Source organism: Salvelinus fontinalis, chromosome 13, assembly GCF_029448725.1.
Source record: "Salvelinus fontinalis isolate EN_2023a chromosome 13, ASM2944872v1, whole genome shotgun sequence".
In the NCBI taxonomy this organism is placed as follows: domain Eukaryota; kingdom Metazoa; phylum Chordata; class Actinopteri; order Salmoniformes; family Salmonidae; genus Salvelinus; species Salvelinus fontinalis.
Window position 1 is genome coordinate 573,285 of NC_074677.1, and position 72,089 is coordinate 645,373.

Sequence of the window (72,089 nt, forward strand, 5' to 3'; positions counted from 1 at the left end):
CAGTGTTCCTAGTTCCTAGCTCCAACAGTGTTCCTAGTTCCTAGCTCCAACAGTGTTCCTAGCTCCAACAGTGTTCCTAGTTCCAACAGTGTTCCTAGCTCCAACAGTGTTCCTAGCTCTAACAGTGTTCCTAGCTCCAACAGTGTTCCTAGTTCCTAGCTCCAACAGTGTTCCTAGTTCAAACAGTGTTCCTAGCTCCAACAGTGTTCCTAGTTCCTAGCTCCAACAGTGTTCCTAGTTCCTAGCTCCAACAGTGTTCCTAGTTCAAACAGTGTTCCTAGCTCCAACAGTGTTCCTAGTTCCTAGCTCCAACAGTGTTCCTAGTTCCTAGCTCCAACAGTATTCCTAGTTCCTAGCTCCAACAGTGTTCCTAGTTCCTAGCTCCAACAGTGTTCCTAGTTCCAACAGTGTTCCTAGTTCCTAGCTCCAACAGTGTTCCTAGTTCCTAGCTCCAACAGTGTTCCTAGTTCCTAGCTCCAACAGTGTTCCTAGCTCCAACAGTGTTCCTAGTTCCTAGCTCTAACAGTGTTCCTAGCTCCAACAGTGTTCCTAGTTCCTAGTTCCAACAGTATTCCTAGTTCCTAGCTCCAACAGTGTTCCTAGTTCCTAGCTCCAACAGTGTTCCTAGTTCCTAGCTCCAACAGTGTTCCTAGTTCCTAGCTCCAACAGTATTCCTAGTTCCAACAGTGTTCCTAGTTCCTAGTTCCAACAGTGTTCCTAGTTCCTAGTTCCAACAGTGTTCCTAGTTCCTAGCTCCAACAGTGTTCCTAGTTCCTAGTTCCAACAGTGTTCCTAGTTCCTAGCTCCAACAGTATTCCTAGTTCCTAGCTCCAACAGTGTTCCTAGCTCCAACAGTGTTCCTAGTTCCTAGCTCCAACAGTGTTCCTAGTTCCTAGCTCCAACAGTGTTCCTAGTTCCTAGCTCCAACAGTTTTCCTAGTTCCTAGTTCCAACAGTGTTCCTAGTTCCTAGTTCCAACAGTGTTCCTAGTTCCTAGCTCCAACAGTGTTCCTAGCTCCAACAGTGTTCCTAGCTCCAACAGTGTTCCTAGCTCCAACAGTGTTCCTAGTTCCTAGCTCCAACAGTGTTCCTAGTTCCTAGCTCCAACAGTATTCCTAGTTCCTAGCTCCAACAGTGTTCCTAGCTCCAACAGTGTTCCTAGCTCCAACAGTGTTCCTAGTTCCTAGCTCCAACAGTATTCCTAGTTCCTAGCTCCAACAGTATTCCTAGTTCCTAGCTCCAACAGTGTTCCTAGCTCCAACAGTGTTCCTAGCTCCAACAGTGTTCCTAGTTCCTAGCTCCAACAGTATTCCTAGTTCCTAGCTCCAACAGTGTTCCTAGCTCCAACAGTGTTCCTAGTTCCTAGTTCCAACAGTATTCCTAGTTCCTAGTTCCAACAGTATTCCTAGTTCCTAGTTCCAACAGTGTTCCTAGTTCCTAGCTCCAACAGTGTTCCTAGCTCCAACAGTGTTCCTAGCTCCAACAGTGTTCCTAGTTCCTAGCTCCAACAGTGTTCCTAGCTCCTAGCTCCAACAGTGTTCCTAGCTCCTAGCTCCAACAGTGTTCCTAGCTCCTAGTTCCAACAGTGTTCCTACTTCCTAGCTCCAACAGTGTTCCTAGTTCCTAGCTCCAACAGTGTTCCTAGTTCCTAGCTCCAACAGTGTTCCTAGTTCCTAGCTCCAACAGTGTTCCTAGTTCCTAGCTCCAACAGTGTTCCTAGTTCCTAGCTCCAACAGTGTTCCTAGTTCCTAGCTCCAACAGTGTTCCTAGTTCCAAGCTCCAACAGTGTTCCAAGCTCCAACAGTGTTCCTAGCTCCAACAGTGTTCCTAGCTCCAACAGTGTTCCTAGTTCCTAGCTCCAACAGTGTTCCTAGCTCCAACAGTGTTCCTAGTTCCTAGCTCCAACAGTGTTCCTAGCTCCAACAGTGTTCCTAGTTCCTAGCTCCAACAGTATTCCTAGTTCCTAGCTCCAACAGTGTTCCTAGCTCCAACAGTGTTCCTAGTTCCTAGCTCCAACAGTGTTCCTAGCTCCAACAGTGTTCCTAGTTCCTAGCTCCAACAGTGTTCCTAGCTCCAACAGTGTTCCTAGTTCCTAGCTCCAACAGTGTTCCTAGTTCCTAGCTCCAACAGTGTTCCTAGTTCCTAGCTCCAACAGTGTTCCTAGTTCCTAGCTCCAACAGTGTTCCTAGTTCCTAGCTCCAACAGTATCCTAGTTCCTAGCTCCAACAGTGTTCCTAGTTCCTAGCTCCAACAGTATCCTAGTTCCTAGCTCCAACAGTATTCCTAGTTCCTAGCTCCAACAGTATTCCTAGCTCCATCAGTGTTCCTAGCTCCAACAGTGTTCCTAGTTCCTAGCTCCAACAGTGTTCCTAGCTCCAACAGTGTTCCTAGTTCCTAGCTCCAACAGTGCAGTAGTATACAGTCTACTGCTGTGTGCAGGACGTTAATTGTTGAGTTGAGTCCAGCCACATTGTGTGTGGTTTACAGCAGGAAGAGTACTGAAATAGCCTACTGCAGTTTAAGTACATTTACTTAAACGACATGTAAATAGAGGAGAAACATTACTGACTTTGAAAAATACAAAAACATTGACAAGTACATAGAAAAGCAACCTCAATAACAGTAACGAGAGAATTGACTTACACCCAGCCTCTGGTTTACAGTATTATTATATATTAAATAGTATTCAGTATTACACATGTATATTTACAATATGACTTTCGGGCCTCATCAATGCTTGGGCAGGCTGTCACGACTTCCGCCGAAGTCGGTCCCTCTCCTTGTTCGGGCGGCGTTCAGGCAGGTCGACGTCACCGACATTCTAGCCATCGCTGATCCACTTTTCATTTTCCATTGGTTTTGTCTTGTCTTCCATCACACCTGGTTCCAATTCCATCATTTACATGTTGTGTATTTAACCCTCTGTTCCCCCTCATGTCCTTGTCTGTAATTGTTTCTTGTAGCGCTTGTGCAACGGTATGCTGGTATTTACCGGGTTTTGTTTGACCCATGTATTGTTCTGTTGACGGTGTTTTATGGTTATTAAACGACACCGTTGTAAATCACTATCTCTGCCGCCAGTACGCACCACATCACACAGCCAGTCTTCTTTCCAACCCGTTAAACTAGTGGACGGAGAAACAGCCTCAGGAGCTTGTCGTCTTTAACATCTGGGGGACAAAGACATAACAAGCTTTTAAAGGGACAGTCAAAGTGGATAAACGTGGATAAACTTTTCAGAAACTACTTTCATTTCAATATGTAGCTAAATCGAATTTGAATGTGTCACATACACATGGTTAACAGATGTTAATGTGAGTGTAGTGAAATGCTTGTGCTTCTAGTTCCGACAGTGCAGTAATATCTAACAAGTAATCTAACAATTCCACAACAATTACCTAATACACACAAATCTAAAGGGGTGAATGAGAAAATTTAAATAAGTATCTGGATGAGCGATGGGGGAGCGGCATAGGCAAGATGCAGTAGATGGTATAAAATACAGTATATACATGTGCTATGAGTAATGTAAGATGTGTAAACATTATTAAAGTGGTATTATTTAAATTGCATTGTATAAAGTGACAAGTGATCCATTATTAAAGTGGTATTATTTAGATTGCATTGTATAAAGTGACAGGTGATCCATTATTAAAGTGGTATTATTTAGATTGCATTGTATAAAGTGACAGGTGATCCATTATTAAAGTGGCCAGAAGGAGTTAATAATTGCTGTTTAGCAGCAGTCTGATGGCCTTGAGATAGAAGCTGTTTTTCAGCCTCTCGGTCCCAGTCTCTCTGTTCCAGCCTCTCGGTCCCAGCCTCTCCGTCCCAGTCTCTCGGTCCCAGCCTCTCGGTCCCAGTCTCTCTGTCCCAGCCTCTCGGTCCCAGTCTCTCGGTCCCAGCCTCTCCGTCCCAGCCTCTCGGTCCCAGTCTCTCTGTCCCAGCCTCTCGGTCCCAGCCTCTCGGTCCCAGCCTCTCGGTCCCAGCCTCTCGGTCCCAGCCTCTCGGTCCCAGCCTCTCGGTCCCAGCCTCTCGGTCCCAGCCTCTCGGTCCCAGTCTCTCTGTCCCAGTCTCTCTGTCCCAGCCTCTCGGTCCCAGCCTCTCGGTCCCAGCCTCTCGGTCCCAGCCTCTCGGTCCCAGCCTCTCGGTCCCAGCCTCTCGGTCCCAGCCTCTCGGTCCCAGTCTCTCTGTCCCAGTCTCTCGGTCCCAGTCTCTCTGTCCCAGTCTCTCTGTTCCAGTCTCTCGGTCACAGTTTCTCCGTCCCATCCTCTCCGTCCCAGCCTCTTGGTCCCAGCCTCTCGGTCCCAGTCTCTCTGTCCCAGTCTCTCTGTTCCAGCCTCTCGGTCCCAGCCTCTCGGTCCCAGCCTCTCCGTCCCAGCCTCTCTGTCCCAGTCTCTCCGTCCCAGCCTCTCTGTCCCAGTCTCTCCGTCCCAGTCTCTCTGTCCCAGTCTCTCGGTCCCAGTCTCTCTGTCCCAGCCACTCTGTCCCAGCCACTCTGTCCCAGCCTCTCGGTCCCAGTCTCTCGGTCCCAGTCTCTCGGTCCCAGTCTCTCGGTCCCAGTCTCTCAGTCCCAGTCTCTCGGTCCCAGCATCTCCCACTGATGGTGGGATAAGCACTCTCAGGGCCATGCAGCCTCTAGTATCTGGGCATGAGTCGGACGGGAAGGATTTACTTCAGACGCCCAACAATGCCCTCATCCCAGTCATTCGCAACAGAAAGTGACGGTGGTATTGAGGACGAAAGTCTGGTTGCCTTCTAAGGATCCAACATTGAGTGGGTAATCTGCCTTTACCATCGGTCCTATTAGCCAACGTACAATCAACCGATAATAAAATAGATGAACTGCGATCATGTATGTCCTACCAACGGGACATTAAAAACTGTAAAATTACCTTGACTAACCGATGCCCCCGCACATTGACTCTGTACCCGCTGTATATAGACTCGCTGTTGTTATTTTACTGCTGCTGTCATGACTTCCGCCGAGGTCGGCTCCTCTCCTTGTTCGGGTGGCGTTCTGCGGTCGACGTCATCGGCTTTCTAGCCATCGCCGCTCCATTTTTCATGTATCCATTTGTTTGGTCTTGTTCCCTGCACACCTGGTTTACATTCCCCAATCAATCTACATGCATTTGTTCCTCTGTTCCCCATCATGTCTTTGTGTAAGATCGTTTGTGTTACGTGTATTTTGATATTGTGGATATTGTTACATTACTTTTTGTCTATGTTCCGTGTTTTGGGCACATTTTATGTTACTTTGTGCTGTCATTTTGACCGGAATAAAAAGTGCGCCTGTTCACTACAATCTGCTCTCCTGCACCTGACTTTGCCTCCGATACACACTCTTAACAGCTGCTGTTGAATTAGTTGTAACTTTTTTTTCCTTAAAACTTCTTTAAGCATTGTTGGTTAAGGGCTTGTAAGTAAGCATTTCACTCTTAAGGTCTACACTTGCTGATTTCAGGACATGTGACAAATACAATTTGATTTGATTTGAGTTATAAGCTTGCCAACTAGCTACAACCATGTTAAATTAACTCAGAGAATAGGCCTAGCTAGCTTAGTAAAATATATAGCTAGCTAGCAGGTCGATAGCTAGCTAGTTTAGCTAACTAAACCAGGTGAGAAACATCATTAGAGCTACTGTAACTTTAAAATATGTAGGGGCGTGGTTTTGAAAGACGGTCAGTATCTGGCTTGACCATTTGCCTCATGCTGCACGACACATCTCCTTTTGCATAGCGTTGATCAGGCTGTTCACCGTGGCCTGTGGAATGTTGTCCCATTCCTATTCTGTGCGAAGTTGCTGGATATTGGTGGGAACTGGAACACTCTGTTGTACACGTCGATCCAGAGCATCCCAAACATGCTCAATGGGTGGCATGTCTGGTGAGTATGCAGGCCATGGATACACCGGGAAATGTTCAGCTCCCAGGAATTGTGTACAGATTCTTGAGACATGGGGCCTGCATTATCATGCTGAAACATGAGGTGATGGTGGCAGATGAATGGAACGACAATGGGCCTCAGGATCTTATCACGGTGTCTCTGTGAATTCAAATTACCATCAGTAAAATGAAGCTCGTCTGGAGGTTTGTTAACACAGTGTTCAAAAAAGGGCCAGATGTATACAGAATGGTGTCGTCTGAGTAGAGGTGGATCGGGGAATCACCAGCAGCAAGAGTGGCATCATCGATGTATACAGAGAAAAGAGTCGGCCCGAGAATTGAACCCTGTGGCACCCCCATAGAGACTGCCAGAGGTCCGGACAACAGGCCATCCGATTTGACACACTGAACTATGCTGCAGAGGACAGAAAATAGTACAAATAAAGAAAAACCTATGAATGACTAGGTGTTCTAACACTTTTGACTGGAAATATATATAAAAAGTATATAGTATATAGTGCTCAGCATGTGGGAACTCCTTCAAGAGCATTCCAGGTGAAGCTGGTTGAGAGAATGCCAAGAGTGTGCAAAGCTGTAATCAAGGCAAAGGGTGGCTACTTTGAAGAACCTCAAATATAAAATATTTTTTGATTTGTCCCCAAAAAATTATTACTACATGATTCCATATGTGTCATTTCATAGTTTTGATGTCTCCACTATTATCCTACAATGTAGAAAATAGTAAAAATAATGAAAAACCCTTGAATGAGAAGGTGTTCTAAAACTTTTCACTCGTACTGTATACATTTACATTTTTTATTTATTTAATACATTTTAGAATAAGGCTGTAACCTTCCAAAATGTGGAAAAAGTCAAGGGGTCTGAATACTTTCCAAAAGCACTATATATACTGTATATATTGTGGCAGACCAAGGGGTTTGGTCAAGATGTTACATATCCTCCATCTGTTACCAGGCCTCGACGAGTTTCCCCCTGGTGGCTGACCTGCTGTACGCCACAATATATATTGTAACGACCCTGGGTTTATAAGCGCGGAAATCGACTCTGCCGCACGAGCATGCTTTTGCGGCACAGTCGATAGTGCGCCGGACTTCGGGCTAGAAGGTCGAGGGTTCGAGACCTGCTCCCTGCCTGTTTCATTACAATATATATAATTTTATATATAATCATTTTTTTTTTCTTCCTCAACAGTATCGCACTCGGCCTTTACTAGTCCTGTATTAGCGGACTGATATACCCTCCTCATATTTCCTTGTGATTTTGGTTGGTTGCCCAAAAAGTTACATATTGCAGCTTTAAAGTGATAGGTAAAATAAATGTACTGAAAACTCTATTGAATGAAAACTCCATGAGACAATCTGTTGTCCAGCAGGTGGGAGGGTTTTCAGCGGTGTAAGTAAATGTATTCAGCGCGAACAAGGGACCCACGCCTGCGAAGTCTGTTAATAATGCCCGAACTACTGAGACGTGAGTAGGAAAGGCTTTTGTAAGAAAGGCATAATTTCCTAAATCAGATTTGGGCCCTTGGTGAATTGTATGCTAATCTCATGCTTATTCAATTCAAGGTCAGAATATGGGTAGAGAGAAAAGTGCAAAAAAAAAAGTGAATTTACGTTTCCATTGACGTGCACTTAACTTGGGTTGGAATTCCCCCTTTTAGAAGCTGGTATAACTGCGTGTATTGAACAACCAGCAGATGTAGCCCTTAGCCCATTCCTTCAAGTCATTTATTTGAACGCTATTGATGGATACTAATTATCTACGTTTTGTCTGTTTTCGTGCTTGTCGACCGGACCAATCTGTGTCTGGGTGAAGAACGAGAAGGACCATCATTTCCATCAGAGGAATGACCGAGTATCAGAGGAATTATCATTAGGACATTCATTGAGCTTTTTTAAAACCGTTTTTTTATTTTTACATTTCTAGGAGTTGGAAACTTTACATGGTAGGTTGATTTAATGTATATTTACAATAAATTAGTGTGACAAAAACTACAATGAATGGTTGAACATGTATGGATGTTTTAGGAACTTATGATATCATTTAGTTAAAAATAAATCGCCTCATCAAAAATGTTTATTTTTTTCTACATTGATGATTAATTGTGCCTTTTCGTGGTTATGTAGTGAGAGTGTCTGCTGATTATATAATTGTGTGTGCGTGTGTGTGTGTGTCTCTCTCCCCCCGTCCAGAGATGAAAGGCGCAGAGAGACTCATCATTCTGGGCTGGCTGCTGATAGGTTTTCATTTTAATTTGCTACATTTCTTTCTTAATTAATATATGTTCAGGTCAATTTTTGAGAAGGAAGAATTCTTCAATTTTTAGAGGAATTCAAAAATGATCAATTTGTCAATTAATGTAGGTTAGGATGTGATATTTATTCATTCAGTGTCAGTAATTGTATTGAGTTGTTGAACCCAGCCCTGTAAACAGAGACCACTAACTCAGTTCTGTTGAACCCTGTAAACAGAGACCACTAACTCAGTTCTGTTGAACCCTGTAAACAGAGACCACTAACTCAGTTCTGTTGAACCCTGTAAACAGAGACCACTAACTCAGTTCTGTTGAACCCTGTAAACAGAGACCACTAACTCAGTTCTGTTGAACCCTGTAAACAGAGACCACTAACTCAGTTCTGTTGAACCCTGTAAACAGAGACCACTAACTCAGTTCTGTTGAACCCTGTAAACAGAGACCACTAACTCAGTTCTGTTGAACCCTGTAAACAGAGACCACTAACTCAGTTCTGTTGAACCCTGTAAACAGAGACCACTAACTCAGTTCTGTTGAACCCTGTAAACAGAGACCACTAACTCAGTTCTGTTGAACCCTGTAAACAGAGACTACTAACTCAGTTCTGTTGAACCCTGTAAACAGAGACCACTAACTCAGTTCTGTTGAACCCTGTAAACAGAGACTACTAACTCAGTTCTGTTGAACCCTGCCCTGTAAACAGAGACCACTAACTCAGTTCTGTTGAACCCTGTAAACAGAGACCACTAACTCAGTTCTGTTGAACCCTGTAAACAGAGACCACTAACTCAGTTCTGTTGAACCCTGTAAACAGAGACCACTAACTCAGTTCTGTTGAACCCTGTAAACAGAGACCACTAACTCAGTTCTGTTGAACCCTGTAAACAGAGACTACTAACTCAGTTCTGTTGAACCCTGCCCTGTAAACAGAGACCACTAACTCAGTTCTGTTGAACCCTGTAAACAGAGACCACTAACTCAGTTCTGTTGAACCCTGTAAACAGAGACCACTAACTCAGTTCTGTTGAACCCTGTAAACAGAGACCACTAACTCAGTTCTGTTGAACCCTGTAAACAGAGACCACTAACTCAGTTCTGTTGAACCCTGTAAACAGAGACCACTAACTCAGTTCTGTTGAACCCTGTAAACAGAGACCACTAACTCAGTTCTGTTGAACCCTGTAAACAGAGACCACTAACTCAGTTCTGTTGAACCCTGTAAACAGAGACCACTAACTCAGTTCTGTTGAACCCTGTAAACAGAGACCACTAACTCAGTTCTGTTGAACCCTGTAAACAGAGACCACTAACTCAGTTCTGTTGAACCCAGCCCTGTAAACAGAGACCACTAACTCAGTTCTGTTGAACCCTGTAAACAGAGACCACTAACTCAGTTCTGTTGAACCTAGCCCTGTAAACAGAGACCACTAACTCAGTTCTGTTGAACCCAGCCCTGTAAACAGAGACCACTAACTCAGTTCTGTTGAACCCAGCCCTGTAAACAGAGACCACTAACTCAGTTCTGTTGAACCCTGTAAACAGAGACCACTAACTCAGTTCTGTTGAACCCAGCCCTGTAAACAGAGACCACTAACTCAGTTCTGTTGAACCCTGTAAACAGAGACCACTAACTCAGTTCTGTTGAACCTAGCCCTGTAAACAGAGACCACTAACTCAGTTCTGTTGAACCCTGACTCATATTTCCATAAAAACAGCTATTGTCCCTGTTTCCTCCCAGATTACAGTCACAAAAGTAACCCATTTCTTTGAATTCAGCTTGAAATGAAAACATCCTGTCGTATCACTAAGACCAGCAGGTCAAGAACATTTCAGGGGCCATATTCATAAAGCGATTCGGAGTAGGACTGCTTATCTAGGATCAGTTTAGCCTTTTAGATCAGAATAAATCAATTAAGATTACTTTAACAGGAGGAACCTGATCCTAGATGAGCATTCCTTCTACGGGACGCTTTATAAATACAGGCCTCGGATTATGTCAATTGTAATGGTCAATAGTTAATGGTTAATCAATTGAGAAGCCGTTTAATAATTATAAACTGTTAATCTTTTTACTAATTTAGTAGTTTGTTTTCTAAAGCCGTCATTCCAGCAGGGTTGGGGTCAAATCGAAAGGGAATTGACCTCAACCCTGCTGTCCGGTCCTGAGAGTGAACTGCTTTGTGTTTCAGGTACCCTGTGTCAAGGAGGGGTGGAAGGAACGGACTGCACTAGTGAGTATTCAGATCAGTGTATTCCAAACAGTGGGTCAGGACTACTTCACTGGTGAGGCGTGGCTACAGACTAGATTTCTGAAGGCTCTGAGGGTTCTTCTTTACGTTGATAGAACCAGAGGGTTCTTCTTTACACTGATAGAACCAGAGGGTTCTTCATTACGCTGATAGAACCAGAGGGTTCTTCTTTACGTTGATAGAACCAGAGGGTTCTTCTTTACACTGATATATCCAGAGGGTTCTTTACACTGATAGAACCAGAGGGTTCTTATTTACACTGATAGAACCAGAGGGTTCTTCATTACGCTGATAGAACCAGAGGGTTCTTCATTACACTGATAGATCAAGAGGGTTCCACTGATAGAACCAGAGGGTTCTTATTTACACTGATAGAACCAGAGGGTTCTTCATTACGCTGATAGAACCAGAGGGTTCTTCATTACACTGATAGATCCAGAGGGTTCCACTGATAGAACCAGAGGGTTCTTCATTACACTGATAGATCCAGAGGGTTCTTCTTTACACTGATAGAACCAGAGGGTTCTTCTTTACACTGATAGAACCAGAGGGTTCTTCTTTACACTGATAGATCCAGAGGTTTCCACTGATAGATCCAGAGGGTTCTTCTTTACACTGATAGAACCAGAGGGTTCTTTACACTGATAGATCCAGAGGGTTCTTCTTTACACTGATAGAACCAGTGGGTTCTTCATTACGCTGATAGAACCAGAGGGTTCTTCATTACACTGATATATCCAGAGGGTTCTTTACACTGATAGATCCAGAGGGTTCCACTGATAGATCCAGAGGGTTCTTCATTACACTGATAGATCCAGAGGGTTCCACTGATTATTCCAGAGTGTTCTTCTTTACACTGATAGATCCAGAGGGTTCCACTGATTATTCCAGAGGGGTTTTCATTACACTGATAGAACCAGGGGGTTTTTCATTACACTGATAGAACCAGAGTGTTTTTCATTACACTGATAGAACCAGAGGGTTCTTCATTACACTGATAGAACCAGAGGGTTCTTCATTACGCTGATAGATCCAGAGGGTTCTTCATTACACTGAAAGAACCAGAGGGTTCTTCATTAAGTTGATAGAACCAGAGGGTTCTTCATTAAGCTGATAGATCCAGAGGGTTCTTCATTACACTGATAGAACCAGAGGGTTCTTTACACTGATAGAATTAGAGGGTTCTTCAATTTGCTAATAGATCCAGAGGATTCTTTACACTGATAGAACCAGAGGGTCCTTCATTACACTTATAGAACCAGAGGGTTCTTCATTACGCTGGTAGAACCAGAGGGTTCTTTACACTGATAGAACCAGAGGGTTCTTCATTACGCTGATAGATCCAGAGGGTTCCACTGATAGAACCAGAGGGTTCTTCATTACACTGATAGATCTAGAGGGTTCTTCATTACACTGATAGAACCAGAGGGTTCTTCATTACGCTGATAGATCCAGAGGGTTCTTCATTACAGTCAGGAAAGCAAAGGCCAGCTTTTTCAAGCAGAAATTTTCATCCTGTAGCTCTAACTCCAAAAAGTTCTGGGATACTGTAAAGTCCATGGAAAACAAGAGCACCTCCTCCCAGCTGCCCACTGCACTGAGGCTAGATAACACGGTCACCACTGATAAGTCCGTGATAATCGAAAACTTCAACAAACATTTCTCAATGGCTGGCCATGCCTTCCACCTGGCGACTCCAACCTTGGCCAACAGCCCCGCCCCCCCCCCGCTGCTACTCGCCCAAGCCTCCCCAGCTTCTCCTTTACCCATATCCAGATAGCAGATGTTCTGAAAGAGCTGGAAAACCTGGACCCATACAAATCAGCTGGGCTTGACAATCTGGACCCCCTATTTCTGAAACTGTCCGTCGCCATTGTCGCACCCCCTATTACCAGCCTGTTCAACCTCTCCTTCGTATCATCTGAGATCCCCAAGGATTGGAAAGCTGCTGCTGTCATCCCCCTCTTCAAAGGGGGAGACACCCTGGACCCAAACTGTTACAGACCTATATCCATCCTGCCCTGCCTAGCTAAGGTCTTCGAAAGCCAAGTCAACAAACAGATCACTGACCATCTTGAATCCCACCGTACCTTCTCCGCTGTGCAATCCGGTTTCCGAGCCGGTCACGGGTGCACCTCAGCCACGCTCAAGGTACTAAACGATATCATAACCGCCATCGATAAAAGACATTACTGTGCAGCCGTCTTCATCGACCTGGCCAAGGCTTTCGACTCTGTCAATCACCATATTCTTATCGGCAGACTCAATAGCCTCAGTTTTTCTAATGACTGCCTTGCCTGGTTCACCAACTACTTTGCAGACAGAGTTCAGTGTGTCAAATCGGAGGGCATGTTGTCCGGTCCTCTGGCAGTCTCTATGGGGGTACCACAGGGTTCAATTCTCGGGCCGACTCTTTTCTCTGTATACATCAATGATGTTGCTCTTGCTGCGGGCGATTCCCTGATCCACCTCTACGCAGACGACACCATTCTGTATACTTCCGGCCCTTCCCTGGACACTGTGCTATCTAACCTCCAAACGAGCTTCAATGCCATACAACACTCCTTCCGTGGCCTCCAACTGCTCTTAAACGCTAGTAAAACCAAATGCATGCTTTTCAACCGTTCGCTGCCTGCACCCGCACGCCCGACTAGCATCACCACCCTGGACGGTTCCGACCTAGAATATGTGGACATCTATAAGTACCTAGGTGTCTGGCTAGACTGCAAACTCTCCTTCTAGACTCATATCAAACATCTCCAATCCAAAATCAAATCTAGAGTCGGCTTTCTATTCCGGAACAAAGCCTCCTTCACTCATGCCGCCAAACTTACCCTAGTAAAACTGACTATCCTACCGATCCTCGACTTCGGCGATGTCATCTACAAAATAGCTTCCAATACTCTACTCAGCAAACTGGATGCAGTTTATCACAGTGCCATCCGTTTTGTTACTAAAGCACCTTATACGACCCACCACTGCGACCTGTATGCCCTAGTCGGCTGGCCCTCGCTACATGTTCGTCGTCAGACCCACTGGCTCCAGGTCATTTACAAGGCTATGCTAGGTAAAGTGCCGCCTTATCTCACTTCACTGGTCACGATGGCTACACCCACCCGTAGCACGCGCTCCAGCAGGTGTATCTCACTGATCATCCCTAAAGCCAAAACCTAATTTGGACGCCTTTCCTTCCAGTTCTCTGCTGCCTGCGACTGGAACGAATTGCAAAAATCTCTGAAGTTGGAGACTTTTATCTCCCTCAACAACTTTAAAAATCTGCTATCCGAGCAGCTAACCGATCGCTGCAGCTGTACATAGTCCATCTGTAAACTACCCACCCAATTTACCTACCTCACCCCCATACTGCTTTTATTTATTTACTTTTCTGCTCTTTTGCACACCAGTATCTCTTCTTGCACATGATCATCTGATGATTTATCACTCCAGTGTTAATCTGCTAAATTGTAATTATTCGATTTATTGCCTACCTCATGCCTTTTGCACACATTGTATATAGATTCTCTTTTTTTCTACCATGTTATTGACTTGTTTATTGTTTACTCCATGTGTAACTCTGTGTTGTTGTCTGTTCACACTGGTATGCTTTATCTTGGCCAGGTCGCAGTTGCAAATGAGAACTTGTTCTCAACTAGCCTACCTGGTTAAATAAAGGTGAAATAAAAAATAAATAAAAAAATTACACGATAGAAACAGAGGGTTCTTCATTACACTGATAGAACCAGAGGGTTCTTTACACTGATAGAACCAGAGGGTGCTTCATTATGCTGCTAGATCCAGAGGGTTCCACTGATAGAACCAGAGGGTTCTTCATTACACTGATAGATCTAGAGGGTTCTTCATTACGCTGATAGAACCAGAGGGTTCCACTGATAGAACCAGAGGGTTCTTCATTACACTGATAGATCCAGAGGGTTCTTCATTACACTGATAGAACCAGAGGGTTCTTCATTACACTGATAGAACCAGAGCGTTCTTCATTACACTGATAGAACCAGTGGGTTCTTCATTACACTGATAGATCCAGAGGGTTCTTTACACTGATAGATCCAGAGGTTTCTTTACACTGATAGAACCAGAGGTTTCTTCATTACACTGATAGAACCAGAGGGTTCTTCATTACACTGATAGAACCAGAGGGTTCTTCATTACACTGATAGAACTAGAGGGTTCTTCATTACATTGATAGAACCAGAGGGTTCTTCATTACACTGAAAGATCCAGAGGGTTATTCATTACACTGATAGAACCAGGGGGTTCTTCATTACGCTGATAGAACCAGAGGACTCCACTGATAGAACCAGAGGGTTCTTCATTACACTGATAGAACCAGAGGGTTCCACTGATAGAACCAGAGGGTTCTTCATTACACTGATAGAACCAGAGGGTTCTTCATTACACTGATAGAACTAGAGGGTTCCACTGATAGAACCAGAGTGTTCTTCATTACACTGATAGATCCAGAGGGTTCTTCATTACACTGATAGAACTAGAGGGTTCTTCATTACACTGATAGAACCAGAGGGCTCTTCATTACACTGATAGAACCAGAGGGTTCTTCATTACACTGATAGAACCAGAGGTTTCCACTTATATAACCAGAGGGTTCTTCATTACACTGATAGAACTGGAGGGTTCTTCATTACACTGATAGATCCAGAGGGTTCCACTGATTATTCCAGAGGGTTTTTCATTACACTGATAGAACCAGAGTGTTTTTCATTACACTGTTAGAACCAGAGGGTTCTTCATTACACTGATAGAACCAGAGGGTTCTTCATTACGCTGATAGATCCAGAGGGTTCTTCATTACACTGATAGAACCAGAGGGTTCTTCATTACATTGATAGAACCAGAGGGTTCTTCATTAAGCTGATAGATCCAGAGGGTTCTTCATTACACTGATAGAACCAGAGAGTTCTTCATTACGCTGATAGATCCAGAGGGTTCTTCATTACACTGATAGAACCAGAGGGTTCTTCATTACACTGATAGAACCAGAGCGTTCGTCAATACGCTGATAGAACCAGAGGGTTCTTTACACTGATAAAACCAGAGGGTTCTTCATTACGCTGATAGATCCAGAGGGTTCTTCATTACACTGATAGAACCAGAGGGTTCTTCAGTACGCTGATAGATCCAGAGGGTTCTTCATTACACTGATAGATCTAGAGGTTTCTTCATTACGCTGATAGAACCAGAGGGTTCCACTGATAGAACCAGAGCTTTCTTCATTACACTGATAGAACCAGAGGGTTCTTCATTACACAGATAGAACCAGAGGGTTCTTCATTACACTGATAGAACCAGAGGGTTCTTCAGTACGCTGATAGATCCAGAGGGTTCTTCATTACACTGATAGATCCAGAGGGTTCTTCATTACATTGATAGAACCAGAGGGTTCTTCATTACACTGATAAAACCAGAGGGTTCTTCATTACACTGATAGAACCAGAGGGTTTTTCATTACACTGAAATATCCAGAGGGTTCTTCATTACACTGATAGAACCAGTGGGTCCTTCATTACACTGATAGATCCAGAGGGTTCTCATTACGCTGATAGATCCAGAGGGTTCTTCATTACATTGATAGAACCAGAGGGTTCTTCATTACACTGATAAAACCAGAGGGTTCTTCATTACACTGATAGAACCAGAGGGTTTTTCATTACACTGAAATATCCAGAGGGTTCTTCATTACACTGATAGAACCAGTGGGTCCTTCATTACACTGATAGATCCAGAGGGTTCTCATTACGCTGATAGAACCAGAGGGTTCTTCATTATGCTGATAGAACCAGAGGGTTCTTCATTACACTGATAGATCCAGAGGGTTCTTCATTACGCTGATAGAACCAGAGGATTCCACTGATAGAACCAGTGGGTTCTTCATTACGCTGATAGAATCAGAGGGTTCTTCATTACGCTGATAGAACCATAGGTTTCTTCATTACGCTGATAGATCCAGAGGGTTCTTTACACTGATAGAACCAGAGGGTTTTTCATTACGCTGATAGAACCAGAGGGTTCTTTACACTGATAGATCCAGAGGGTTCTTTACACTGATAGATCAAGAGGGTTCTTTACACTGATAGAACCAGAGGGTTCTTCATTACACTGATAGAACCAGAGGGTTCTTCATTACACTGGTAGAACCAGAGGGTTCTTTACACTGATAGATCCAGAGGGTTCTTTACACTGATAGATCCAGAGGGTTCTTTACACTGATAGAACCAGAGGGTTCTTCATTACACTGATAGAACCAGAGGGTTCTTCATTACACTGATAGAACCAGGGGTTCTTCATTACACTGATAGATCCAGAGGGTTCTTCATTACACTGATAGAACCAGAGGGTTCCACTGATAGAACCAGAGGGTTCTTAATTACACTGAAAGATCCAGAGGGTTATTCATTACACTGATAGAACCAGGGGTTCTTCATTACACTGATAGAACCAGGGGTTCTTCATTACACTGATAGAACCAGGGGTTCTTCATTACACTGATAGAACCAGGGGTTCTTCATTACACTGATGATCCAGAGGGTTCTTCATTACACTGATAGAACCAGAGGGTTCTTCATTACACTGATAGAACCAGAGGTTTCCACTGATAGATCCAAAGGGTTCTTTACACTGATAGAACCAGAGGGTTCTTCATTACACTGATAGAACTGGAGGGTTCTTCATTACACTGATAGATCCAGAGGGTTCTTTACACTGATAGAACCAGAGGGTTCTTTACACTGTTAGAACCAGAGGGTTCTACATTACACTCATAGATCCCGAGGGTTCTTCATTACGCTGATAGATCCAGAGGGTTCTTTACACTGATAGAACCAGAGGGTTCTTCATTGCACTGATAGATCCAGAGGGTTCTTCATTACGCTGATAGATCCAGAGGGTTCTTTACACTGATAGATCCAGAGGGTTCTACATTACACTGATAGAACCAGAGGGTTCTTCATTACACTGATAGAGCCAGAGGGTTCTTCATTACACTGATAGAACCAGAGGGTTCTTCATTACACTGATAGAACCAGAGGGTTCCACTGATAGAACCAGAGGGTTCTTCATTACACTGAACAATCCAGAGGGTTCTGCATTACACTGATAGAACCAGGGGGTTCCACTGATAGAACCAGAGGGTTCTTCATTACACTGATAGAACCAGATGGTTCCACTGATAGAACCAGAGGGTTCTTCATTACACTGATAGATCCAGAGGGTTCTTCATTACGCTGATAGATCCAGAGGGTTCTTTACACTGACAGAACCAGAGGGTTCTTTACACTGATAGGACCAGATGGCTTTTCATTACACTGATAGAACCAGAGGGTTTTTCATTACACTGATAGAACCAGAGGGTTCTTCATTACGCTGATAGATCCAGAGGGTTCTTTACACTGATAGAACCAGAGGGTTCTTCATTACACTGATAGATCCAGGGGTTCTTCTTTACACTGATAGATCCAGAGGGTTCCACTGATTATTCCAGAGGGTTTTTCATTACACTGATAGAACCAGGGGGTTTTTCATTACACTGATAGAGCCAGAGTGTTTTTCATTACACTGATAGAACCAGAGGGTTCTTCATTACACTGATAGAACCAGAGGGTTCTTCATTACGCTGATAGATCCAGAGGGTTCTTCATTACACTGAAAGAACCAGAGGGTTCTTCATTAAGTTGATAGAACCAGAGGGTTCTTCATTACACTGAAAGATCCAGAGGGTTATTCATTACACTGATAGAACCAGGGGTTCTTCATTACACTGATAGAACCAGGGGTTCTTCATTACACTGATAGAACCAGGGGTTCTTCATTACACTGATAGAACCAGGGGTTCTTCACTACACTGATGATCCAGAGGGTTCTTCATTACACTGATAGAACCAGAGGGTTCTTCATTACACTGATAGAACCAGAGGTTTCCACTGATAGATCCAAAGGGTTCTTTACACTGATAGAACCAGAGGGTTCTTCATTACACTGATAGAACTGGAGGGTTCTTCATTACACTGATAGATCCAGAGGGTTCTTTACACTGATAGAACCAGAGGGTTCTTTACACTGTTAGAACCAGAGGGTTCTACATTACACTCATAGATCCCGAGGGTTCTTCATTACGCTGATAGATCCAGAGGGTTCTTTACACTGATAGAACCAGAGGGTTCTTCATTGCACTGATAGATCCAGAGGGTTCTTCATTACACTGATAGAGCCAGAGGGTTCTTCATTACACTGATAGAACCAGAGGGTTCTTCATTACACTGATAGAACTAGAGGGTTCTTCATTACATTGATAGAACCAGAAGGTTCTTCATTACACTGAAAGATCCAGAGGGTTATTCATTACACTGATAGAACCAGGGGGTTCTTCATTACGCTGATAGAACCAGGGTGTTCTTCATTACGCTGATAGAACCAGAGGGTTCCACTGATAGAACCAGAGGGTTCTTCATTACACTGATAGAACCAGAGGGTTCCACTGATAGAACCAGAGGGTTCTTCATTACACTGATAGAACCAGAGGGTTCTTCATTACACTGATAGAACTAGAGGGTTCCACTGATAGAACCAGAGGGTTCTTCATTACACTGATAGATCCAGAGGGTTCTTCATTACACTGATAGAACTAGAGGGTTCTTCATTACACTGATAGAACCAGAGGGCTCTTCATTACACTGATAGAACCAGAGGGTTCTTCATTACACTGATAGAACCAGAGCGTTCGTCAATACGCTGATAGAACCAGAGGGTTCTTTACACTGATAAAACCAGAGGGTTCTTCATTACGCTGATAGATCCAGAGGGTTCCACTGATAGAACCAGAGGGTTCTTTACACTGATAGAACCAGAGGGTTCTTTACACTGTTAGAACCAGAGGGTTCTACATTACACTCATAGATCCCGAGGGTTCTTCATTACGCTGATAGATCCAGAGGGTTCTTTACACTGATAGAACCAGAGGGTTCTTCATTGCACTGATAGATCCAGAGGGTTCTTCATTACACTGATAGAGCCAGAGGGTTCTTCATTACACTGATAGAACCAGAGGGTTCTTCATTACACTGATAGAACTAGAGGGTTCTTCATTACATTGATAGAACCAGAAGGTTCTTCATTACACTGAAAGATCCAGAGGGTTATTCATTACGCTGATAGAACCAGAGGGTTCCACTGATAGAACCAGAGGGTTCTTCATTACACTGATAGAACCAGAGGGTTCCACTGATAGAACCAGAGGGTTCTTCATTACACTGATAGAACCAGAGGGTTCTTCATTACACTGATAGATCCAGAGGGTTCTTCATTACACTGATAGAACTAGAGGGTTCTTCATTACACTGATAGAACCAGAGGGCTCTTCATTACACTGATAGACCCAGAAGGTTCTTCATTACACTGATAGAACCAGAGGTTTCCACTGATATAACCAGAGGGTTCTTCATTACACTGATAGAACTGGAGGGTTCTTCATTACACTGATAGATCCAGAGGGTTCCACTGATTATTCCAGAGGGTTTTTCATTACACTGATAGAACCAGAGTGTTTTTCATTACACTGATAGAACCAGAGGGTTCTTCATTACACTGATAGATCCAGAGGGTTCTTCATTACACTGATAGAACCAGAGGGTTCTTCATTACATTGATAGCACCAGAGAGTTCTTCATTACGCTGATAGATCCAGAGGGTTCTTCATTACACTGATAGAACCAGAGGGTTCTTCATTACACTGATAGAACCAGAGCGTTCGTCAATACGCTGATAGAACCAGAGGGTTCTTTACACTGATAAAACCAGAGGGTTCTTCATTACGCTGATAGATCCAGAGGGTTCCACTGATAGAACCAGAGGGTTCTTCATTACACTGATAGATCTAGAGGGTTCTTCATTACGCTGATAGAACCAGAGGGTTCCACTGATAGAACCAGAGGGATCTTCATTACACTGATAGAACCAGAGGGTTCTTCATTACACTGATAGAACCAGAGGGTTCTTCATTACACTGATAGAACCAGAGGGTTCTTCATTACGCTGATAGATCCAGAGGGTTCTTCATTACACTGATAGATCCAGAGGGTTCTTCATTACATTGATAGAACCAGAGGGTTCTTCATTACACTGATAGAACCAGAGGGTTCTTCATTACACTGAAATATCCAGAGGGTTCTTCATTACACTGATAGAACCAGTGGGTTCTCATTACGCTGATAGAACCAGAGGGTTCTTCATTACACTGAAATATCCAGAGGGTTCTTCATTACACTGATAGATCCAGAGGGTTCTTCATTACACTGATAGAACCAGAGGGTTCTTCATTACGCTGATAGATCCAGAGGGTTCTTCATTACACTGATAGATCCAGAGGGTTCTTCATTACATTGATAGAACCAGAGGGTTCTTCATTACACTGATAAAACCAGAGGGTTCTTCATTACAATGATAGAACCAGAGGGTTCTTCATTACACTGAAATATCCAGAGGGTTCTTCATTACACTGATAGAACCAGTGGGTTCTCATTACGCTGATAGAACCAGAGGGTTCTTCATTACACTGAAATATCCAGAGGGTTCTTCATTACACTGATAGATCCAGAGGGTTCTTCATTACGCTGATAGAACCAGAGGATTCCACTGATAGAACCAGTGGGTTCTTCATTACGCTGATAGAATCAGAGGGTTCTTCATTACGCTGATAGAACCATAGGTTTCTTCATTACGCTGATAGATCCAGAGGGTTCTTTACACTGATAGAACCAGAGGGTTTTTCATTACGCTGATAGAACCAGAGGGTTCTTTACACTGATAGATCCAGAGGGTTCTTTACACTGATAGATCCAGAGGGTTCTTTACACTGATAGAACCAGAGGGTTCTTCATTACACTGATAGAACCAGAGGGTTCTTCATTACACTGGTAGAACCAGAGGGTTCTTTACACTAATAGATCCAGAGGGTTCTTTACACTGATAGATCCAGAGGGTTCTTTACACTGATAGAACCAGAGGGTTCTTCATTACACTGATAGAACCAGAGGGTTCTTCATTACACTGATAGAACCAGGGGTTCTTCATTACACTGATAGATCCAGAGGGTTCTTCATTACACTGATAGAACCAGAGGGTTCCACTGATAGATCCAAAGGGCTCTTTACACTGATAGAACCAGAGGGTTCTTCATTACACTGATAGAACTGGAGGGTTCTTCATTACACTGATAGATCCAGAGGGTTCTTTACACTGATAGAACCAGAGGGTTCTTAACACTGTTAGAACCAGAGGGTTCTACATTACACTCATAGATCCCGAGGGTTCTTCATTACGCTGATAGATCCATAGGGTTCTTTACACTGATAGAACCAGATGGTTCTTCATTGCACTGATAGATCCAGAGGGTTCTTCATTACGCTGATAGATCCAGAGGGTTCTTTACACTGATAGATCAAGAGGGTTCTACATTACACTGATAGAACCAGAGGGTTCTTCATAACACTGATAGAGCCAGAGGGTTCTTCATTACACTGATAGAACCAGAGGGTTCTTCATTACACTGATAGAACCAGAGGGTTCCACTGATAGAACCAGAGGGTTCTTCATTACACTGAAAGATCCAGAGGGTTCTGCATTACACTGATAGAACCAGGGGGTTCCACTGATAGAACCAGAGGGTTCTTCATTACACTGATAGAACCAGATGGTTCCACTGATAGAACCAGAGGGTTCTTCATTACACTGATAGATCCAGAGGGTTCTTCATTACGCTGATAGATCCAGAGGGTTCTTTACACTGATAGAACCAGAAGGTTCTTTACACTGATAGAACCAGATGGCTTTTCATTACACTGATAGAACCAGAGGGTTTTTCATTACACTGATAGAACCAGAGGGTTCTTCATTACGCTGATAGATCCAGAGGGTTCTTTACACTGATAGAACCAGAGGGTTCTTTACACTGATAGAACCAGAGGGTTCTTCATTACACTGATAGATCCAGGGGTTCTTCATTACACTGATAGATCCAGAGGGTTCTTTATTCCACTGATAGAACCAGAGGGTTCCACTGATAGAACCAGAGGGTTCTTCATTACACTGATAGATCCAGAGGGTTCTTCATTACACTGATAGAACCAGAGGGTTCTTCATTACACTGATAGAACCAGAGGGTTCTTCATTACACTGATAGATCCAGAGGGTTCTTCATTACGCTGATAGAACCAGAGGATTCCACTGATAGAACCAGTGGGTTCTTCATTACGCTGATAGAATCAGAGGGTTCTTCATTACTCTGATAGAACCATAGGTTTCTTCATTACGCTGATAGATTCAGAGGGTTCTTTACACTGATAGAACCAGTGGGTTTTTCATTACGCTGATAGAACCAGAGGGTTCTTTACACTGATAGATCCAGAGGGTTCTTTACACTGATAGATCCAGAGGGTTCTTTACACTGATAGAACCAGAGGGTTCTTCATTACACTGATAGAACCAGAGGGTTCTTCATTACACTGGTAGAACCAGAGGGTTCTTTACACTGATAGATCCAGAGGGTTCTTTACACTTATAGATCCAGAGGGTTCTTTACACTGATAGAACCAGAGGGTTCTTCATTACACTGATAGAACCAGAGGGTTCTTCATTACACTGATAGAACCAGGGGTTCTTCATTACACTGATAGATCCAGAGGGTTCTTCATTACACTGATAGAACCAGAGGGTTCCACTGATAGAACCAGAGGGTTCTTCATTACACTGAAAGATCCAGAGGGTTATTCATTACACTGATAGAACCAGAGGGTTATTCATTACACTAATGATCCAGAGGGTTCTTCATTACACTGATAGAACCAGAGGGTTCTTCATTACACTGATAGAACCAGAGGTTTCCACTGATAGATCCAGGGGGTTCTTTACACTGATAGAACCAGAGGGTTCTTCATTACACTGATAGAACTGGAGGGTTCTTCATTACACTGATAGATCCAGAGGGTTCTTTACACTGATAGAACCAGAGGGTTCTTTACACTGTTAGAACCAGAGGGTTCTACATTACACTCATAGATCCCGAGGGTTCTTCATTACGCTGATAGATCCAGAGGGTTCTTTACACTGATAGATCCAGAGGGTTCTACATTACACTGATAGAACCAGAGGGTTCTTCATTACACTGATAGAGCCAGAGGGTTCTTCATTACACTGATAGAACCAGAGGGTTCTTCATTACACTGATAGAACCAGAGGGTTCCACTGATAGAACCAGAGGGTTCTTCATTACACTGAAAGATCCAGAGGGTTCTGCATTACACTGATAGAACCAGAGGGTTCTTCATTACACTGATAGAACCAGAGGGTTACACTGATAGAACCAGAGGGTTCCACTGATAGAACCAGAGGGTTGTTCATTACACTGATAGATCCAGAGGGTTCTTCATTACGCTGATAGATCCAGAGGGTTCTTTACACTGATAGAACCAGAGGGTTCTTTACACTGATAGAACCAGATGGCTTTTCATTACACTGATAGAACCAGAGGGTTTTTCATTACACTGATAGAACCAGAGGGTTCTTCATTACGCTGATAGATCCAGAGGGTTCTTCATTACACTGATAGAACCAGAGGGTTCTTTACACTGATAGAACCAGAGGGTTCTTCATTACACTGATAGATCCAGGGGTTCTTCATTACACTGATAGATCCAGAGGGTTCTTTATTACACTGATAGAACCAGAGGGTTCCACTGATAGAACCAGAGGGTTCTTCATTACACTGATAGAACCAGAGGGTTCTTCATTACACTGATAGAACCAGAGGGTTCTTCATTACACTGATAGAACCAGAGGGTTCTTCATTACACTGATAGAACCAGAGGGTTCTTCATTACACTGATAGAACCAGAGGGTTCTTCATTACACTGGTAAGAAAAATCTCAGTTACTGATTGCAGGGGAAATATGGTAAATATACAAAACATGACTGCATTTTAAAGGTGTTTTTGATGTAATGGACAGTATGCTGCTGTAGGGGACAGTATGCGGCTGTAGGGGACAGTATGCTGCTCTAGGGGACAGTATGCTGCTCTAGGGGACAGTATGCTGCTGTAGGGGACAGTATGCTGCTGTAGGGGACAGTATGCTGCTGTAGGGGACAGTATGCTGCTCTAGGGGACAGTATGCTGCTCTAGGGGACAGTATGCTGCTGTAGAGGACAGTATGCTGCTCTAGGGGACAGTATGCTGCTGTAGGGGACAGTATGCTGCTGTAGGGGACAGTATGCTGCTCTAGGGGACAGTATGCTGCTGTAGGGGTCAGTATGCTGCTGTAGAGGACAGTATGCTGCTCTAGGGGACAGTATGCTGCTGTAGAGGACAGTATGCTGCTGTAGAGGACAGTATGCTGCTCTAGGGGACAGTATGCTGCTGTAGAGGACAGTATGCTGCTGTAGGGGACAGTATGCTGCTGTAGAGGACAGTATGCTGCTCTAGGGGACAGTATGCTGCTGTAGGGGACAGTATGCTGCTGTAGGGGACAGTATGCTGCTCTAGGGGTCAGTATGCTGCTGTAGGGGACAGTATGCTACTCTAGGGGACATTATGCTGCTCTAGGGGACAGTATGCTGCTCTAGGGGACAGTATGCTGCTTTAGGGGACAGTATGCTGCTGTAGGGGTCAGTATGCTGCTGTAGGGGACAGTATGCTACTCTAGGGGACAGTATGCTGCTGTAGGGGACAGTATGCTGCTCTAGGGGACAGTATGCTGCTGTAGGGGACAGTATGCTGCTGTAGGGGACAGTATGCTGCTGTAGGGGACAGTATGCGGCTGTAGGGGACAGTATGCTGCTCTAGGGGACAGTATGCTGCTGTAGGGGACAGTATGCTGCTGTAGGGGACAGTATGCTGCTCTAGGGGACAGTATGCTGCTGTAGGGGACAGTATGCTGCTGTAGGGGACAGTATGCTGCTCTAGGGGACAGTATGCTGCTGTAGGGGACAGTATGCTGCTGTAGGGGACAGAATGCTGCTGTAGGGGACAGTATGCTGCTCTAGGGGACAGTATGCTGCTCTAGGGGACAGTATGCTGCTCTAGGGGACAGTATGCTGCTCTAGGGGACAGTATGCTGCTGTAGGGGACAGAATGCTGCTGTAGGGGACAGTATGCTGCTCTAGGGGACAGTATGCTGCTCTAGGGGACAGTATGCTGCTGTAGGGGACAGTATGCTGCTGTAGGGGACAGTATGCTGCTCTAGGGGACAGTATGCTGCTCTAGGGGACAGTATGCTGCTGTATTCTGATTACTTGGGAGTCAATCTCACCGGGACTTTGAACTCACGACCTCTTTGTTGCCAGGGAACTGAATTTCCCGCTACTCCACCGACTCTGTGGGTTTGATAACAATTGAGAAAGATTGTTAAAAGATTAAAACCAATAGACATTCTGTCATTTGTCCCTATGGGGGACCCTTTTTGACTGCCACATACAACCCTTTTATTGTGTAGAATCCTCTCATGAAGAACCCTACCCTCTGGTTCCAGGTAGAACCAATAACAGGTTGGACAGTTATACCGTGTACTTGGAAAGTATTCAGACCCCTTCACTTTTTCCACATCTTGTTACGTTACAGCCTTATTCTAAAATGGATGAAATTAGAATGTCCCCCCCCCCCCCCCACACATCTAATAACACATAATGACTAAGAAAAAACAGGCTGTTTAAAATAAAATAAAACAATTATGAAATACCTTATTTACATAAGTAATCAGCTCCTTTGCTATGAGGCTCAGGTGCATCCTGATTCCATTGATCATCCTTGAGATGTTTCTACAACTTGATTGGAGTCCACCTGGTGGTAAAATGAATTCATTGGACATCATTTGGAAAGGCACACACCTGTCTATATAAAGGTACCACAGTTGACAGTAAAGGTCAGAGCAAAAACCAAACCATGAGGTCGAAGGAATTATCCGTAGAGCTCCGAGACAGGATTGTGTCGCAGCACCGGTCTGGGAGAGAGTAACAAAAATGTATGGCAGCATTGAAGGTCCCCAAGAACACAGAAGTTTGGAAAGTTTGGAAAAATCAAAAGTTAAAATTGAGTTATTAAGTATTCAACCCCTTTGTTATGACCTAAATAAAATCAAGAGTAAATATTTGCTGAACAATTCACGTAACAATTTGCATGGACTCACTTTGTTTGCAATAATAGTGTTTAACATGATTTCTTTATGACCACCTTACACTCCCTTTGAGCATGTTATTCAGTACACTTTGGATGGTGTATAACTACACCCCAGTCACTACAAAAATACAGGCGTCCTTCCGAACTCGGTCGCAGGAGAGGAAGGAAACCGCTCAGGGATTTCCATTCTGTACAGGCTTCCTTCTTTTCACTCTGTAATTTAGGTTTGTATTGTGGAGTAACTATAATGTTGTTGATCCATCCTCAGTTTTCCTCCTGTCACAGCCATTAAACTCTGCAACTGTTTTAAAAGTCACCGTTGACCTCATGGTGAAATCCCTGAGCGGTTTCCTAAAAGGGATATTTAATGTCAGCTTTTTTTTCTCCTTTTTACCCATCTACCAACAGGTGTTGTTTACCAGGCATTGGGAAAAGCTCCCTGGTCTTTGTGGTTGAATCTGTGTTTGAAATGAACTGCTCGACTGACGGGATCTTACAGATAATTGTATGTGTTGGGGTACAGAGATGGGGAAGTCATTTTAAAAATCATGTTACTATTATTGCCCACACGGAGTGTTAAGCACATTTTCCCCACTGAACTTACGTAGGGATGTTGTAACAAAGGGTTTAAATCATTATTGACTCAAGACTTTTCAGCTTTTCATTTGTAATACATTTTATTTAAAAGAAAATCTCCAAAAGAGTATACTTCCACACAATGGCGGTTCTAGATCATTTCAACTGGGAGGGCCACGCTGGGCCTAGTTAGAGGGGCCAGTTGTACTGTTAGAGGGGGGGCCAGTTGTACTGTCAGAGGGGCCCAGTTGTACTGTTAGAGGGGCCAGTTGTACTGTTAGAGGGGGGGGCAGTTGTACTGTTAGAGGGGGGGCCAGTTGTACTGTTAGAGGGGCCCAGTTGTACTGTCAGAGGGGCCAGTTGTACTGTTAGAGGGGGGGGGGCAGTTGTACTGTTAGAGGGGGGGCCAGTTGTACTGTTAGAGGGGCCCAGTTGTACTGTTAGAGGGGCCAGTTGTACTGTTAGAGGGGCCAGTTGTACTGTTAGAGGGGCCCAGTTGTACTGTTAGAGGGCCCAGTTGTACTGTTAGAGGGGCCAGTTGTACTGTTAGAGGGGCCAGTTGTACTGTTAGAGGGGCCAGTTGTACTGTTAGAGGGCCCAGTTGTACTGTTAGAGGGGCCAGTTGTACTGTTAGAGGGGCCAGTTGTACTGTTAGAGGGGCCAGTTGTACTGTTAGAGGGGGGGCCAGTTGTACTGTTAGAGGGGCCAGTTGTACTGTTAGAGGGGGGGCCAGTTGTACTGTTAGAGGGGGGGGCAGTTGTACTGTTAGAGGGGCCAGTTGTACTGTTAGAGGGGCCAGTTGTACTGTTAGACGGGCCCAGTTGTACTGTTAGAGGGGCCCAGTTGTACTGTTAGAGGGGGGGCCAGTTGTACTGTTAGAGGGGGGGCCAGTTGTACTGTTAGAGGAGCCAGTTGTACTGTTAGAGGGGCCGGTTGTACTGTTAGAGGGGCCAGTTGTACTTTTAGAGGGGCCAGTTACATTAGATGTTATTGTTGTTGTCGTATAGTTTTCTTCACTGCATTGCAGGCAAAAGACCATGTTCATAATCATCATCGTTGCCACTGTCTAATAACGGATGTAAAAAAAAAAAGAACGATAGCAAAAAATATGTTACGTAAAAATTATTTCATACTCCACATTTAGGGAGGGCCACAAGGGGGTCCAAAATTCTTGTCACAGGGGCACTGGCCCCCCACAGAACCGCTAGTGCTTCCACAGTGACATTCTGGGGTATCGTGGGTAGGCCAGTGACACAGCGTCTCCATTTAATTCATTTTAAATTCAGGCTGTAACAACATCAAAAAAAGGCGGACAACTTTCTGAAGGCGCTGTATCACCTCTGACCTCTGATCTCTGACCTTTTTAGTGTGTATTCTTAAAAAAAAGATCTGTCAGCTCCAACTGTTTTGTTGTTGTTGTTTGTTGCTGTTATGTTGACATGAATTGGTTCTATTAATTTGTAGACATGATAAGATGATCATCTTTATGTTTCCTGTCCTCTCCAGATCCTCCTAGGAACACGTCAGTATCAGTGAGTCCCTCTGGCGAAGTGTTAGAGGGCAGTTCAGTGATTCTGACCTGCAGCAGTGATGCCAACCCACCAGTGATCAGCTTCCGCTGGTACTCAGTGAGAGCGGGTGACACCAGATCTACAGGCCACGGGCCGCTCCTGAACACCAAAATCTGGGCGGACAATACCCACTTCTACTGTGAAGCCAAGAATGTGTGCGGCGCACGTAATTCAACGATCACTAAAGTACCTGTGTTGTGTAAGTGTAGTGGAGGTTGTTCAAGGAACCAGAGTACAGTTCCACGATGAGTAAGCTTGTCTGTGGTCCTCTCAGTTGGTAGAGCATAGTACTCCCTCCGGCCAGGGTAGTAGGTTCAATCCCCCAGGGGACTACCCATATGTAAAATGTAAGTTGCTTTGGCTAAAAGTGTCTGCTAAATGTCACTTACATTATAAATATCAACAAGGCTTTAGCTCGGTAGTCTAACATTGTCTGGAGCCCGTTGAGATCTGTGGGTTACAGTCTGTAAAGCTACATAAACCTATATGATACTGCTGCTCCAGTTTCAACTGTTCTGCCTGCGGCTATGGAACCCTGACCTGTTCACTGTGATTACTATTATTTGACCATGCTGGTCATTTATGAACATTTTGAACATCTTGGCCATGTTCTGTTATAATCTCCACCCGGCACAGCCAGAAGAGGACTGGCCAACCCTCATAGCCTGGTTCCTCTCTAGATTTCTTCCTAGGTTTTGGCCTTTCTAGGGAGTTTTTCCTAGCCACCGTGCTTCTACACCTGCATTGCTTGCTGTTTGGATTTCTGTTCAGCACTTTGATATATCAGCTGATGTGAGAAGGCCTTTATAAATACATTTTATTTATTTATTTGATTTGTTTGAAAACCTTTAGCTCGGTAGGCTAATGAAGCCTTGAGTCACACATACAGTATAACGTGTGAATTGTCTATTTTCCTCCAGATGGTCCTAAAACCATGTCTGTGTCAGCCGTCCCACCTGGACCCGTGTTTCATGGTACGATGGTGAATCTGACCTGCAGCAGCAATGGCAACCCACCAGTAAGCAGCTTCACCTGGTACAGTGTGAAGGGAGACCAGGTGGTACGGCTTGGGGTTGGGAAGAGGCTAGAGACCAGCGTGTCGGCAGAAGTCCACCAGTTTTACTGTGAGGGCAGAAACGACCATGGAGGACAGAACTCAACGCTGATAGATGTGGTGGTACAGTGTATGTATACTGTAGCTACACGACCAATTCAACCAGCGCCAAACATTTTGGGAAGTTATTCAACAATGCTGTTGTTGTGTTATTCTTGTTCTTCTTGTTCTTTTCTTCTTCTTCTAGTTCTTCTTCTTCTAGTTCTTCTTCTTCTAGTTCTTCTTCTTCTAGTTCTTTTTCTTCTAGTTCTTCTTCTTCTAGTTCCTCTTCTTCTAGTTCTTTTTCTTTTTCTTTTTCTTCTTTTTCTGCTTCTTCTTGTTCTTCTTCTTGTTCTTCTTCTTGTTCTTCTTCTTGTTCTTTTTCTTCTTCCTCTTCTTCTTCTTCTTGTTCTTCTAGTTCTTCTTCTTCTAGTTCTTCTTGTTCTTGTTCTTCTTGTTCTTGTTTTTCTTCTTCTAGTTCTTCTTCTTCTAGTTCTTCTTCTTCTTGTTCTTGTTCTTGTTCTGTTTCTTCTTCTTCTAGTTCTTCTTCTAGTTCTTCTTCTTCTTCTAGTTCTTCTTGTTCTTGTTCTTCTTCTTCTAGTTCTTCTTCTTCTAGTTCTTCTTGTTCTTGTTCTTCTTCTTCTAGTTCTTGTTCTTGTTCTTGTTCTTCTTCTAGTTCTTCTTCTTGTTCTTGTTCTTCTTCTTCTAGTTCTTCTTCTTGTTCTTCTTCTTCCAGTTCTTCTTCTTCTTCTTCTAGTTCTTCTTCTTGTTGTTCTTCTTCTTCTTCTAGTTCTTCTTCTTGTTCTTGTTCTTCTTCTTCTAGTTCTTCTTCTTCTTCTTCTTGTTCTTGTTCTTCTTGTTCTTCTTCTTGTTCTTGTTCTTCTAGTTCTTCTTCTTCTTCTTGTTCTTTTTCTTGTTCTTGTTCTTGTTCTTGTTCTTCTTCTTGTTCTTGTTCTTGTTCTTCTTCTTATTGTTCTTGTTCTTCTTGTTCTTTATTAATGCAGATACCAATCTTTCCCTCCAGATCCTCCTAGGAGCACGTCAGTATCAGTGAATTCCTCTGGTCCAGTGTTGAAGGGCAGTTCAGTGACTCTGACCTGTAACAGTGATGCCAACCCACAAGTGTCCAGCTATAACTGGTACTCAGTGGACAAGAGCGAAACACACAGTGTAATAGGACCTGAACAGACGTACACAGTAGATAACGTCAATGGTAATACACAGTACTTCTGCCAAGCTAAAAATCAACACGGATCGGACAACTCAACAAGGCTCCAGCTCGACATTCAGTGTACGTTTTAATATCATTAACATCATGTAATGTGCCCCCAAATGGGACAGGGACATTTTGTTGACGCAAGTCAGTGGTAATGTTTACCAAACAATGAGTATTTTGGAGGGTCACCCCACCTTCAATTCTACATCTTGTCAACCACATTGCTTCCATTATCCGACGGATCAACATTTAAATGGCCCTTGATGAGTCATGGGCCTTGATGAGTCATGGAACAACAATGTCTGGGAACCACTGATATAGACACAATCTGATAAACACAGGCTAGGAATTCCACAAAGGTCTGTTGTAATGCTGTTAGTCACAGTAGACATGGTATTCATATTTGTAGTCAAAGTACTTATAGTAATAGTAGTCACAGTAGTTATAGTAGTCATAGTAGTAGTAGTTATAGTAGTAGTAGTAGTAGTTATAGTAGTAGTAGTAGTAGTTATAGTAGTTATAGTAGTAGTAGTAGTTATAGTAGTTATAGTAGTAGTAGTAGTAGTAGTTATAGTAGTAGTAGTAGTTATAGTAGTAGTAGTAGTTATAGTAGTTATAGTAGTAGTAGTAGTAGTAGTTATAGTAGTAGTAGTAGTTACAGTAGTTATAGTAGTAGTAGTTATAGTAGTTATAATAGTAGTAGTTTTAGTAGTAGTAGTAGTAGTAGTTATACTAGTAGTAGTAGTTATAGTAGTAGTTATAGTAGTAGTAGTAGTAGTTATAGTAGTAGTAGTAGTTATGGTAGTAGTAGTAGTTATAGTAGTAGTAGTTATAGTAGTTATAGTAGTCACAGTAGTTATAGTAGTTATAGTAGTCACAGTAGTTATAGTAGTAGTTATAGTAGTAGTAATAGTAGTAGTAGTAGTAGTAGTAGTTATAGTAGTAGTAATAGTAGTTAAAGTATTAGTATTAGTTATAGTAGTCACAGTAGTTATAGTAGTTATAGTAGTCACAGTAGTTAAAGTAGTAGTAGTTATAGTAGTAGTAGTAGTTATAGTAGTTATAGTAGTCGTAGTTATAGTAGTTATAGTAGTAGTAGTTATAGTAGTCACAGTAGTTATAGTAGTAGTAGTTATAGTAGTAGTAGTTATAGTAGTAGTAGTTATAGTAGTAGTAGTTATAGTAGTAGTAGTAGTTATAGTAGTTATAGTAGTCACAATAGTTATAGTAGTAGTAGTTATAGTAGTAGTAGTAGTTATAGTCGTTATAGTAGTAGTAGTTATAGTACTTATAGTAGTAGTAGTTATAGTAGTCACAGTAGTTATAGTAGTTATAGTAGTCACAATAGTTATAGTAGTAGTAGTTATAGTAGTAGTAGTAGTTATAGTAGTAGTAGTAGTTATAGTAGTTATAGTAGTCACAATAGTTATAGTAGTCACAGTAGTTATAGTAGTAGTAGTTATAGTAGTAGTAGTTATAGTAGTAGTAGTTATAGTAGTAGTAGTAGTTATAGTAGTTATAGTAGTCACAATAGTTATAGTAGTCACAGTAGTTATAGTAGTAGTAGTAGTAGTTATAATAGTTATAGTAGTCACAGTAGTTATAGTAGTAGTAGTAGTAGTTATAGTAGTTATAGTAGTCACAGTGGTCACAGTAGTAGTCAGTTACTAGTAGTAGTAGTTATAGTAGTAGTAGTAGTAGTAGTAGTAGTTATAGTAGTAGTAGTAGTAGTAGTTATAGTAGTAGTTATAGTAGTAGTAGTAGTTATAGTAGTAGTTATAGTAGTAGTAGCAGTAGTTATAGTAGTAGTAGTAGTTACAGTAGTTATAGTTGTAGTAGTTGTAGTAGTAGTAGTTATAGTAGTAGTAGTAGTAGTTATAGTAGTAGTAGTAGTTACAGTAGTTATAGTAGTAGTAGTTGTAGTAGTAGTAGTTATAGTAGTCACAGTGGTCACAGTAGTAGTCAGTTACTAGTAGTAGTAGTTGTAGTAGTAGTTATAGTAGTAGTAGTAGTAGTTATAGTAGTAGTAGTAGTTACAGTAGTTATAGTGGTAGTAGTTATAGTAGTAGTAGTTATAGTAGTAGGAGTAGTTATAGTAGTACTAGTAGTTATAGTAGTTGTAGAAGTTATAGTAGTCACAGTAGTTATAGTAGTTATAGTAGTTATAGAAGTAGTAGTAGTAGTTATAGTAGTAGTTATAGTAGTCACAGTAGTTATAGAAGTTATAGTAGTTATAGAAGTAGTAGTAGTAGTTATAGTAGTCACAGTAGCTATAGAAGTTATAGTAGTTATAGAAGTAGTAGTAGTAGTTATAGTAGTAGTTATAGTAGTCACAGTAGTTATAGTAGTAGTAGTAGTAGTTAGTTAGTTGTGGTCCTGTGTGGCTCAGTTGGTAGAGCATGGCGCTTGCAACGCCAGGGTTGTGGGTTCATTCCCCATGGGGGGACCAGGATGAATATGTATGAACTTTCCAATTTGTAAGTCGCTCTGGATAAGAGCGTCTGCTAAATGACTTTAAAAAAAAAAATTGTAGTGGTAGTAGTCACAGTAGTTATAGAAATTGTAGTAGTAGTAGTTATTGTAGTCACAGTAGTTATGGTAGTAGTAGTAGTCACAGTAGTTATAGTAGTAGTAGTAGTAGTTATTGTAGTCACAGTAGTTATGGTAGTAGTAGTAGTCACAGTAGTTATAGTAGTAGTAGTAGTTATTGTAGTCACAGTAGTTATAGAAGTAGTAGTAGTTATAGTCACAGTAGTTATAGAAGTTATAGTAGTTATAGAAGTAGTTATAGTAGTTATAGTAGTCACAGGAGTTATAGTAGTAGTAGTAGTTATTGTAGTCACAGTAGTTATAGTAGTAGTAGTAGTAGTAGTTATAGTCACAGTAGTTATAGAAGTTATAGTAGTTATAGAAGTTATAGTAGTTATAGTAGTAGTAGTTGTAGTAGTTATAGTAGTAGTAGTTATAGTAGTTATAGTAGTAGTTATAGTAGTTATAGTAGTAGTAGTTATAGTAGTAGTAGTAGTAGTTATTGTAGTCACAGTAGTTATGGTAGTAGTAGTAGTCACAGTAGTTATAGTAGTAGTAGTAGTTATTGTAGTCACAGTAGTTATAGTAGTAGTAGTTATAGTAGTAGTAGTAGTTATAGTACTTATAGTAGTAGTAGTTATAGTAGTCACAGTAGTTATAGTAGTTATAGTAGTCACAATAGTTATAGTAGTAGTAGTTATAGTAGTAGTAGTAGTTATAGTAGTAGTAGTAGTTATAGTAGTTATAGTAGTCACAATAGTTATAGTAGTCACAGTAGTTATAGTAGTAGTAGTTATAGTAGTAGTAGTTATAGTAGTAGTAGTTATAGTAGTAGTAGTTATAGTAGTAGTAGTAGTTATAGTAGTTATAGTAGTCACAATAGTTATATTAGTCACAGTAGTTATAGTAGTAGTAGTAGTAGTTATAATAGTTATAGTAGTCACAGTAGTTATAGTAGTAGTAGTAGTGGTTATAATAGTTATAGTAGTTGTAGTAGTAGTAGTTATAGTAGTTATAGTAGTCACAGTGGTCACAGTAGTAGTCACTTACTAGTAGTAGTAGTTATAGTAGTAGTAGTAGTAGTAGTTATAGTAGTAGTAGTAGTAGTTATAGTAGAAGTTATAGTAGTAGTAGTAGTAGTAGTAGTTATAGTAGTAGTTATAGTAGTAGTAGTAGTAGTTATAGTAGTAGTAGTAGTTACAGTAGTTATAGTGGTAGTAGTTGTAGTAGTAGTAGTTATAGTAGTAGTAGTAGTAGTAGTAGTTATAGTAGTAGTAGTAGTTACAGTAGTTATAGTAGTAGTAGTTGTAGTAGTAGTAGTTATAGTAGTTATAGTAGTCACAGTGGTCACAGTAGTAGTCAGTTACTAGTAGTAGTAGTTGTAGTAGTAGTTATAGTAGTAGTAGTAGTAGTTATAGTAGTAGTAGTAGTAGTTACAGTAGTTATAGTGGTAGTAGTTATAGTAGTAGTAGTTATAGTAGTAGGAGTAGTTATAGTAGTACTAGTAGTTATAGTAGTTGTAGAAGTTATAGTAGTCACAGTAGTTATAGTAGTTATAGTAGTTATAGAAGTAGTAGTAGTAGTTATAGTAGTAGTTATAGTAGTCACAGTAGTTATAGAAGTTATAGTAGTTATAGAAGTAGTAGTAGTAGTTATAGTAGTCACAGTAGCTATAGAAGTTATAGTAGTTATAGAAGTAGTAGTAGTAGTTATAGTAGTAGTTATAGTAGTCACAGTAGTTATAGTAGTAGTAGTAGTAGTTAGTTAGTTGTGGTCCTGTGTGGCTCAGTTGGTAGAGCATGGCGCTTGCAACGCCAGGGTTGTCGGTTCATTCCCCACGGGGGGACCAGGATGAATATGTATGAACTTTCCAATTTGTAAGTCGCTCTGGATAAGAGCGTCTGCTAAATGACAAAAAAATTGTAGTGGTAGTAGTCACAGTAGTTATAGAAATTGTAGTAGTAGTAGTTATTGTAGTCACAGTAGTTATAGTAGTAGTAGTAGTAGTTATTGTAGTCACAGTAGTTATGGTAGTAGTAGTAGTCACAGTAGTTATAGTAGTAGTAGTAGTTATTGTAGTCACAGTAGTTATAGAAGTAGTAGTAGTTATAGTCACAGTAGTTATAGAAGTTATAGTAGTTATAGAAGTAGTTATAGTAGTTATAGTAGTCACAGGAGTTATAGTAGTAGTAGTAGTTATTGTAGTCACAGTAGTTATAGTAGTAGTAGTAGTAGTAGTTATAGTCACAGTAGTTATAGAAGTTATAGTAGTTATAGTAGTAGTTATAGTAGTTATAGTAGTAGTAGTTATAGTAGTAGTAGTAGTAGTTATTGTAGTCACAGTAGTTATGGTAGTAGTAGTAGTCACAGTAGTTATAGTAGTAGTAGTAGTTATTGTAGTCACAGTAGTTATAGAAGTAGTAGTAGTTATAGTCACAGTAGTTATAGAAGTTATAGTAGTTATAGAAGTAGTTATAGTAGTTATAGTAGTCACAGGAGTTATAGTAGTAGTAGTAGTTATTGTAGTCACAGTAGTTATAGTAGTAGTAGTTGTAGTAGTTATAGTCACAGTAGTTATAGAAGTTATAGTAGTTATAGAAGTTATAGTAGTTATAGTAGTAGTAGTTATAGTAGTTATAGTAGTAGTAGTAGTTATAGTAGTAGTAGTAGTTATAGTAGTTATAGTAGTAGTAGTTATAGTAGTTATAGTAGTAGTTATAGTAGTTATAGTAGTAGTAGTTATAGTAGTTATAGTAGTAGTTATAGTAGTAGTAGTTATAGTAGTTATAGAAGTTATAGTAGTTATAGTAGTAGTAGTTATAGTAGTTATAGTAGTAGTAGTTATAGTAGTTATAGTAGTAGTAGTTATAGTAGTTATAGTAGTAGTAGTTATAGTAGTTATAGTAGTAGTTATAGTAGTTATAGTAGTAGTAGTTATAGTAGTTATAGTAGTAGTAGTTAAATTAGTCACAGTAGTTATAGTAGTAGTAGTTATAGTAGTAGTTATAGTAGTTATAGTAGTAGTAGTTAAATTAGTCACAGTAGTTATAGTAGTAGTAGTAGTAGTAGTCACAGGAGTAGTAGTGTAGTTATAGTAGTAATAGTAGTAGTAGTAGTAGTTATAGTAGTTGTAGTAGTTAGAATAGTTATAGTAGTAGTAGTAGTATTAGTAGTAGTAGTTATAGTAGTTATAGTAGTAGTATTAGTAGTAATAGTAGTAGTTATAGTAGTAGTAGTTATAGTAGTAGTAGTTATAGTAGTTATAGTAGTAGTAGTAGTTATAGTAGGTGTATTAGTAGTAGTAGTTATAGTAATAGTAGTAGTAGTTATAGCAGTTTTAGTAGTAGTAGTAGTTTTAATAGTTATAGTTGTAGTAGTAGTTAAAGTAGTTATAGTAGTAGTAGTAGTAGTAGTAGTAGTTATAGTAGTTGTAGTAGTAGTTATAGTAATAGTAGTAGTTATAGTAGTAGTAGTAGTTATAATAGTAGTAGTATTTATAGTAGTTATAGTAGTCATAATTGTTATAGTAGTTATAGTAGTCATTATTGTTATAGTAGTTATAGTAGTTATAGTAGTCATTATTGTTATAGTAGTCGTAGTAGTTATAGTTGTCATAATTGTTATAGTAGTTATAGTAGTAGTAGTAGTTATAGTAGTAGTCGTAGTTATAGTAGTAGTAGTAGTTATAGTAGTAGTTGTAGTAGTAGTGTAGTTATAGTAGTGATAGTAGTAGTAGTAGGTATAGTAGTTGTAGTAGGTAGTTATAGTAGTAGTAGTAGTAGTAGTATTAGTAGTAGTAGTTATAGTTGTTATAGTAGTAGTAGTAGGAGTTATAGTAGTAGTAGTAGTTATAGTAGTAGTAGTAGTTGTAGTAGTAGTTATAGTAGGTGTATTAGTAGTAGTAGTAGTTATAGCAGTTATAGTAGTAGTAGTAGTTATAGTAATAGTAGTAGTTATAGTAGTAGTAGTAGTTATAGTAGTAGTAGTAGTAGTAGTAGTAGTAGTTATAGTAATAGTAGTAGTTATAGTAGTAGTAGTAGTTAATAGTTATAGTTGTAGTAGTAGTTATAGTAATAGTAGTAGTTATAGTAGTAGTAGTAGTAGTAGTAGTTATAGTAGTAGTAGTTGTAGTAGTAGTAGTAGTTATAGTAGTAGTAGTTAAATTAGTCACAGTAGTTATAGTAGTAGTAGTTATAGTAGTAGTTATAGTATTTATAGTAGTAGTAGTTAAATTAGTCACAGTAGTTATAGTAGTAGTAGTAGTAGTAGTCACAGGAGTAGTAGTGTAGTTATAGTAGTAATAGTAGTAGTAGTAGTAGTTATAGTAGTTGTAGTAGTAGTAGTTATAGTAGTAGTTATAGTAGTTATAGTAGTAGTAGTTAAATTAGTCACAGTAGTTATAGTAGTAGTAGTAGTAGTAGTCACAGGAGTAATAGTGTAGTTATAGTAGTAATAGTAGTAGTAGTAGTAGTTATAGTAGTTGTAGTAGTTAGAATAGTTATAGTAGTAGTAGTAGTAGTAGTAGTTATAGTAGTTATAGTAGTAGTATTAGTAGTAGTAGTAGTAGTTATAGTAGTTATAGTAGTAGTTATAGTAGTAGTAGTAGTTATAGTAGGTGTATTAGTAGTAGTAGTTATAGTAATAGTAGTAGTAGTTATAGCAGTTTTAGTAGTAGTAGTAGTTTTAATAGTTATAGTTGTAGTAGTAGTTGTAGTTATAGTAGTAGTTATAGTAGTAGTAGTATTTATAGTAGTTATAGTAGTCATAATTGTTATAGTAGTTATAGTAGTCATAATTGTTATAGTAGTTATAGTAGTCATAATTGTTATAGTAGTTATAGTAGTCATAATTGTTATAGTAGTTATAGTAGTCATAATTGTTATAGTAGTTATAGTAGTTATAGTAGTCATTATTGTTATAGTAGTCGTAGTAGTTATAGTTGTCATAATTGTTATAGTAGTTATAGTAGTAGTTATAGTAGTAGTCGTAGTTATAGTAGTAGTAGTAGTTATAGTAGTAGTTGTAGTAGTAGTGTAGTTATAGTAGTGATAGTAGTAGTAGTAGGTATAGTAGTTGTAGTAGGTAGTTATAGTAGTAGTAGTAGTAGTATTAGTAGTAGTAGTTATAGTTGTTATAGTAGTAGTAGTAGTAGTTATAGTAGTAGTAGTAGTTATAGTAGTTATAGTAGTAGTAGTAGTTGTAGTAGTAGTTATAGTAGGTGTATTAGTAGTAGTAGTAGTTATAGCAGTTATAGTAGTAGTAGTAGTTAATAGTTATAGTTGTAGTAGTAGTTATAGTAATAGTAGTATTTATAGTAGTAGTAGTAGTAGTTGTAGTAGTAGTTATAGTAGTAGTAGTTGTAGTAGTTATAGTAGTAGTAGTAGTAGTAGTAGTAGTTATAATAGTAGTAGTATTATTCATAGTAGTCATAATTGTTATAGTAGTTATAGTAGTAGTAGTAGTTATAGTAGTAGTCGTAGTTATAGTAGTTATAGTAGTAGTAGTAGTAGTAGTATTTATAGTAGTAGTAGTTATAGTAGTAGTAGTGTAGTAATAGTAGTAGTAGTAGTTATAGTAGTTGTAGTAGTTATAGTAGTAGTAGTAGTAGTAGTAGTATTTATAGTAGTAGTAGTTATAGTAGTAGTAGTAGTTATAGTAGTAGTAGTGTAGTAATAGTAGTAGTAGTAGTTATAGTAGTTGTAGTAGTTATAGTAGTAGTAGTAGTAGTTATAGTAGTAGTAATAGTTAAAGTAGTTATAGTAGTAGTAGTATTTATAGTAGTAGTAGTTATAGTAGGTGTATTAGTAGTAGTAGTTATAGTAGGTGTATTAGTAGTAGTAGTAGTAGTAGTAGGTATAGTAGTAGTAGTAGTAGTTATAGTAGTAGTTATAGTAGTAGTAGCAGTAGTAGTAGTAGTAGTTATAATAGTAGTTATAATAGTAGTTATAGTAGTTATATTAGTAGTAGTAGTAGTTATAGTAGTTATAATAGTAGTTATAGTAGTTATATTAGTAGTAGTAGTAGTTATAGTAGTTATAATAGTAGTTATAGTAGTAGTAGTAGTTATAGTACGTGTATTAGTAATAGTATCAACTGTTGTGCTTCCAGAGCTGATGTGAATCTTTCCCTCCAGATCCTCCTAGGAAGACGTCAGTATCAGTGAGTCCTTCTGATTCTGTGTTAGAGGGCAGTTCAGTGACTCTGACCTGCAGCAGTGATGCCAACCCCCCAGTGACCAGCTACAGCTGGTATTCAGTGAGAGAGGGTAAGGAGGACTATGTGGCCTCTGGACAACAACTAATCCAGGCCACAATGAATGTTATTGACGGAAGAGAATACTACTGTACAGCCCAGAATCAGCATGGAGAAGACCAGTCAGCATCTACAAACGCATCTATGGAGTGTAAGTGAGGTTGCAAAATTCCTCCCAAAGTTATCACATAGTTGTAATCCTAGATGTAACCCTAAATGTAACCCTAGATGTAACCCTAGGCGTAACCCTAGATGTCACCCTAGATGTAACCCTAGGTGTAACCCTAGATGTAACCCTAGGTGTAACCCTAGATGTAACCCTAGGCGTAACCCTAGATGTAACCCTAGGCGTAACCCTAGATGTCACCCTAGATGTAACCCTAGGTGTAACCCTAGATGTAACCCTAGGCGTAACCCTAGATGTCACCCTAGATGTAACCCTAGGTGTAACCCTAGATGTAACCCTAGGTGTAACCCTAGATATAACCCTAGATGTAACCCTAGGTGTAACCCTAGATGTAACCTTAGGTGTAACCCTAGATGTGTTTTCTACTCAATCAAACACTTGAAACCTTGTTCATAAAACAAGTCTCGATAGCAATGAACTAAACAGTATGATTTATCAAAGTTTCAAAAAATACAATAAAGTAAGAATGAAGGTCAGACTTGAGTAGAAAATGTTAATTCCTCTCCTTGTTCTTCTGTCTCTTCTTTCTAGTTGCTCCTCAGATCTCATCCTCCTCTCGCTGCCTCCACTCCGGATCTCAGGTCAGCTGTACCTGTGACAGCCACGCTAACCCCGCCCCCTTGGTGCAGTGGCGTCTGTCTGGACGACATGTCAATCATTCCACAGCCACGGCCATCAGGGAGGAGCCTCTGGGCAGAATTGGCCTCAGGAGCACTCTGACCATCCGTCAATCACGAGAAGACCCGCCCACTGCAGTCTGCCTCAGCTCCAACTCTCAGGGCTCTGCCAGTCTGCAGCTCTGTGTCACCTCCACAGGTAAGACACACCTCCACAGGTAAGACACACCTCCACAAGTAAGACACACCTCCATATGTAAGACACACATTCACAAGTAAGACACGCCTCCACAGGTAAGACACACCTCCACAGGAAAGACACAGCTCCACAGGTAAGACACACCTCCACAAGTAAGACACACCTCCATAGGTAAGACACACATTCACAAGTAAGACACACCTCCACAGGTAAGACACACCTCCACAGGTAAGACACACCTCCACAGGTAAGACACACCCCCACAGGTAAGACACACCCCCACAGGTCAGACACACCGTCACAGGTAAGACACACCTCCATAGGTAAGACACACATTCACAAGTAAGACACACCTCCATAGGTAAGACACACCTTTACAAGTAAGACACACCTCCAAATATAAGACACACCTTCACAGGTAAGACACACCTCCACAGGTAAGACACACCTCCACAGGTAAGACACATCTTCACACGTAAGACACACCTTCACAGGTAAGGCACACCTTCGAATATAAGACAGACCTTCACATGTAAGACACACCTCAAAAAATGAGACACACCTCCACAGGTAAGACACACCTCAAAAAAATAAGACACACCTTCACAGGTAAGACACACCTGGGTAGGTAAAGGGTCAGGTGAGAGATAAAGAGGGACAGCTCCAACTGTCAGGGCTCTGCCAGTCTGCAACTCTCTGCCACGTCCACACGTAAGAGGAACAGTTAAAACACAACCTGACAGGTGTGAGGCGACAGGTGAGAAAGACAGATGGAGTTGAAGAGGAACAGTTAAAACACAACCTGACAGGTGTGAGGCGACAGGTGAGAAAGACAGATGGAGTTGAGGAGGAACAGTTAAAACCCAACCTGACAGGTGTGAGGCGACAGGTGAGAAAGACAGATGGAGTTGAGGAGGAACAGTTAAAACACAACCTGACAGGTGTGAGGCGACAGGTGAGAAAGACAGATGGAGTTGAGGAGGAACAGTTAAAACACAACCTGACAGGTGTGAGGCGACAGGTGAGAAAGACAGATGGAGTTGAAGAGGAACAGTTAAAACCCAACTGGACAGGTGTGAAGCGACAGGTGAGACAGACAGATGGAGTTGAGGAGGAACAGTTAAAACACAACCTGACAGGTGTGAGGCGACAGGTGAGAAAGACAGATGGAGTTGAGGAGGAACAGTTAAAACACAACCTGACAGGTGTGAGGCGACAGGTGAGAAAGACAGATGGAGTTGAGGAGGAACAGTTAAAACACAACCTGACAGGTGTGAGGCGACAGGTGAGAAAGACAGATGGAGTTGAGGAGGAACAGTTAAAACACAACCTGACAGGTGTGAGGCGACAGGTGAGAAAGACAGATGGAGTTGAAGAGGAACAGTTAAAACACAACCTGACAGGTGTGAGGCGACAGGTGAGAAAGACAGATGGAGTTGAAGAGGAACAGTTAAAACACAACCTGACAGGTGTGAGGCGACAGGTGAGAAAGACAGATGGAGTTGAAGAGGAACAGTTAAAACACAACCTGACAGGTGTGATGCGACAGGTGAGAAAGACAGATGGAGTTGAAGAGGAACAGAAACCTCTGTGGAAGGAGAGCTTAGATAGTTCCACATCAACAGGTAAGACACACCTGGACAGGTAATGAGAGAGAGATGGGGACTTGGGAAAGAGCTGAAGAGGAACAGACAGAAACAAGTGAGAGAGAGCTGGTCTCCCGGTCTCTCATTTCTCATCCTTCTGACCATAGGTTACCAGATGCTGTCTCTGTTGGTTAGTGCTGGGGCAGGTGCTGCTGGGATGCTGTTACTGTGCGTCGTAACATGTGTCATTGTCAGGTCAGTCATACATCCCTCATAACGTGCTGCTAAGAAACACTGTACATAACATTGTCCTGTTCAGTGTTTGGCAGACATCAGTCCAACATGACATCAGTCCACCATGACATCAGTCCAACATCAGTCCAACATGACATCAGTCCACCATGACATCAGTCCACCATGACATCAGTCCACCATGACATCAGTCCACCATGACATCAGTCCACCATGACATCAGTCCACCATGACATCAGTCCAACATGACATCAGTCCACCATGACATCAGTCCACCATAACATCAGTCCACCATGACATCAGTCCACCATGACATCAGTCCAACATGACATCAGTCCACCATGACATCAGTCCAACATGACATCAGTCCAACATCAGTCCAACATGACATCAGTCCAACATCAGTCCAACATGACATCAGTCCACCATGACATCAGTCCAACATCAGTCCACCATGACATCAGTCCACCATGACATCAGTCCACCATGACATCAGTCCAACATCAGTCCACCATGACATCAGTCTAACATGACATCAGTCCACCATGACATCAGTCCAACATGACATCAGTCCAACATGACATCAGTCCACCATGACATCAGTCCAACATGACATCAGTCCACCATGACATCAGTCCACCATGACATCAGTCCAACATCAGTCCACCATGACATCAGTCCACCATGACATCAGTCCAACATGACATCAGTCCACCATGACATCAGTCCAACATGACATCAGTCCAACATGACATCAGTCCACCATGACATCAGTCCACCATGACATCAGTCCACCATGACATCAGTCCAACATGACATCAGTCCAACATGACATCAGTCCAACATCAGTCCACCATGACATCAGTCCAACATCAGTCCACCATGACATCAGTCCACCATGACATCAGTCTAACATGACATCAGTCCACCATGACATCAGTCCACCATGACATCAGTCCAACATGACATCAGTCCACCATGACATCAGTCCACCATGACATCAGTCCAACATGACATCAGTCTAACATGACATCAGTCCACCATGACATCAGTCCACCATGACATCAGTCCACCATGACATCAGTCCACCATGACATCAGTCCACCATGACATCAGTCCAACATGACATCAGTCCACCATGACATCAGTCTAACATGACATCAGTCCACCATGACGTCAGTCCACCATGACATCAGTCCACCATGACATCAGTCTAACATGACATCAGTCCACCATGACATCAGTCTAACATGACATCAGTCCACCATGACGTCAGTCCACCATGACATCAGTCCACCATGACATCAGTCCACCATGACATCAGTCCACCATGACATCAGTCCACCATGACATCAGTCCACCATGACATCAGTCCAACATGACATCAGTCCACCATGACATCAGTCTAACATGACATCAGTCCACCATGACATCAGTCCACCATGACATCAGTCCACCATGACATCAGTCTAACATGACATCAGTCCACCATGACATCAGTCCACCATGACATCAGTCCACCATGACATCAGTCCACCATGACATCAATCTAACATGACATCAGTCCAACATCAGTCCACCATGACATCAGTCCAACATCAGTCCACCATGACATCAGTCCACTATGACATCAGTCCACTATGACATCAGTCCAACATGACATCCGTCTAACATCAGTCCACCATGACATCAGTCTAACATCAGTCCACCATGACATCAGTCCACCATGACATCAGTCCACCATGACATCAGTCCACCATGACATCAGTCCACCATGACATCAGTCCACCATGACATCAGCCCACCATGACATCAGTCTAACATGACATCAGTCCACCATGACATCAGTCCAACATGACATCAGTCCACCATGACATCAGTCTAACATCAGTCCACCATGACATCAGTCCACCATGACATCAGTCCACCATGACATCAGTCTAACATCAGTCCACCATGACATCAGTCCAACATGACATCAGTCTAACATGACATCAGTCCACCATGACATCAGTCCACCATGACATCAGTCCACCATGACATCAGTCCACCATGACATCAGTCTAACATGACATCAGTCCACCATGACATCAGTCCACCATGACATCAGTCCAACATGACATCAGTCCAACATGAAATCAGTCCACCATGACATCAGTCTAACATCAGTCCACCATGACATCAGTCTAACATCAGTCCACCATGACATCAGTCCACCATGACATCAGTCCACCATGACATCAGTCTAACATGACATCAGTCCAACATGACATCAGTCCACCATGACATCAGTCCACCATGACATCAGTCCACCATGACATCAGTCCACCATGACATCAGTCTAACATGACATCAGCCCACCATGACATCAGTCTAACATGACATCAGTCTAACATCAGTCCACCATGACATCAGTCCACCATGACATCAGTCCACCATGACATCAGTCCAACATGACATCAGTCCACCATGACATCAGTCCTCCATGACATCAGTCCACCATGACATCAGTCCAACATGATATCAGTCCACCATGACATCAGTCCACCATGACATCAGTCCACCATGACATCAGTCCACCATGACATCAGTCCAACATGACATCAGTCCACCATGACATCAGTCCACCATGACATCAGTCCACCATGACATCAGTCCACCATGACATCAGTCCAACATGACATCAGTCCACCATGACATCAGTCCACCATGACATCAGTCTAACATGACATCAGTCCACCATGACATCAGTCCACCATGACATCAGTCTAACATGACATCAGTCCACCATGACATCAGTCCACCATGACATCAGTCCAACATGACATCAGTCAAACAGGAGTCAATGTTTCAGATTTATTGTAAGTCGTTTTTGTGGTTTTGTGGTTATGCAGACATGAATGATACATGGTAGTAAACACAGGAGACTGATCTATGGTTGTAAACACAGGAGACTGATCTATGGTTGTAAACACAGGAGACTGATCTATGGTTGTAAACACAGGAGACTGATCTATGGTTGTAAACACAGGAGACTGATCTATGGTTGTAAACACAGGAGACTGATCTATGGTTGTAAACACACAGGAGACTGATCTATGGTTGTAAACACAGGAGACTGATCTATGGTTGTAAACACAGGAGACTGATCTATGGTTGTAAACACAGGAGACTGATCTATGGTTGTAAACACAGGAGACTGATCTATGGTTGTAAACACAGGAGACTGATCTATGGTTGTAAACACACAGGAGACTGATCTATGGTTGTAAACACAGGAGACTGATCTATGGTTGTAAATACAGGAGACTGATCTATGGTTGTAAACACACAGGAGACTGGTCTATGGTTGTACACACAGGAGACTGATCTATGGTTGTAAACACAGGAGACTGATCTATGGTTGTAAACACAGGAGACTGATCTATGGTTGTACACACAGGAGACTGATCTATGGTTGTACACACAGGAGACTGATCTATGGTTGTAAACACACAGGAGACTGATCTATGGTTGTACACACAGGAGACTGATCTATGGTTGTACACACAGGAGACTGATCTATGGTTGTAAACACAGGAGACTGATCTATGGTTGTAAACACAGGAGACTGATCTATGGTTGTACACACAGGAGACTGATCTATGGTTGTAAACACAGGAGACTGATCTATGGTTGTAAACACACAGGAGACTGGTCTATGGTTGTAAACACACAGGAGACTGGTCTATGGTTGTAAACACAGGAGACTGATCTATGGTTGTAAACACAGGAGACTGATCTATGGTTGTAAATACAGGAGACTGATCTATGGTTGTAAACACACAGGAGACTGATCTATGGTTGTAAATACAGGAGACTGATATATGGTTGTAAACACACAGGAGACTGATCTATGGTTGTAAATACAGGAGACTGATCTATGGTTGTAAACACACAGGAGACTGATCTATGGTTGTAAATACAGGAGACTGATCTATGGTTGTAAACACACAGGAGACTGGTCTATGGTTGTAAACACAGGAGACTGATCTATGGTTGTAAACACAGGAGACTGATCTATGGTTGTAAATACAGGAGACTGATCTATGGTTGTAAACACACAGGAGACTGATCTATGGTTGTAAATACAGGAGACTGATCTATGGTTGTAAACACACAGGAGACTGGTCTATGGTTGTAAATACAGGAGACTGATCTATGGTTGTAAACACACAGGAGACTGGTCTATGGTTGTAAACACAGGAGACTGATCTATGGTTGTACACACAGGAGACTGATCTATGGTTGTAAATACAGGAGACTGATCTATGGTTGTAAACACACAGGAGACTGGTCTATGGTTGTAAACACAGGAGACTGATCTATGGTTGTACACACAGGAGACTGATCTATGGTTGTAAATACAGGAGACTGATCTATGGTTGTAAACACACAGGAGACTGATCTATGGTTGTACACACAGGAGACTGATCTATGGTTGTACACACAGGAGACTGATCTATGGTTGTAAATACAGGAGACTGATCTATGGTTGTACACACAGGAGACTGATCTATGGTTGTAAACACACAGGAGACTGATCTATGGTTGTACACACAGGAGACTGATCTATGGTTGTACACACAGGAGACTGATCTATGGTTGTAAACACAGGAGACTGATCTATGGTTGTACACACAGGAGACTGATCTATGGTTGTAAACACAGGAGACTGATCTATGGTTGTACACACAAGAGACTGATCTATGGTTGTAAACACACAGGAGACTGATCTATGGTTGTAAATACAGGAGACTGATCTATGGTTGTAAACACACAGGAGATTGCATGCCAAGACAACCTGGGATCTGAAACCGGAGGACATAACAGAGCTCATACTAACGGACTGGGTAAGTGTCAGTACACACACACACACACACACACACACACACACACACACACACACACACACACACACACACACACACACACACACACACACACACACACACACACACACACACACACACACACACACACACACACACACACACACACACACACACACACACACACACCCTTCCTGTATCCTCCCCAACCTATCCTGTTTACCACCCAACCTGATGTGGTTGACTTTGTCTGGTACCTTTCTCAACACAGCCTGATGTAGTTGACTTTGTCTGGTACCTTTCTCAACACAGCCTGATGTGGTTGACTTTGTCTGGTTGTATAAGTATAGTACCTGTATTTGTATATAGTTCCGTAAAACTCTCTCCCATACAGGCTGCCTTGGAAGCATAAGGAATAATGGACACCACCCAGGAAACGAACGATAGAGAAACATTAACAGTGGGTGACTTGATGAGAAAAGTGAATCCCACTGCGCATTCCATTATTCTACGTGTTCCCTTTAATGAGTGGTGTCCATCACCTGGCTTTGTTTTACTTCCAGTCCGTAGACTACACTTTGTTCAAAGATGAACTTACACCAACTCTCTCCAAACCTTATACCAACTCTCTCCACCTTATACCAACTCTCTCTCCACCTTATACCAACTCTCTCTCCACACCTTATACCAACTCTCTCCACCTTATACCAACTCTCTCCACCTTATACCAACTCTCTCCAAACCTTATACCAACTCTCTCCACACCTTATACCAACTCTCTCCACCTTATACCAACTCTCTCCACCTTATACCAACTCTCTCCACACCTTATACCAACTCTCTCTCCACCTTATACCAACTCTCTCCACACCTTATACCAACTCTCTCTCCACCTTATACCAACTCTCTCTCCACCTTATACCAACTCTCTCCACCTTATACCAACTCTCTCTCCACACCTTATACCAACTCTCTCTCCACCTTATACCAGCTCTCTCTCCACACCTAATACCAACTCTCTCCACCTTATACCAACTCTCCCCACCTTATACCAACTCTCTCTCTACCTTATACCAACTCTCTCTCCACCTTATACCAACTCTCTCCACACCTTATACCAACTCTCTCCACCTTATACCAGCTCTCTCTCCACACCTAATACCAACTCTCTCCACCTTATACCAACTCTCCCCACCTTATACCAACTCTCTCTCTACCTTATACCAACTCTCTCTCCACCTTATACCAACTCTCTCTCCACACCTTATACCAACTCTCTCCACACCTTATACCAACTCTCTCCACCTTATACCAACTCTCTCTCCACACCTTATACCAACTCTCTCCACACCTTATACCAACTCTCTCCACACCTTATACCAACTCTCTCTCCACCTTATACCAACTCTCTCTCCACACCTTATACCAACTCTCTCCACACCTTATACCAACTCTCTCTCTACCTTATACCAACTCTCTCTCCACCTTATACCAACTCTCTCTCCACCTTATACCAACTCTCTCTCTACCTTATACCAACTCTCTCTCCACCTTATACCAACTCTCTACACACCTTATACCAACTCTCTCCACACCTTACACCAACTCTCTCTCCACAACTTATACCAACTCTCTCCACACCTTATACTAACTCTCTCCACCTTATACCAACTCTCTCTCCACACCTTATACCAACTCTCTCTCCACCTTATACCAACTCTCCCCACCTTATAAAAACTCTCTCTCTACCTTATACCAACTCTCTCTCCACCTTATACCAACTCTCTCTCCACCTTATACCAACTCTCCCCACCTTATACCAACTCTCTCTCTACCTTATACCAACTCTCTCTCCACCTTATACCAACTCTCTCTCTCCACCTTATACCAACTCTCTCTCCACACCTTATACCAAATCTCTCCACACCTTATACCAACTCTCTCTCCACCTTATACCAACTCTCTCCACCTTATACCAACTCTCTCTCCACCTTATACCAACTCTCTCCCCACCTTATACCAACTCTCTCCACACCTTATACCAACTCTCTCCACACCTTACACCAACTCTCTCTCCACAACTTATACCAACTCTCTCCACACCTTATACCAACTCTCTCCACCTTATACCAACTCTCTCTCCACACCTTATACCAACTCTCTCTCCACACCTTATACCAACTCTCTCCACACCTTATACCAACTCTCTCTCCACCTTATACCAACTCTCTCTCCACACCTAATACCAACTCTCTCCACCTTATACCAACTCTCCCCACCTTATACCAACTCTCTCTCTATCTTATACCAACTCTCTCTCCACCTTATACCAACTCTCTCTCCACACCTTATACCAACTCTCTCCACACCTATACCAACTCTCTCTCCACCTTATACCAACTCTCTCTCTCCACCTTATACCAACTCTCTCTCCACCTTATACCAGCTCTCTCCACACCTTATACCAACTCTCTCCACACCTTATACCAACTCTCTCTCCACCGTATACCAACTCTCTCTCCACCTTATACCAACTCTCTCTCTACCTTATACCAACTCTCTCTCCACCTTATACCAACTCTCTACACACCTTATACCAACTCTCTCCACACCTTACACCAACTCTCTCTCCACAACTTATACCAACTCTCTCCACACCTTATACCAACTCTCTCCACCTTATACCAACTCTCTCTCCACACCTTATACCAACTCTCTCTCCACCTTATACCAACTCTCCCCACCTTATAAAAACTCTCTCTCTACCTTATACCAACTCTCTCTCCACCTTATACCAACTCTCTCTCCACCTTATACCAACTCTCCCCACCTTATACCAACTCTCTCTCTACCTTATACCAACTCTCTCTCCACCTTATACCAACTCTCTCTCTCCACCTTATACCAACTCTCTCTCCACACCTTATACCAACTCTCTCCACACCTTATACCAACTCTCTCTCCACCTTATACCAACTCTCTCCACCTTATACCAACTCTCTCTCCACCTTATACCAACTCTCTCCCCACCTTATACCAACTCTCTCCACACCTTATACCAACTCTCTCCACACCTTACACCAACTCTCTCTCCACAACTTATACCAACTCTCTCCACACCTTATACCAACTCTCTCCACCTTATACCAACTCTCTCTCCACACCTTATACCAACTCTCTCTCCACACCTTATACCAACTCTCTCCACACCTTATACCAACTCTCTCTCCACCTTATACCAACTCTCTCTCCACACCTAATACCAACTCTCTCCACCTTATACCAACTCTCCCCACCTTATACCAACTCTCTCTCTATCTTATACCAACTCTCTCTCCACCTTATACCAACTCTCTCTCCACACCTTATACCAACTCTCTCCACACCTATACCAACTCTCTCTCCACCTTATACCAACTCTCTCTCTCCACCTTATACCAACTCTCTCTCCACCTTATACCAGCTCTCTCCACACCTTATACCAACTCTCTCCACACCTTATACCAACTCTCTCTCCACCTTATACCAACTCTCTCCCCACCTTATACCAACTCTCTCCACCGTATACCAACTCTCTCTCCACCTTATACCAACTCTCTCCACCTTATACCAACTCTCTCTCTCCACCTTATACCAACTCTCTCCACACCTTATACCAACTCTCTCCACCTTATACCAACTCTCTCTCCACCTTATACCAACTCTCTCCACCTTATACCAACTCTCTCTCTCCACCTTATACCAACTCTCTCTCCACCTTATACCAACTCTCTCCACCTTATACCAACTCTCTCTCTCCACCTTATACCAACTCTCTCCACACCTTATACCAACTCTCTCCACACCTTATACCAACTCTCTCCACACCTTATACCAACTCTCTCTCCAACTTATACCAACCCTATCCACACCTTATACCAACTCTCTCCACACCTTATACCAACTCTCTCTCCACCTTATACCAAATCTCTCCACACCTTATACCAACTCTCTCCACCTTATACCAACTCTCTCCACCTTATACCAACTCTCTCCACCTTATACCAACTCTATCCACACCTTATACCAACTCTCTCCACCTTATACCAACTCTCTCCACCTTATACCAACTCTCTCTCCACCTTATACCAACTCTCTCCACACATTATACCAACTCTCTCTCCACCTTATACCAACTCTCTCCACACCTTATACCAACTCTCTCCCCACCTTATACCAACTCTCTCCACACCTTATACCAACTCTCTCCACACCTTATACCAACTCTCTCCACCTTATACCAACTCTCTCCACCTTATACCAACTCTCTCCACCTTATACCAACTCTCTCTACCTTATACCAACTCTCTCTCCACCTTATACCAACTCTCTCCCCACCTAATACCAACTCTCTCCACACCTTATACCAACTCTCCACACCTTATACCAACTCTCTCCACACCTTATACCAACTCTCTCCACCTTATACCAACTCTCTCTCCACCTTATACCAACTCTCTCCACACCTTATACCAACTCTCTCCACCTTATACCAACTCTCTCCACCTTATACCAACTCTCTCCACACCTTATACCAACTCTCTCCACCTTATACCAACTCTCTCTCTCCACACCTTATACCAACTCTCTCTCTCCACACCTTATACCAACTCTCTCCACACCTTATACCAACTCTCTCCACACCTTATACCAACTCTCTCCACACCTTATACCAACTCTCTCTCTCCACACCTTATACCAACTCTCTCCACACCTTATACCAACTCTCTCCACACCTTATACCAACTCTCTCCACACCTTATACCAACTCTCTCCACCTTATACCAACTCTCTCTCCACCTTATACCAACTCTCTCCCCCTTATACCAGCTCTCTCTCCACACCTTATACCAACTCTCTCCACCTTTTACCAACTCTCTCCACCTTATACCAACTCTCTCTCCACACCTTATACCAACTCTCTCTCTCCACCTTATACCAACTCTCTCCACACCTTATACCAACTCTCTCCACCTTATACCAACTATCTCTCCACCTTATACCAACTCTCTCCACACCTTATACCAACTCTCTCCACACCTTATACCAACTCTCTCCACCTTATACCAACTCTCTCCACCTTATACCAACTCTCTCCACACCTTATACCAACTCTCTCCACCTTATACCAACTCTCTCCACCTTATACCAACTCTCTCCACACCTTATACCAACTCTCTCTCCCTTATACCAACTCTCTCCACCTTATACCAACTCTCTCTCCACACCTTATACCAACTCTCTCTCTCCACCTTATACCAACTCTCTCCACACCTTATACCAACTCTCTCCACCTTATACCAACTCTCTCTCCACCTTATACCAACTCTCTCCACACCTTATACCAACTCTCTCCACCTTATACCAACTCTCTCCACCTTATACCAACTCTCTCCACCTTATACCAACTCTCTCCACCTTATACCAACTCTCTCTCCACCTTATACCAACTCTCTCCACACCTTTTTACAATTTGTGTTCACCAGCACATAGTTTTTTTGTTTTTTATACAGATTGTTTAGTGTGTCTTCTATCTTCTAGACTCTCTCTCAGGAAGACGACTCTCTGTTCGCCAGTAAATCCACACTGACCGGACACCCGGGAGCCAACGGGGCCAATGGGAAAGAGACCAGAGGGGTTAGTCCAGACCTCCATGGGCCCCAACTCACAGATCCTCCTGGAGGTCTACACTACAAACCCCCACCTATAGGCCCCCCTAACTGTGATCACTTACCCCTCCAGCACTCCAGCCTGGACACCACCACGACCAGGATAGAGGAGTAGGGAGCGGTGGGGGGAGGGGGGGGAGAGAAGGGAACGGGAACAGAGAGGGTGAGACAGGGTGACGTCAGGGGTGACATCGGTGGTGAAATGCATCAGTGACATCAGGGGTGACATCAGGGGTGACATCACAGGCGACATCACAGGTTGACAACACGGGTGACATCGGGGGTGAGAAAGGGTGACATCAGGGGTGAGAAAGGGTGACAGTTTCCATCCAGGAGGACTTCTATATATCAGTTTCCATCCAGGAGAACTTCTATATATCAGTTTCCAACCAGGAGGACTTTTATATGTCAGTTTCCAACCAGAAGAACACCTGTCATCTATATTTCAGCACAACTGAACAGGACATTTGATTCAGGAAATATTTTCAATCACGTGATGTTGTTGTTGTTGATTTCATTTATGTTGACTCTCAGAGTGAAAAACACATGGGAGGGGCCACATTCTCATATTTCCCATCAAATCAAATTATATAGCCCTTCTTACATCAGCTGATATCTCAAAGTGCTGTACAGAAACCCAGCCTAAAACCCCAAACAGCAAGCAGTGCAGGTGTAGAAGCACGGTGGCTAGGAAAAACTCCCATAGAAAGGCCAAAACCTAGGAAGAAACCTAGAGAGGAACCAGGCTGTGAGGGGTGGCCAGTCCTCTTCTGGCTGTGCCGGGTGGAGAGGAACCAGGCTGTGAGGGGTGGAGAGGAACCAGGCTGTGAGGGGTGGCCAGGCCTCTTCTGGCTGTGCCGGGTGGAGAGGAACCAGGCTGTGAGGGGTGGAGAGGAACCAGGCTGTGAGGGGTGGCCAGTCCTCTTCTGGCTGTGCCGGGTGGAGAGGAACCAGGCTGTGAGGGGTGGAGAGGAACCAGGCTGTGAGGGGTGGCCAGGCCTCTTCTGGCTGTGCCGGGTGGAGAGGAACCAGGCTGTGAGGGGTGGAGAGGAACCAGGCTGTGAGGGGTGGAGAGGAACCAGGCTGTGAGGGGTGGAGAGGAACCAGGCTGTGAGGGGTGGCCAGGCCTCTTCTGGCTGTGCCGGGTGGAGAGGAACCAGGCTGTGAGGGGTGGCCAGGCCTCTTCTGGCTGTGCCGGGTGGAGAGGAACCAGGCTGTGAGGGGTGGAGAGGAACCAGGCTGTGAGGGGTGGAGAGGAACCAGGCTGTGAGGGGTGGAGAGGAACCAGGCTGTGAGGGGTGGCCAGGCCTCTTCTGGCTGTGCCGGGTGGAGAGGAACCAGGCTGTGAGGGGTGGCCAGGCCTCTTCTGGCTGTGCCGGGTGGAGAGGAACCAGGCTGTGAGGGGTGGAGAGGAACCAGGCTGTGAGGGGTGGCCAGTCCTCTTCTGGCTGTGCCGGGTGGAGAGGAACCAGGCTGTGAGGGGTGGCCAGTCCTCTTCTGGCTGTGAGGGGTGACCAGGCCTCTTCTGTCCCATCACTTAGGCTTCAACAATAGAAGTCAATGAATGCAACACCCATGCCTCTGTCACTAACAAACATAGTCATGGACGGGCATCTCCTTACATTCACTACAAATGCATTCTGGGAAATTTGCTAATACAGCTTTTGCACCCTACAGTGTCAAAACAAAATCCCCCCCAATGTTCAGTGTTTGAAACCTAAACGCCTTGTGCTGACGAAACGTGTTCATGTGTTTTAACAAAAAGGGTTAAACATGTTCTGCTGTTATGAGCTGAACACTGCTGTTATGAGCTGAACACTGTTCAAATCAAATGTTATTGGTCACGTACACATGGTTAGCAGATGTTATTGGTCACATGGTTAGCAGATGTTATTGGTCACATGGTAAGCAGATGTTATTGGTCACGTACACATGGTTAGCAGATGTTATTGGTCACGTACACATGGTTAGCAGATGTTAATGCGAGTATAGCGAATTGCTTCTGCTTCTAGTTCCGACCGTGCAGTAATATCTAACAAGTAATATCTAACAAATTCCCCAACAACTACCTAATACACACAAATCTAAAGGGGTGAATGAGAATATGTACATATGAATATATGGATGAGGGATGGCCGAGCGGCATAGGCAAGATGCAGTAGACGGTATAAAATACAGTATATACATGTGATATGAGAAATGTAAGATATGTAAACATGATTAAAGTGGCATTATTTAAAGTGACTAGTGATCCATTTATTAAAGTGGCCAGTGATCGGGTCTCAGCGTAGGCAGCAGCCTCTCTGAGTTAGTGATTTCTGTTTAGCAGTCTGATGGCCTTGAGATAGAAGCTGTTTTTCAGTCTCTCGGTCCCTGCTTTGATGCACCTGTACTGACCTCTCCTTCTGGATGATAGCGGGGTGAACAGGCAGTGGCTCGGGTGGTTGTTGTCCTTGATGATCTTGTTGTCCTTCCTGTGACATCGGGTGGTGTAGGTGTCCTGGAGGGCAGGTAGTTTGCCCCCGGTGATGCGTTGTGCAGACCTCACTACCCTCTGGAGAGCCTTACGGTTGTGGGCGGAGCAGTTGCCGTAACAGGCGGTTACAGCCCGACAGGATGCTCTCAATTGTGCATCTGTAAAAAATTTGGCAGGGTTTTGGGTGACAAGACAAATTTCTTCAGCCTCCTGAGGTTGAAGAGACGCTGTTGCATCTTCTTCACCACACTGTCTGTGTGGGTGGACCATTTCAGTTTGTCTGTGATGTGTACGGCGAGGAACTTTCCACCTTCTCCGCTGCCCTCCCTTCGATATGGATAGGGGGATGCACCCGCTGCTGTTTCCTGAGGTCTTGAGGTCCATGTTTTGTTGACGTTGAGTGAGAGGTTTTTCTCCTGACACCACACTCCGAGGGCCCTCACCTCCTCCCTGTAGGCCGTCTCGTCTTTATTGGTAATCAAGCCCACTACTGTTGTGTCATCTGCAAACTTGATGATTGAGTTGGAGGCGTGCATGGCCACGCAGTCGTGGGTGAACAGGGAGTACAGGAAGGGGCTGAACACGCACCCTTGTGGGGCCCCAGTGTTGAGGATCAGCGAAGTGGAGGTGTTGTGTCCTACCCTCACCACCTGGGGGCGGCCCGTCAGGAAGTCCAGGACTCAATTACACAAGGCGGGGTTGAGACCCAAGGCCTCCAGCTTGATGATGAGCATGGAGGGTACTATGGTGTTGAATGCTGAGCTGTAGTCAATGAACAGCATTCTTACATTGGTATTCCTCTTGTCCAGATGGGACAGGGCAGTGTGCAGTGTGATGGCGATTGCGTCGTCTGTGGACCTGTTGGGGCGGTAAGCAAATTAAAGTGGGTCTAGGATGGCAGGTAAGGTGGAGGTGATATGGTCCTTGACTAGTCTCTCAAAGCACTTCATGATGACAGAAGTGAGTGCTACGGGGCGATAGTCATTTAGCTCAGTTACCTTAGCTTTCTTGGGAACAGGAACAATGGTGGCCATCTTGAAGCATGTGGGAACAGCAGACTGGGATTTACGATTTAAACCCTGTTGTGACGATGTAAACACTGTTGTGACGATGTAAACACTGTTGTTACGATATAAACACTGTTGTGACGATGTAAACACTGTTGTTACGATTTAAACACTGTTGTGACGATGTAAACACTGTTGTGACGATGTAAACCCTGTTGTTACGATGTAAACACTGTTGTGACGATGTAAACACTGTTGTGACGATGTAAACACTGTTGTTACAATGTAAACACTGTTGTGACGATGTAAACACTGTTGTTACAATGTAAACACTGTTGTTACAATGTAAACACTGTTGTGACGATGTAAACACTGTTGTGACGATGTAAACACTGTTGTGACGATGTAAACACTGTGACATGTTTTTGATGAACTTCTAAATGCCTTGAAGAGTTTAAAAAGTGTTTAGCTATGTGTTCAAATCATAAACACTTGGTTTTACAGTGTAGAGAGTATGGGAGTACGGGTTAGTAGGGAGAGGGACAAAGGGAGGGAAGGGGACTCAAGGAGGAGGGGGGAGTCAGGAGAGAGAAGGGGGGGAGAGGCCAGCATCAAAGGACGACAGCCGGAGGAGGAAGAGGCAGAGGCGGATTCGGGGACTTGGGAATTGTGTCTTAACGTCCTATTAAGACAAACGCCGGAGTGAAAATGAATGCCGTGTCTGCGTCATGAAGTGGCAGGGAGGGTGGGGGGACGCAGGGAGGGTGTGGGACGCAGGGAGGGTGGGGGGACGCAGGGAGGGTGGGGGGACACAGGAAAGGAATGCACAACAAAGGATTCTAGAACCTGGAGCAATGGCATGCTACGGAATGCTATTTGATTGATTGTCCCCAGAGCCCAGGAGGGACACAATGGATACTTCATTTGTTTTGCTTTATGTGAATGTAATGCTGTATTTTTAAACTCTGGAATTATTTTTTTTTTTAAACAATGTTGAGTAAAATCCTAATATATTTTAAAATAGAGAGATTGAGGCCCAGGATATGACACATTGGGTGGAGACAGAGGAATAACATTTATCCAATACTCAAACCTTATTTTTGCCTTGCTACCCAAACTCCTTGTTCCAGCCAAGAATGTAAATGGGGTGGCAGGTAGACTATTGGTTAAGAGCATTGGACCAGTAACCAAAAGGTTGCTGGTTTGAATATCAGAGGTGAACAATATTGAGCAAGGCACTTCACCCTGATTGCTAATGTAAAATAATTCAGCTTGGTACGTCAGGTGAACCCTATCCACTGTCAAGGCAGCAGCTACTCTTCCTGGGGTTTATTATGGATCCCCATTAGTTCCTGCCAAGGCAGCAGCTACTCTTCCTGGGGTTTATTATGGGTCCTCATTAGTTCCTGCCAAGGCAGCAGCTACTCTTCCTGGTGTTTATTATGGATCCCCATTAGTTCCTGCCAAGGCAGCAGCTACTCTTCCTGGGGTTTATTATGGGTCCTCATTAGTTCCTGCCAAGACAGCAGCTACTCTTCCTGGGGTTTATTATGGATCCCCATTAGTTCCTGCCAAGGCATCAGCTACTCTTCCTGAGGTTTATTATGGATCCCCATTAGTTCCTGTCAAGGCAGCAGCTACTCTTCCTGGGGTTTATTATGGATCCCCATTAGTTCCTGCCAAGGCAGCAGCTACTCTTCCTGGGGTTTATTATGGATCCCCATTAGTTCCTGTCAAGGCAGCAGCTACTCTTCCTGGGGTTTATTATGGATCCCCATTAGTTCCTGCCAAGGCAGCAACTACTCTTCCTGGGGTTTATTACGGATCCCCATTAGTTCCTGCCAAGGCAGCAGCTAATCTTCCTGGGGTTTATTATGGATCCCCATTAGTTCCTGCCAAGGCAGTAACTACTCTTCCTGGGGTTTATTACGGATCCCCATTAGTTCCTGCCAATGCAGCAGCTACTCTTCCTGGGGTTTATTATGGATCCCCATTAGTTCCTGCCAAGGCAGCAGCTACTCTTCCTGGGGTTTATTATGGATCCCCATTAGTTCCTGTCAAGGCAGCAGCTACTCTTCCTGGGGTTTATTATGGATCCCCATTAGTTCCTGCCAAGGCAGCAACTACTCTTCCTGGGGTTTATTACGGATCCCCATTAGTTCCTGCCAAGGCAGCAGCTACTCTTCCTGGGGTATATTATGGATCCCCATTAGTTCCTGCCAAGGCAGCAGCTTCTCTTCCTGGGGTTTATTATGGATCCCCATTAGTTCCTGCTAAGGCAGCAGCTACTCTTCCTGGGGTTTATTATGGATCCTCATTAGTTCCTGCCAAGGCAGCAGCTACTCTTCCTGGGGTTTATTATGGATCCCCATTAGTTCCTGCCAAAGCAGCAGCTACTCTTCCTGGGGTTTATTATGGATCCCCATTAGTTCCTGCCGAGGCAGCAGCTACTCTTCCTGGGGTTCATTATGGATCCCCATTAGTTCCTGCCAAGGCATCAGCTACTCTTCCTGGGGTTTATTATGGATCTCCATTAATAATTTGTAAATTGTGTAAGTGGTGTGCTTGTTGAATGTCCTTTCCTATAAGCTGAAAGTCTGTTGTCAATTTGTTCACAGTAAAACAGCATCGTATCTGGTCAAACACAATTTCGTCCAAAAGTTTACTACGGGTTGGTAACAGGCTGATTGGTCAGCTATTTGAGCCAGTAAACGGGGCTTTACTATTCTTAGGTAGGGGAATGACTTTTGCTTCCCTCCAACCCTGAGGGAACACACTTTGTAGTAGGCTTAGATTGAAACTATGGCAAATAAGAGTCACAATATTGTCCTCTATTATCCTCAGTAATTTTCCATCCAAGTTGTCAGATCATGGTGGCTTGTCATTGTTGATAGACATACACCTTTTTCACCTCTTCCACACTCACTTCACAGAATTCTAAATTACAATGCTTGTCTTTTATAATTTGGTCAGAGATACTTGAATGTGTAGTGTCAGCGTTTCAAGCTGGCATGTCATCCCTAAGTTTTCTTATCTTGCCAATGAAAAAAGTTATTAAGTAGTTGGAAATATCAGTGGGATTTGTGATGAACGAGCCATCTGATTCAACGAGCCATCTGATTCAATGAGCCATCTGATTCAATCAATGAAGGAGTCATCTGATTCAATGAGCCATCTGATTCAACGAGCCATCTGATTCAATGAGCCATCTGATTTAATTAGCCATTTGATTCAACGAACAATCTGATTCAACGAGCCATCTGATTCAACGAGCCATCTGATTCAACGAGCCATCTGATTCAATGAATGAAGGAACCATCTGATTCAACGAGCCATCTGATTCAACGAGCCATTTGATTCAACGAACCATCTGATTCAACGAGCCATCTGATTCAACGAGGCATCTGATTCAACGAGGCATCTGATTCAACGAGGCATCTGATTCAACGAGCGATCTGATTCAACGAGCCATCTGTTTCAATGAATAAAGGAGCCATCTGATTCAACGAGCCATCTGATTCAACGAGCCATCTGATTCAATGAGCCATCTGATTCAATGAATGAATGAGCCATCTGATTCAATGAGCCATCTGATTCAATGAGCCATCTGATTCAACGAGCCATCTGATTCAACGAGCCATCTGATTCAACAGCCATCTGATTTAATGAGCCATCTTATTCAACGAGCCATCTGATTCAACGAGCCATCTGATTCAATGAGCCATCTGATTCAATGAATGAAGGAGTCATCTGATTCAATGAGCCATCTGATTCAACGAGCCATCTGATTCAACGAGCCATCTGATTCAATTAGCCATTTGATTCAACGAACCATCTGATTCAACGAGCCATCTGATTCAACGAGCCATCTGATTCAAAGAGCCATCTGATTCAATGAATGAAGGAACCATCTGATTCAACGAGCCATCTGATTCAACGAGCCATCTGATTTAATGAGCCATCTGATTCAACGAGCCATCTGATTCAACGAGCCATCTGATTCAACGAGCCATCTGATTCAACGAGGCATCTGATTCAACGAGCCATATGATTCAATTAGCCATTTGATTCAATTAGCCATTTGATTCAACGAACCATCTGATTCAAGGAGTCATCTGATTCAACGAGGCATCTGATTCAACGAGCCATCTGATTCAACGAGCCATCTGATTCAACAAGCCATCTGATTCAATGAATAAAGGAGCCATCTGATTCAACGAGCCATCTGATTCAATGAGCCATCTGATTCAACGAGCCATCTGATTCAACGAGCCATCTGATTCAACGAGCCATCTGATTCAACGAGCCATCTGATTCAACGAGCCATCTGATTCAATGAATGAAGGAGCCATCTGATTCAATGAGCCATCTAATTCAACGAGCCATCTGATTCAATGAGCCATCTGATTCAATTAGCCATTTGATTCAACGAACCATCTGATTCAACGAGCCATCTGATTCAACGAACCATCTGTTTCAACGAGCCATCTGATTCAATGAATGAAGGAGCCATCTGATTCAATGAGCCATCTGATTCAACGAGCCATCTGATTCAACGAGCCATCTGATTCAACGAGCCATCTGATTCAACGAGGCATCTGATTCAACGAGGCATCTGATTCAACGAACCATCTGATTCAATGAATGAAGGAGCCATCTGATTCAACGAGCCATCTGATTCAACGAGCCATCTGATTCAATGAGCCATCTGATTCAATTAGCCATTTGATTCAACGAACCATCTGATTCAACGAGCCATCTGATTCAACGAACCATCTGTTTCAACGAGCCATCTGATTCAATGAATGAAGGAGCCATCTGATTCAATGAGCCATCTGATTCAACGAGCCATCTGATTCAATGAGCCATCTGATTCAATGAGCCATTTGATTCAACGAACCATCTGATTCAACGAGCCATCTGATTCAACGAAACCATCTGATTCAACGAGGCATCTGATTCAACGAGCCATCTGATTCAATGAGCCATCTGATTCAATGAATGAAGGAGCCATCTGATTCAATGAGCCATCTGATTCAACGAGCCATCTGATTCAATGAGCCATCTGATTCAACAAACCATCTGTTTCAACGAGCCATCTGATTCAACGAACCATCTGTTTCAACGAGCCATCTGATTCAACGAGGCATCATATTCAACGAGCCATCTGATTCAATGAGCCATCTGATTCAACGAGGCATCTGATTCAACGAGCCATCTGATTCAACGAGCCATCTGGTTTAAAGTAGTGCACTATATAGGGAATAGGGTTCCATAGGGCCCTGGTCTAAAGTAGTGCACTATATAGGGAATAGGGTTCTATAGGGCACTGGTCTAAAGTAGTGCACTATATAGGGAATAGGGTTCCATAGGGCTCTGGTCTAAAGTAGTGCACTATATAGGGAATAGGGTTCTATAGGGCTATGGTCAAAAGTAGTGCACTATACAGGGAATAGGGTGCCATTTGAAATGCAAGCCCAACTTAACACAGCCAGAATGAAAAAGCACAGAGTAAACCCACGTTAATAAAGTAAAGGAAACCCAGTGAGAATCTGATTCAAACCAAGCTGGCTGATTGGCTGGAAGAACAGAGCAGGGGCTGAACACACACGTACGTAGAACCATAGAGGGTCGGTCAGTAGAACCACACAGGGTCGGTCAGGGTCGGTCAGTAGAACCATACAGGGTCGGTCAGTAGAACCATACAGGGTCGGTCAGTAGAACCATACAGGGTCGGTCAGTAGAACCATACAGGGTCGGTCAGTAGAACCACACAGGGTCGGTTAGTAGAACCATACAGGGTCGGTCAGTAGAACCATACAGGGTCGATCAGGGTCGGTCAGTAGAACCATACAGGGTCGGTCAGTAGAACCATACAGGGCCGGTCAGTAGAACCATACAGGGTCGGTCAGTAGAACCATACAGGGTCGATCAGGGTCGGTCAGTAGAACCATACAGGGTCGGTCAGTAGAACCATACAGGGTCGATCAGGGTCGGTCAGTAGAACCATACAGGGTCGGTCAGTAGAACCATACAGGGTCGGTCAGTATAACCATACAGGGTCGGTCAGTGGAACCACACAGGGTCGATCAGTGGAACCACACAGGGTCGATCAGTGGAACCACACAGGGTCGGTTAGTAGAACCATACAGGGTCGGTCAGTAGAACCATACAGGGTCGGTCAGTAGAACCATACAGGGTCGGTCAGTAGAACCATACAGGGTCGTTCAGTAGAACCACACAGGGTCGGTCAGGGTCGGTCAGTAGAACCATACAGGGTCGGACAGTAGAGCCATGCAGGGCCGGTCAGGTTCGGTTAGTAGAACCACACAGGGTCGGTCAGTAGAACCATACAGGGTCGGTCAGTAGAACCACACAGGGTCGGTTAGTAGAACCATACAGGGTCGATCAGTAGAACCATACAGGGTCGGTCAATAGAACCATACAGGGTTGGTCAGTAGAACCACACAGGGTCGGTTAGTAGAACCATACAGGGTCGGTCAGTAGAACCATACAGGGTCGGTCAGTAGAACCATACAGGGTCGGTCAGGGTCGGTCAGTAGAACCACACAGGGTCGGTTAGTAGAACCATACAGGGTTGGTCAGTAGAACCACACAGGGTCGGTTAGAAGAACCATACAGGGTCGGTCAGTAGAACCATACAGGGTCGGTCAGTAGAACCACACAGGGTCGGTCAGTAGAACCACACAGGGTCGGTCAGTAGAACCACACAGGGTCGGTCAGTAGAACCATACAGGGTCGATCAGTAGAACAATACAGGGTCGGTCAGTAGAACCATACAGGGTCGGTCAGTAGAACCATACAGGGTCGATCAGTAGAACCATACTGGATCGATCAGGGTCGGTCAGTAGAACCATACAGGGTCGGTCAATGGAACCACACAGGGTCGGTCAGTAGAACAATACAGGGTCGGTCAGTAGAACCATACAGGGCCGGTCAGTAGAACCATACAGGGTCGGTCAGTAGAACCATACAGGGTCGATCAGGGTCGGTCAGTAGAACCATACAGGGTCGGTCAGTAGAACCATACAGGGTCGATCAGGGTCGGTCAGTAGAACCATACAGGGTCGGTCAGTAGAACCATACAGGGTCGGTCAGTAGAACCATACAGGGTCGGTCAGTGGAACCACACAGGGTCGATCAGTGGAACCACACAGGGTCGATCAGTGGAACCACACAGGGTCGGTTAGTAGAACCATACAGGGTCGGTCAGTAGAACCATACAGGGTCGGTCAGTAGAACCATACAGGGTCGGTCAGTAGAACCATACAGGGTCGTTCAGTAGAACCACACAGGGTCGGTCAGGGTCGGTCAGTAGAACCATACAGGGTCGGACAGTAGAGCCATGCAGGGCCGGTCAGGTTCGGTTAGTAGAACCACACAGGGTCGGTCAGTAGAACCATACAGGGTCGGTCAGTAGAACCACACAGGGTCGGTTAGTAGAACCATACAGGGTCGATCAGTAGAACCATACAGGGTCGGTCAATAGAACCATACAGGGTTGGTCAGTAGAACCACACAGGGTCGGTTAGTAGAACCATACAGGGTCGGTCAGTAGAACCATACAGGGTCGGTCAGTAGAACCATACAGGGTCGGTCAGGGTCGGTCAGTAGAACCACACAGGGTCGGTTAGTAGAACCATACAGGGTTGGTCAGTAGAACCACACAGGGTCGGTTAGAAGAACCATACAGGGTCGGTCAGTAGAACCATACAGGGTCGGTCAGTAGAACCACACAGGGTCGGTCAGTAGAACCACACAGGGTCGGTCAGTAGAACCACACAGGGTCGGTCAGTAGAACCATACAGGGTCGATCAGTAGAACAATACAGGGTCGGTCAGTAGAACCATACAGGGTCGGTCAGTAGAACCATACAGGGTCGATCAGTAGAACCATACTGGATCGATCAGGGTCGGTCAGTAGAACCATACAGGGTCGGTCAATGGAACCACACAGGGTCGGTCAGTAGAACAATACAGGGTCGGTCAGTAGAACCATACAGGGGTCGGTCAGTAGAACCATACAGGGTCGGTCAGTAGAACCACACAGGGTCGGTCAGTAGAACCATACAGGGTCGGTCAGTAGAACCATACAGGGTCGGTCAGTAGAACCATACATGGTCGGTCAGGGTCGGTCAGTAGAACCATACAGGGTCGGTCAGTAGAACCATACAGGGTCGGTCAGTAGAACCATACAGGGTCGGTCAGTAGAACCACACAGGGTCGGTCAGTAGAACCATACAGGGTCGGTTAGTAGAACAATACAGGGTCGGTCAGTAGAACCATACAGGGTCGATCAGTAGAACCATACAGGGTCGGTTAGTAGAACCATACAGGGTCGGTCAGTAGAACCATACAGGGTCGGTCAGTAGAACCATACAGGGTCGGTCAGTAGAACCACACAGGGTCGGTTAGTAGAACCATACAGGGTTGGTCAGTAGAACCACACAGGGTCGGTTAGTAGAACCATACAGGGTCGGTTAGTAGAACCATACTGGGTCGGTCAGTAGAACCATACAGGGTCGGTCAGTAGAACCACACAGGGTCGGTTAGTAGAACCATACAGGGTCGGTCAGTAGAACCACACAGGGTCGGTCAGTAGAACCATACAGGGTCGGTCAGTAGAACCGTACAGGGTCGGTCAGTAGAACCATACAGGGGTCGGTCAGTAGAACCATACAGGGTCGGTTAGTAGAACCATACAGGGTCGGTCAGTAGAACCATACAGGGTCGGTCAGTAGAACCACACAGGGTCAGTTAGTAGAACCATACAGGGTCGGTCAGTAGAACCATACAGGGTTCAGTTCGCCCCATAGGGGAACCATTTTGGTGCAGAGGGTTCTACCTATTATCCTCTATGTAGGGTTCTTCATAGAATCCCCTGTATACGGTTCTACCTAGAACCCTTTTATCTTTAGAGGGTTCTTCCTAGAACCCTTTATGAAATGGTTCCACCAGCCTTATTAACCTTTAAAATATAACTATTTATGACAATACATTGTATACTGTATATGATAAGGCCTTTTGTTGAAGACCTAGTTATACTCTAACACAGTGGTGTTAGGAAACTCCTGGTTTACAGGCCACATCCGGCCTGGGAGTCACATTATGCTGGCTTGCAAAGTCATGTGTAATTACTATTGGAAACCAGCCAGAGTTAGGCTATCCAACAAGTGGAATAGTTAATTCCTATTGGAATCCAGCCAGAGTTAGGCTATCCAACAAGTGGAATAGTTAATTCCTATTGGAATCCAGCCAGAGTTAGGCTATCCAACAAGTGGAATAGTTCATTCCTATTGGAATCCAGCCAGAGTTAGGCTATCTAACAAGTGGAATAGTTAATCATCTGATTTCAGAATGACTGCTAGGGTGGGAAGATTGAATATCTAGACTAACCAGTCATCTAAACTGGAACAACCATTTCAGTAACGGGTGCTATAAATACAACAGATTGGATTAGGTTAGAAAATTGTGTGCAATTAATCTTTGCGTAGCATAAAATTTAAATCAACCAATTAAATGTACATGCAAAAACACAGACATCACAGTTAAACAAACTATTCTGACAATCTCCCTGCATTAGAGCATGCTGGGAAATATTATAAATGGTTCCATGTAGAACCCTTCTGGCCTTCCAAAGAATCATCAAAGAATCCTGTCTTCCAGAAAGGGTTCTTAGGATGTTAAAGGTTCTAGGTAGAACCCTCCGACTTGTCTTCCAGAAAGGGTTCTTAGGATGTTAAAGGTTCTAGGTAGAACCCTGCGGCTTGTCTTCCAGAAAGGGTTCTTAGGATGTTAAAGGTTCTAGGTAGAACCCTCCGACTTGTCTTCCAGAAAGGGTTCTTAGGATGTTAAAGGTTCTAGGTAGAACCATCCGGCTTGTCTTCCAGAAAGGGTTCTTAGGATGTTAAAGGTTCTAGGTAGAACCCTTCGGCTTGTCTTCCAGAAAGGGTTCTTAGGATGTTAAAGGTTCTAGGTAGAACCCTCCGGCTTGTCTTCCAGAAAGGGTTCTTAGGATGTTAAAGGTTCTAGGTAGAACCCTTCGGCTTGTCTTCCAGAAAGGGTTCTTAGGATGTTAAAGGTTCTAGGTAGAACCCTCCGGCTTGTCTTCCAGAAAGGGTTCTTAGGATGTTAAAGGTTCTAGGTAGAACCCTTCGGCTTGTCTTCCAGAAAGGGTTCTTAGGATGTTAAAGGTTCTAGGTAGAACCCTGCGGCTTGTCTTCCAGAAAGGGTTCTTAGGATGTTAAAGGTTCTAGGTAGAACCCTTCAGCTTGTCTTCCAGAAAGGGTTCTTAGGATGTTGAAGGTTCTAGGTAGAACCCTTCGGCTTGTCTTCCAGAAAGGGTTCTTAGTATGTTAAAGGTTCTAGGTAGAACCCTTCGGCTTGTCTTCCAGAAAGGGTTCTTAGGATGTTAAAGGTTCTAGGTAGAACCCTTCGGCTTGTCTTCCAGAAAGGGTTCTTAGGATGTTGAAGGTTCTAGGTAGAACCCTGCGGCTTGTCTTCCAGAAAGGGTTCTTAGGATGTTAAAGGTTCTAGGTAGAACCCTTCGGCCTGTCTTCCAGAAAGGGTTCTTAGGATGTTGAAGGTTCTAGGTAGAACCCTTCGGCTTGTCTTCCAGAAAGGGTTCTTAGGATGTTAAAGGTTCTAGGTAGAACCCTTCGGCCTGTCTTCCAGAAAGGGTTCTTCTGATCAGAACAGGTCTTGGTAGAACTCTATCCCTCCTCAAAGAACCCTTTTGGATTTATTGTTTCTAAGATTGTACAGTGGTTACTGTAATGTCAGCTTCTGATCTGAGGGAAACACTGTACTTTGTGTGTGTGTGTGTGTGTGTGTGTGTGTGTGTGTGTGTGTGTGTGTGTGTGTGTGTGTGTGTGTGTGTGTGTGTGTGTGTGTGTGTGTGTGTGTGTGTGTGTGTGTGTGTGTGTCAGCATGTAAGGAATGTAGACCTTTTTAACTAAACACAATAAGTACGGACCCATTTAAACCCCAAGGGGATACGTCCCAAAGGCACCATACTCCCTTTATAGTGTACTACATTTGACCATGGTCCACGGGGCTCTGGGCCAAAGTAGTGCACTATAGGTTATAGGGTCCATTGGGGATACAGCCTGTCTGGCGCTGTGTACAGTCCAATCAGATCTGATTAATGACTGGATAGATGGATTGATTGACAGATTGATTGACAAGTAGGGTGTATCAGCATCTTCCTCCAATCATCCCAAGGTCACATCTCCCCTCCTGCCCCCTGTCCTCTCCTCCTGCCCCCCGTCCTCTCCTCCTGCCCCCTGTCCTCTCCTGCCCCCTCCCCTCCTGCCCCCGTCCTCTCCTCCTGCCCCCTGTCCTCTCCTCCTGCCCCCTGTCCTCTCCTCCTGCCCCCCGTCCTCTCCTCCTGCCCCCCGTCCTCTCCTCCTGCCCCCTGTCCTCTCCTCCTGCCCCCTGTCTTCTCCTCCTGCCCCCTGTCTTCTCCTCCTGCCCCCTGTCCTCTCCTCCTGCCCCCTGTCCTCTCCTCCTGCCCCGTCCTCTCCTCCTGCCCCGTCCTCTCCTCCTGTCCTCCCCTCCTGCCCCCTGTCCTCTCCTCCTGCCCTCTGTCTTCTCCTCCTGCCCCCTGTCCTCTCCTCCTGCCCCCTGTCTTCTCCTCCTGCACCCTGTCCTCTCCTCCTGCCCCCTGTCCTCTCCTCCTGCCCCCTGTCCTCTCCTCCTGCCCCCGTCCTCTCCTCCTGCCCCCTGTCCTCTCCTCCTGCCCCCTGTCCTCTCCTCCTGCCCCCTGTCCTCTCCTCCTGCCCCCTGTCCTCTCCTCCTGCCGCCTGTCCTCTCCTCCTGCCCCCTGTCCTCTCCTCCTGCCCCGTCCTCTCCTCCTGCCCCCTGTCCTCTCCTCCTGTCCCCTGTCCTCTCCTCCTGCCCCCTGTCCTCTCCTCCTGCCCCCGTCCTCTCATCCTGCCCCCTGTCTTCTCCTCCTGCCCTCTCCTCCTCTCCTCCTGCACCCTGTCCTCTCCTCCTGCCCCCTGTCCTCTCCTCCTGCCCCCGTCCTCTCATCCTGCCCCCTGTCCTCTCCTCCTGCCCTCTCCTCCTCTCCTCCTGCGCCCTGTCCTCTCCTCCTCTCCTCCCTGTCTCTCCCATGAGGAAAACTGGACATACAGGAGGAGTCACTGTCTCTTTAAAATAAGGTATATGGACAAGATTTGACTTTTACAGTATGAGTCTGCAGGGATGTAAATTAAGCTAGCTCACTAGCTCGAAGCTAGGAGTGTTCAGACAGAGGGTGGAGGAGAGGACAGGGGCAGGAGAGACAGGAGGAGAGACAGGGGACAGGAGGAGAGGATGAGAGACGGGGCAGGATGAGGGTGTGACTTACCTACCTTTGGTAGCCTATCCAGAGAGTTGAAAGCGAGACACCTCTCATAGAGCCACTCCCTCATTAAGCAGACCAGAGTGGCCCCGCCCCCCCATTGGACCCGAAATGAGGGAGTGGCGTCTTCTTTCTCTAATATCTCTGGCTTATCTTCCAGGGGCGCGTTCAGTAGGACACAGCGGGTTGAAACACTCAGAAATATTTCCATGTAGAAACAAACATGCATTTATGACATATAGGATAAGGGTTGCATCACAGCCTGGTACGACAACTGCTCGACCTCCGACCGCAAGGCACTTCCGAGGGCAGTGCGTTCGGCCCAGTACATCACTGGGGGCCAAGCTAACCTGCCATCCAGGACCTCTATACCAGGCGGTGTCAGAGGAAGGCCCTGAAAATTGTCAAAGACCCCAGGCACCCCAGTCATAGACTTTTCTCTCTACTACCGCATGGCAAGCGGTACCGGAGTGCCAAGTCTAGGACAAAAAGGCTTCTCAACAGTTTTTACCCCCAAGCCATAAGACTCCTGAACAGGTAACCAATGGTTACCCAAACTATTTCCATTGTGTGCCCCCCCCAACCCCTCTTTTACGCTGCTGCTACTCTCTGTTTATCATATATGCATAGTCACTTTAACTATACATTAATGTACATACTACCTCAATTGGCCCGACCAACCAGTGCTCCCGCACATTGGCTAACCGGGCTATCTGCATTGTGTCCCGCCACCCCCTCTTTTACACTACTGCTACTCTCTGTTCATCATATATGCATAGTCACTTTAATCTACGTGTACATACTACCTTAATAAGCCTGACTAACCGGTGTCTGTATGTAGCCTCGCTACTTTTATAGCCTCGCTACTGTATATAGCCTGTCTTTTTACTGTTGTTTTATTTATTTACTTACCTATTGTTCACCTAACACCTTTTTTGCACTATTGGTTAGAGCCTGTAAGTAAGTATTTCACCTGTTGTATTTGGCGCACGTGACTAACAAACGTTGATTTGATAAGGGGCGCCATATTGAAGCCTCCATCTTGATAAGGGGCACCGTATTGAAGCCTCCATCTTGATAAGGGGCACCGTATTGAAGCCACCATCTTGGTAAGGGGCACCGTATTGAAGCCTCCATCTTGATAAGGGGCACCGTATTGAAGCCACCATCTTGGTAAGGGGCACCATATTGAAGCCACCATCTTGATAAGGGGCACCGTATTGAAGCCACCATCTTGGTAAGGGGCACCGTATTGAAGCCTCCATCTTGGTAAGGGGCACTGTATTGAAGCCTCCATCTTGGTAAGGGGCACCGTATTGAAGCCACCATCTTGGTAAGGGGCACCATATTGAAGCCACCATCTTGATAAGGGGCACCGTATTGAAGCCACCATCTTGATAAGGGGCGCCGTATTGAAGCCACCATCTTGGTAAGGGGCACCGTATTGAAGCCTCCATCTTGGTATGGGGCACCATATTGAAGCCACCATCTTGATAAGGGGCACCGTATTGAAGCCACCATCTTGATAAGGGGCACCGTATTGAAGCCACCATCTTGATAAGGGGCACCGTATTGAAGCCTCCATCTTGGTAAGGGGCACCGTATTGAAGCCTCCATCTTGATAAAGGGCACGGTATTGAAGCCTCCATCTTGGTAAGGGGCACCGTATTGAAGCCTCCATCTTGGTAAGGGGCACCGTATTGAAGCCTCCATCTTGATAAGGTGCACCGTATTGAAGCCTCCATCTTGATAAGGGGCACCGTATTGAAGCCTCCATCTTGGTAAGGGGCACCATATTGAAGCCACCCGTCACCATTGTAAAACACATTCTGGAAGCTATGGAACTGCATTTATGTTTACAGTACATTAATATTTTGCCATGTTTATTCTATTACTCAAATCTTAAATGCATATTTCTAAATTATATTACATGATCTAAAAAAAATATACTATTTTTTCCTTTAAGTATAATTTTTGTTTGATTACTAATGCTACTACAACAACAAAAATACATGTAATTTTGTCCTTGAAACATTTAATTGAAATACTTTTGAATTTCATTCATTCCTATGGAGGACTGCCCCTACAGGGGAGTGCCAATATGGCCGACCAGTGGCTTCAAAGCCTCTCAATGGCCAATATATAACATCAGCCTTCTAGGGGTTTTATACAGCACTTGGTGGGTGTTACATCCTAAACCAATAGTGACCCCTGGTGGCCACTAAAGGTATGACACTCAGGTTTTGCTTTTCTAGAAACCAATGACAGCAAATAATACAATCCAGCCACTTCACTGTTTAGTTGTCAGAAAACTCAGAAAACTCAGAAAACTTAGAAAACTCAGAAAACTCAGGAAAAAAGATGAGTTTCATAGATTCCGTCACACATTTTATACCAATTTATTTTTTGTATATTTTTTTACAATTACACAAACATTTGTGGCAGTCGTAAATTATTGTAAAAATAACAGCACACATCAAATGGTTCAAAATATAACTTTTTAAAAACATTTTTCCCTAAAAGGAGTATTTTCCAATACTGTCCTTCACATCCATTTGACTATGCTGGTTTTTAAATGATCAGTTCTGAGTTATTGATCGTTGTGGTTAATCAATCATTAAGTGGAGGTAACCTACTATAACAGTGTAGTTGATGTATCAACCAACATAAAGATTTTATCCTGATCCTAGATCTGTTTGTAGATCTGTTTGTGACATCATGACAATGACGGCAAGAGCCCAAACTGGTCTAGGGCCAGCCCAGAGAGCACCACTGGTCCAGGGCCAGCCCAGAGAGCACCACTGGTCCAGGGCCAGCCCAGAGAGCACCACTGGTCCAGGGCCAGCCCAGAGAGCACCACTGGTATAGGACCAGCCCAGAGAGCACCACTGGTCTAGGGCCAGCCCAGAGAGCACCACTGGTCCAGGGCCAGCCCAGAGAGCACCACTGGTCTAGGGCCAGCCCAGAGAGCACCACT

At 43.6% G+C, this 72,089-nt stretch overlaps 1 protein-coding gene across 1 annotated transcript; it reads left to right on the forward strand.

Moving 5' to 3' along the window:
• The first annotated feature begins 7,327 nt into the window (after positions 1-7,327).
• On the forward strand, positions 7,328-57,207 carry LOC129867896 (B-cell receptor CD22-like). The gene is made up of 11 exons (XM_055941366.1): positions 7,328-7,856; positions 8,104-8,151; positions 10,355-10,396; positions 28,689-28,952; positions 29,674-29,937; positions 30,871-31,137; positions 39,725-39,994; positions 40,562-40,846; positions 42,600-42,687; positions 47,507-47,576; positions 53,136-57,207. The coding sequence occupies exons 2-11, from the start codon at positions 8,106-8,108 to the stop codon at positions 53,376-53,378; spliced, it is 1,839 nt and encodes a 612-aa protein (XP_055797341.1). The 5' UTR covers positions 7,328-7,856; positions 8,104-8,105; the 3' UTR covers positions 53,379-57,207.
• The last annotated feature ends 14,882 nt before the right edge of the window (positions 57,208-72,089 follow it).

Bases quoted from the DNA above. Each gene is read 5' to 3' on its own strand.
- LOC129867896 (XM_055941366.1), top strand. From the start codon at position 8,106: ATGAAAGGCGCAGAGAGACTCATCATTCTGGGCTGGCTGCTGATAG. The intron at 31,138-39,724 runs GTACGTTTTAAT...CTTTCCCTCCAG, and splicing joins GCTCCAGCTCGACATTCAGT to ATCCTCCTAGGAAGACGTCA. The intron at 40,847-42,599 runs GTAAGACACACC...TTCTGACCATAG, and splicing joins GCTCTGTGTCACCTCCACAG to GTTACCAGATGCTGTCTCTG.